Here is a 72,089-nt window from a genome sequence, read left to right as displayed (position 1 = left end):
GCATCTCCCAGGACGAAAGGATGTCTGAATGCCCTGTGGAAAGCACAGAGAAAGACTTAGTTCCCCACCTCATCGCGACTGATAGCCTCACATCCTTTGAAAACTCCAGAGGTACGCGGAGATCAGTGCCTCCAAAGGAGACGATGCCTGACTTCCCGTGAAACTTGATAGGAGTCCCAGGATTCCTGTGGCACTTGGAAAGGGACACTTGGTCTCCCGCCTCAGCTGGAGAGGCGTCCCAATTGCCCTGCCAAGCCTCGAGGAGAATCCAGAGTTGTCCCTCGCCACTAGGCAGGAGTCCTGACGTCGCTGAAGAAACACGTGGGTGGAAGGGCCATCCCCGTCGGAACTCGAGAATATACCCCAGTTTCCCGCCGCAACTCGAGAAAAACCATGAGACTTCCCCCTCGCCGCGAGATGAGGCCCGATTCCCCTGCACTGCGTGCAGAGCAATTCCGTGTTGCACATCACACATGAAAGGAGCCTTGATTTCCTTGATGGCACTCCAGAGAAACCCCAAGAATACTGTTTCAAGGATAGAGGGATCCTGAGGTCACTGTAGCAACACGAAAGAGCTCCGTGGGCCAAAAATCAACTCGAGATGAGAGGTTAGTCCCTGGCTTCGACTCCAGAGGAATACCACCTTACCACAAGCACCTCAAGAGGAGGCTTCTCTCAGCTCTAGGTATGTGAGAGGGACCCTGAGTGTGCGGCCTCAAGTGGAATGGACACCGCGATGCCCTGACGTGAAATAAGGCTGGATATCCCTGCAGTGACTTGAATGCAGGCTCGTCTTGCATCTCCCAAGATGAAAGGATGTCTGAATCCCCTGTGGAGACCACAGAGAAAGACCTAGTTCCCCACCTCATCGCGACCGGAGGCCTAACATCCTTTGAAAACTCCAGAGGTACGCGGAGATCAGTGCCTCCAAAGGAGACGATGCCTGACTCCTCGTGAAACTTGATAGGAGTCCCAGGATTCCTGTGGCACGTGGAAAGGGACCCTTAGTCTCCCGCCTCAGCTGGAGAGGCGTGCCAATTGCCTTGCCAAGCCTCGAGGAGAATCCCGAGTTGTGTCTCGCAACTAGGCAAGAGTCCTGACGTGGCTGAACAAACACGTGTGTGGAAGGGCCATCCCCGTCGTAACTCGAGAATATACCCCAGGTTCCCGCCACAACTCGAGAAAAACCATGAGACTTCCCCCTCGCCGCGAGATGAGGCCCGATTCCCCTGCACTGCGTGCAGAGCAATTCTGTGTTGCACATCACACAAGAAAGGAGCCTTGATTTCCTTCATGGCACTCCAGAGAAACCCCAAGAACACTGTTTCAAGGATAGAGGGATCCTGAGGTCACTGTAGCAACACGAAAGAGCTCTGTGGACCAATAATCAACTCGAGATGAGAGGTTAGTCCCTGGCTTCGACTCCAGAGGAATACCACCTTACCACAAGCACCTCAAGAGGAGGCTTCTCTCAGCTCTAGGTATGTGAGAGGGACCCTGAGTTTGCGGCCTCAAGTGGAATGGACACCGCGATGCCCTGACTCGAAATAAGGCCGGATATCCCTGCAGTGACTGGAATGCAGGCTCCTCTTGCATCTCCCAACACGAAAGGGTGTCTGAATCCCCTGTGGAGACCACAGAGAAAGAACTAGTTCCCAACCTCATCGCGACAGGAAGCCTCAAATCCTTTGAAAACTCCAGAGGTATGCGGAGATCAGTGCCTCCAAAGGAGACGATGCCTGACTCCTCGTGAAACTTGATAGGAGACCCAGGATTCCTGTGGCACGTGGAAAGGGACCCTTGGTCTCCCGTCTCAGCTGGAGAGGCGTCCCAATTGCCCTGCAAAGCCTCGAGGAGAATCCCGAGTTGTCCCTCGCAACTAGGCAGGAGTCCTGACATGGCTGAACACACACGTGTGTGGAAGGGCCATCCCCGTCGTAACTCGAGAATATACCCCAGGTTCCCGCCGCAACTCGAGAAAAACCATGAGACTTCCCCCTCGCCGCGAGATGAGGCCCGATTCCCCTTCACTGCGTGCAGAGCAATTCCGTGTTGCACATCACACATGAAAGGAGCCTTGATTTCCTTCATGGCACTCCAGAGAAACCCCAAGAACACTGTTTCAAGGCTAGAGGGATCCTGAGGTCACTGTAGCAACACGAAAGAGCTCCGTGGACCAAGAATCAACACGAGATGAGAGGTTAGTCCCTGGCTTCGACTCCTGAGGAATACCACCTTACCACAAGCACCTCAAGAGGAGGCTTCTCTCAGCTCTAGGTATGTGAGAGGGATCCTGAGTTTGCGGCCTCAAGTGGAATGGACACCGCGATGCCCTGACTCGAAATAAGGCCGGATATCCCTGCAGTGACTGGAATGCAGGCTCGTCTTGCATCTCCCAGGACGAAAGGATGTCTGAATCCCCTGTGGAGACCACAGAGAAAGACCTAGTTCCCCACCTCATCGCGACCGGAGGCCTCACATTCTTTGAAAACTCCAGAGGTACGCGGAGATCAGTGCCTCCAAAGGAGACGATGCCTGACTCCTCGTGAAACTTGATAGGAGTCCCAGGATTCCTGTGGCATGTGGAAAGGGACCCTTGGTCTCCCGCCTCAGCTGGAGAGGCGTCCCAATTGCCTTGCCAAGCCTCGAGGAGAATCCCGAGTTGTGTCTCGCAACTAGGCAAGACTCCTGACGTGGCTGAACAAAAAAGTGTGTGGAAGGGCCATCCCCGTCGTAACTCGAGAATATACCCCAGGTTCCCGCCACAACTCGAGAAAAACCATGAGACTTCCCCCTCGCCGCGAGATGAGGCCCGATTCCCCTGCACTGCATGCAGAGCAATTCTGTGTGGCACATCACACATGAAAGGAGCCTTGATTTCCTTGATGGCACTCCAGAGAAACCCCAAGAACACTGTTTCAAGGCTAGAGGGATCCTGAGGTCACTGTAGCAACACGAAAGAGCTCCGTGGGCCAAAAATCAACTCGAGATGAGAGGTTCGTCCCTGGCTTCGACTCCAGAGGAATACCACCTTACCACAAGCACCTCAAGAGGAGGCTTCTCTCAGCTCTAGGTATGTGAGAGGGACCCTGAGTTTGCGGCCTCAAGTGGAATGGACACCGCGATGCCCTGACTCGAAATAAGCCCGGATATCCCTGCAGTGACTGGAATGCAGGCTCGTCTTGCATCTCCCAGGACGAAAGGATGTCTGAATCCCCTGTGGAGACCACAGAGAAAGACCTAGTTCCCCACCTCATCGCGACCGGAGGCCTCACATCCTTTGAAAACTCCAGAGGTACGCGGAGATCAGTGCCTCCAAAGGAGACGATGCCTGACTCCTCGTGAAACTTGATAGGAGTCCCAGGATTCCTGTGGCACGTGGAAAGGGACCCTTGGTCTCCCGCCTCAGCTGGAGAGGCGTCCCAATTGCCTTGCCAAGCCTTGAGGAGAATCCCGAGTTTTGTCTCGCAACTAGGCAAGAGTCCTGACGTGGCTGAACAAACACGTGTGTGGAAGGGCCATCCCCGTCGTAACTCGAGAATATACCCCAGGTTCCCGCCGCAACTAGAGAAAAACCATGAGACTTCCCCCTCGCCGCGAGATGAGGCCGGTTTCCCCTGCACTGCGTGCAGAGCAATTCTGTGTTGCACATCACACATGAAAGGAGCCTTGATTTCCTTCATGGCACTCCAGAGAAACCCCAAGAACACTGTTTCAAGGCTAGAGGGATCCTGAGGTCACTGTAGCAACACGAAAGAGCTCTGTGGACCAATAATCAACTCGAGATGAGAGGTTAGTCCCTGGCTTCGACTCCAGAGGAATACCACCTTACCACAAGCACCTCAAGAGGAGGCTTCTCTCAGCTCTAGGTATGTGAGAGGGACCCTGAGTTTGCGGCCTCAAGTGGAATGGACACCGCGATGCCCTGACTCGAAATAAGGCCGGATATCCCTGCAGTGACTGGAATGCAGGCTCCTCTTGCATCTCCCAACACGAAAGGGTGTCTGAATCCCCTGTGGAGACCACAGAGAAAGACCTAGTTCCCCACCTCATCGCGACAGGAAGCCTCAAATCCTTTGAAAACTCCAGAGGTATGCGGAGATCAGTGCCTCCAAAGGAGACGATGCCTGACTCCTCGTGAAACTTGATAGGAGACCCAGGATTCCTGTGGCACGTGGAAAGGGACCCTTGGTCTCCCGTCTCAGCTGGAGAGGCGTCCCAATTGCCCTGCAAAGCCTCGAGGAGAATCCCGAGTTGTCCCTCGCAACTAGGCAGGAGTCCTGACATGGCTGAACACACACGTGTGTGGAAGGGCCATCCCCGTCGTAACTCGAGAATATACCCCAGGTTCCCGCCGCAACTCGAGAAAAACCATGAGACTTCCCCCTCGCCGCGAGATGAGGCCCGATTCCCCTGCACTGCGTGCAGAGCAATTCCGTGTTGCACATCACACATGAAAGGAGCCTTGATTTCCTTCATGGCACTCCAGAGAAACCCCAAGAACACTGTTTCAAGGCTAGAGGGATCCTGAGGTCACTGTAGCAACACGAAAGAGCTCTGTGGACCAAGAATCAACACGAGATGAGAGGTTAGTCCCTGGCTTCGACTCCTGAGGAATACCACCTTACCACAAGCACCTCAAGAGGAGGCTTCTCTCAGCTCTAGGTATGTGAGAGGGATCCTGAGTTTACGGCCTCAAGTGGAATGGACACCGCGATGCCCTGACTCGAAATAAGGCCGGATATCCCTGCAGTGACTGGAATGCAGGCTCGTCTTGCATCTCCCAAGACGAAAGGGTGTCTGAATCCCCTGTGGAGACCACAGAGAAAGAACTAGTTCCCCACCTCATCGCGACAGGAAGCCTAAAATCCTTTGAAAACTCCAGAGGTATGCGGAGATCAGTGCCTCCAAAGGAGACGATGCCTGACTCCTCGTGAAACTTGATAGGAGACCCAGGATTCCGGTGGCACGTGGAAAGGGACCCTTGGTCTCCCGCCTCAGCTGGAGAGGCGTCCCAATTGCCTTGCCAAGCCTCGAGGAGAATCCCGAGTTGTGTCTCGCAACTAGGCAAGAGTCCTGACGTGGCTGAACAAAAAAGTGTGTGGAAGGGCCATCCCCGTCGTAACTCGAGAATATACCCCAGGTTCCCGCCACAACTCGAGAAAAACCATGAGACTTCCCCCTCGCCGCGAGATGAGGCCCGATTCCCCTGCACTGCATGCAGAGCAATTCTGTGTGGCACATCACACATGAAAGGAGCCTTGATTTCCTTGATGGCACTCCAGAGAAACCCCAAGAACACTGTTTCAAGGCTAGAGGGATCCTGAGGTCACTGTAGCAACACGAAAGAGCTCCGTGGGCCAAAAATCAACTCGAGATGAGAGGTTCGTCCCTGGCTTCGACTCCAGAGGAATACCACCTTACCACAAGCACCTCAAGAGGAGGCTTCTCTCAGCTCTAGGTATGTGAGAGGGACCCTGAGTTTGCGGCCTCAGGTGGAATGGACACCGCGATGCCCTGACTCGAAATAAGCCCGGATATCCCTGCAGTGACTGGAATGCAGGCTCGTCTTGCATCTCCCAGGACGAAAGGATGTCTGAATCCCCTGTGGAGACCACAGAGAAAGACCTAGTTCCCCACCTCATCGCGACCGGAGGCCTCACATCCTTTGAAAACTCCAGAGGTACGCGGAGATCAGTGCCTCCAAAGGAGACGATGCCTGACTCCTCGTGAAACTTGATAGGAGTCCCAGGATTCCTGTGGCACGTGGAAAGGGACCCTTGGTCTCCCGCCTCAGCTGGAGAGGCGTCCCAATTGCCTTGCCAAGCCTTGAGGAGAATCCCGAGTTTTGTCTCGCAACTAGGCAAGAGTCCTGACGTGGCTGAACAAACACGTGTGTGGAAGGGCCATCCCCGTCCTAACTCGAGAATATACCCCATGTTCCCGCCGCAACTCGAGAAAAACCATGAGACTTCCCCCTCGCCGCGAGATGAGGCCGGATTCCCCTGCACTGCGTGCAGAGCAATTCTGTGTTGCACATCACACATGAAAGGAGCCTTGATTTCCTTCATGGCACTCCAGAGGAACCCCAAGAACACTGTTTCAAGGCTAGAGGGATCCTGAGGTCACTGTAGCAACACGAAAGAGCTCTGTGGACCAATAATCAACTCGAGATGAGAGGTTAGTCCCTGGCTTCGACTCCAGAGGAATACCACCTTACCACAAGCACCTCAAGAGGAGGCTTCTCTCAGCTCTAGGTATGTGAGAGGGACCCTGAGTTTGCGGCCTCAAGTGGAATGGACACCGCGATGCCCTGACTCTAAATAAGGCCGGATATCCCTGCAGTGACTGGAATGCAGGCTCGTCTTGCATCTCCCAGGACGAAAGGATGTCTGAATCCCCTGTGGAGACCACAGAGAAAGACGTAGTTCCCCACCTCATCGCGACCGGAGGCCTCACATCCTTTGAAAACTCCAGAGGTACGCGGAGATCAGTGCCTCCAAAGGAGACGATGCCTGACTCCTCGTGAAACTTGATAGGAGTCCCAGGATTCCTGTGGCACGTGGAAAGGGACCCTTGGTCTCCCGCCTCAGCTGGAGAGGCGTCCCAATTGCCTTGCCAAGCCTTGAGGAGAATCCCGAGTTTTGTCTCGCAACTAGGCAAGAGTCCTGACGTGGCTGAACAAACACGTGTGTGGAAGGGCCATCCCCGTCGTAACTCGAGAATATACCCCATGTTCCCGCCGCAACTCGAGAAAAACCATGAGACTTCCCCCTCATCGCGAGATGAGGCCGGATTCCCCTGCACTGCGTGCAGAGCAATTCTGTGTTGCACATCACACATGAAAGGAGCCTTGATTTCCTTCATGGCACTCCAGAGAAACCCCAAGAACACTGTTTCAAGGCTAGAGGGATCCTGAGGTCACTGTAGCAACACGAAAGAGCTCTGTGGACCAATAATCAACTCGAGATGAGAGGTTAGTCCCTGGCTTCGACTCCAGAGGAATACCACCTTACCACAAGCACCTCAAGAGAAGGCTTCTCTCAGCTCTAGGTATGTGAGAGGGACCCTGAGTTTGCGGCCTCAAGTGGAATGGACAACGCGATGCCCTGACTCGAAATAAGGCCGGATATCCCTGCAGTGACTGGAATGCAGGCTCCTCTTGCATCTCCCAACACGAAAGGGTGTCTGAATCCCCTGTGGAGACCACAGAGAAAGACCTAGTTCCCCACCTCATCGCGACAGGAAGCCTCAAATCCTTTGAAAACTCCAGAGGTATGCGGAGATCAGTGCCTCCAAAGGAGACGATGCCTGACTCCTCGTGAAACTTGATAGGAGACCCAGGATTCCTGTGGCACGTGGAAAGGGACCTTTGGTCTCCCGTCTCAGCTGGAGAGGCGTCCCAATTGCCCTGCAAAGCCTCGAGGAGAATCCCGAGTTGTCCCTCGCAACTAGGCAGGAGTCCTGACATGGCTGAACACACACGTGTGTGGAAGGTCCATCCCCGTCGTAACTCGAGAATATACCCCAGGTTCCCGCCGCAACTCGAGAAAAACCATGAGACTTCCCCCTCGCCGCGAGATGAGGCCCGATTCCCCTGCACTGCGTGCAGAGCAATTCCGTGTTGCACATCACACATGAAAGGAGCCTTGATTTCCTTCATGGCACTCCAGAGAAACCCCAAGAACACTGTTTCAAGGCTAGAGGGATCCTGAGGTCACTGTAGCAACACGAAAGAGCTCCGTGGACCAAGAATCAACACGAGATGAGAGGTTAGTCCCTGGCTTCGACTCCTGAGGAATACCACCTTACCACAAGCACCTCAAGAGGAGGCTTCTCTCAGTTCTAGGTATGTGAGAGGGATCCTGAGTTTGCGGCCTGAAGTGGAATGGACACCGCGTGGCCCTGACTCGAAATAAGGCCGGATATCCCTGCAGTGACTGGAATGCAGGCTCGTCTTGCATCTCCCAGGACGAAAGGATGTCTGAATCCCCTGTGGAGACCACAGAGAAAGACCTAGTTCCCCACCTCATCGCGACCGGAGGCCTCACATTCTTTGAAAACTCCAGAGGTACGCGGAGATCAGTGCCTCCAAAGGAGACGATGCCTGACTCCTCGTGAAACTTGATAGGAGACCCAGGATTCCTGTGGCACGTGGAAAGGGACCCTTGGTCTCCCGCCTCAGCTGGAGAGGCGTCCCAATTGCCTTGCCAAGCCTCGAGGAGAATCCCGAGTTGTGTCTCGCAACTAGGCAAGAGTCCTGACGTGGCTGAACAAACACGTGTGTGGAAGGGCCATCCCCGTCGTAACTCGAGAATATACCCCAGGTTCCCGCCGCAACTAGAGAAAAACCATGAGACTTCCCCCTCGCCCCGAGATGAGGCCCGATTCCCCTGCACTGCGTGCAGAGCAATTCTGTGTTGCACATCACACATGAAAGGAGCCTTGATTTCCTTCATGGCACTCCAGAGAAACCCCAAGAACACTGTTTCAAGGCTAGAGGGATCCTGAGGTCACTGTAGCAACACGAAAGAGCTCCGTGGGCCAAAAATCAACTCGAGATGAGAGGTTAGTCCCTGGCTTCGACTCCAGAGGAATACCACCTTACCACAAGCACCTCAAGAGGAGGCATCTCTCAGCTTTAGGTATGTGAGAGGGACCCTGAGTTTGCGGCCTCAAGTGGAATGGATACCGCGATGCCCTGACGCGAAATAAGGCTGGATATCCCTGCAATGACTTGAATGCAGGCTCGTCTTGCATCTCCCAAGATGAAAGGATGTCTGAATCCCCTGTGGAGACCACAGAGAAAGACCTAGTTCCCCACCTCATCGCGACCGGAGGCCTCACATCCTTTGAAAACTCCAGAGGTATGCGGAGATCAGTGCCTCCAAAGGAGACGATGCCTGACTCCTCGTGAAACTTGATAGGAGTCCCAGGATTCCTGTGGCACGTGGAAAGGGACCCTTGGTCTCCCGCCTCAGCTGGAGAGGCGTCCCAATTGCCTTGCCAATCCTCGAGGAGAATCCCGAGTTGTGTCTCGCAACTAGGCAAGAGTCCTGACGTGGCTGATCAAACACGTGTGTGGAAGGGCCATCCCCGTCGTAACTCGAGAATATACCCCAGGTTCCCGCCGCAACTCGAGAAAAACCATGAGACTTCCCCCTCGCCGCGAGATGAGGCCCGATTCCCCTGCACTGCGTGCAGAGCAATTCTGTGCTGCACATCACACATGAAAGGAGCCTTGATTTCCTTCATGGCACTCCAGAGAAACCCCAAGAACACTGTTTCAAGGCTTGAGGGATCCTGAGGTCACTGTAGCAACAGGAAAGAGCTCTGTGGACCAATAATCAACTCGAGATGAGAGGTTAGTCCCTGGCTTCGACTCCAGAGGAATACCACCTTACCACAAGCACCTCAAGAGGAGGCTTCTCTCAGCTCTAGGTATGTGAGAGGGACCCTGAGTTTGCGGCCTCAAGTGGAATGGACACCGCGATGCCCTGACTCTAAATAAGGCCGGATATCCCTGCAGTGACTGGAATGCAGGCTCCTCTTGCATCTCACAACACGAAAGGGTGTCTGAATCCCCTGTGGAGACCACAGAGAAAGACCTAGTTCCCCACCTCATCGCGACAGGAGGCCTCAAATCCTTTGAAAACTCCAGAGGTATGCGGAGATCAGTGCCTCCAAAGGAGACGATGCCTGACTCCTCGTGAAACTTGATAGGAGACCCAGGATTCCTGTGGCACGTGGAAAGGGACCCTTGGTCTCCCGTCTCAGCTGGAGAGGCGTCCCAATTGCCCTGCAAAGCCTCGAGGAGAATCCCGAGTTGTCCCTCGCAACTAGGCAGGAGTCCTGACATGGCTGAACACACACGTGTGTGGAAGGGCCATCCCCGTCGTAACTCGAGAATATACCCCAGGTTCCCGCCGCAACTCGAGAAAAACCATGAGACTTCCCCCTCGCCGCGAGATGAGGCCCGATTCCCCTGCACTGCGTGCAGAGCAATTCCGTGTTGCACATCACACATGAAAGGAGCCTTGATTTCCTCATGGCACTCCAGAGAAACCCCAAGAACACTGTTTCAAGGCTAGAGGGATCCTGAGGTCACTGTAGCAACACGAAAGAGCTCCGTGGACCAAGAATCAACACGAGATGAGAGGTTAGTCCCTGGCTTCGACTCCTGAGGAATACCACCTAACCACAAGCACCTCAAGAGGAGGCTTCTCTCAGCTCTAGGTATGTGAGAGGGATCCTGAGTTTGCGGCCTCAAGTGGAATGGACACCGTGATGCCCTGACTCGAAATAAGGCCGGATATCCCTGCAGTGACTTGAATGCAGGCTCGTCTTGCATCTCCCAAGAAGAAAGGATGTCTGAATCCCCTGTGGAGACCACAGAGAAACACCTAGTTTCCCACCTCATCGCGACTGGAGGCCTCAAATCCTTTGAAAACTCCAGAGGTACGCGGAGATCAGTGCCTCCAAAGGAGACGATGCCTGACTCCTCGTGAAACTTGATAGGAGTCCCAGGATTCTTGTGGCACGTGGAAAGGGACCCTTGGTCTCCCGCCTCAGCTGGAGAGGCGTTCCAATTGCCCTGCCAAGCCTCGAGGAGAATCCCGAGTTGTCCCTCGCAACTAGGCAGGAGTCCTGACATGGCTGAACAAACACGTGGGTGGAAGGGCCATCCCCGTCGTAACTCGAGAATATACCCCAGGTTCCCGCCGCAACTCGAGAAAAACCATGAGACTTCCCCCTCGATGCGAGATGAGGCCTGATTCCCCTGGACTGCGTGCAGAGCAATTCCGTGTTGCACATCACACATGAAAGGAGCCTTGATTTCCTTGATGGCACTCCAGAGAAACCCCAAGAACACTTTTTCAAGGATAGAGGGATCCTGAAGTCACTGTAGCAACACGAAAGAACTCTGTGGACCAAAAATCAACTCGAAAAGAGAGGTTAGTCCCTGGATTCGTCTCCAGAGGAATACCACCTTACCACAAGCACCTCAAGAGGAGGCTTCTCTCAGCTCTAGGTATGTGAGAGGGACCCTGAGTTTGCGGCCTCAAGTGGAATGGACACCGCGATGCCCTGACTCGAAATAAGGCCGGATATCCCTGCAGTGACTGGAATGCAGGCTCGTCTTGCATCTCCCAGGACGAAAGGATGTCTGAATCCCCTGTGGAGACCACAGAGAAAGACCTAGTTCCCCACCTCATCGCGACCGGAGGCCTCACATTCTTTGAAAACTCCAGAGGTACGCGGAGATCAGTGCCTCCAAAGGAGACGATGCCTGACTCCTCGTGAAACTTGATAGGAGTCCCAGGATTCCTGTGGCATGTGGAAAGGGACCCTTGGTCTCCCGCCTCAGCTGGAGAGGCGTCCCAATTGCCTTGCCAAGCCTCGAGGAGAATCCCGAGTTGTGTCTCGCAACTAGGCAAGAGTCCTGACGTGGCTGAACAAACACGTGTGTGGAAGGGCCATCCCCGTTGTAACTCGAGAATATACCCCAGGTTCCCGCCGCAACTCGAGAAAAACCATGAGACTTCCCCCTCGCCCCGAGATGAGGCCCGATTCCCCTGCACTGCGTGCAGAGCAATTCTGTGTTGCACATCACACATGAAAGGAGCCTTGATTTCCTTGATGGCACTCCAGAGAAACCCCAAGAACACTGTTTTAAGGCTAGAGGGATCCTGAGGTCACTGTAGCAACACGAAAGAGCTCCGTGGGCAAAAAATCAACTTGAGATGAGAGGTTAGTCCCTGGCTTCGACTCCAGAGGAATACCACCTTACCACAAGCACCTCAAGAGGAGGCATCTCTCAGCTTTAGGTATGTGAGAGGGACCCTGAGTTTGCGGCCTCAAGTGGAATGGATACCGCGATGCCCTGACGCGAAATAAGGCTGGATATCCCTGCAATGACTTGAATGCAGGCTCGTCTTGCATCTCCCAAGACGAAAGGATGTCTGAATCCCCTGTGGAGACCACAGAGAAAGACCTAGTTCCCCACCTCATCGCGACCGGAGGCCTCACATCCTTTGAAAACTCCAGAGGTACGCGGAGATCAGTGCCTCCAAAGGAGACGATGCCTGACTCCTCGTGAAACTTGATAGGAGTCCCAGGATTCCTGTGGCACGTGGAAAGGGACCCTTGGTCTCCCGCCTCAGCTGGAGAGGCGTCCCAATTGCCTTGCCAAGCCTTGAGGAGAATCCCGAGTTTTGTCTCGCAACTAGGCAAGAGTCCTGACGTGGCTGAACAAACACGTGTGTGGAAGGGCCATCCCCGTCGTAACTCGAGAATATACCCCAGGTTCCCGCCGCAACTCGAGAAAAACCATGAGACTTCCCCCTCGATGCGAGATGAGGCCCGATTCCCCTGTACTGCGTGCAGAGCAATTCCGTGTTGCACATCACACATGAAAGGAGCCTTGATTTCCTTGATGGCACTCCAGAGAAACCCCAAGAACACTGTTTCAAGGCTAGAGGGATCCTGAGGTCACTGTAGCAACACGAAAGAGCTCCGTGGACCAAGAATCAACACGAGATAAGAGGTTAGTCCCTTGCTTCGACTCCTGAGGAATACCACCTTACCACAAGCACCTCAAGAGGAGGCTTCTCTCAGCTCTAGGTATGTGAGAGGGACCCTGAGTTTGCGGCCTCAAGTGGAATGGACACCGCGATGCCCTGACTCGAAATAAGGCCGGATATCCCTGCAGTGACTTGAATGCAGGCTCGTCTTGCATCTCCCCAGAAGAAAGGATGTCTGAATCCCCTGTGGAAAGCACAGAGAAAGACTTAGTTCCCCACCTCATCGCGACCGATAGCCTCAAATCCTTTGAAAACTCCAGAGGTACGCGGAGATCAGTGCCTCCAAAGGAGACGATGCCTGACTCCTCGTGAAACTTGATAGGAGTCCCAGGATTCCTGTGGCACTTGGAAAGGGACACTTGGTCTCCCGCCTCAGCTGGAGAGGCGTCCCAATTGCCCTGCCAAGCCTCGAGGAGAATCCAGAGTTGTCCCTCGCCACTAGGCAGGAGTCCTGACGTCGCTGAAGAAACACGTGGGTGGAAGGGCCATCCCCGTCGTAACTCGAGAATATACCCCAGTTTCCCGCCGCAACTCGAGAAAAACCATGAGACTTCCCCCTCGCCGCGAGATGAGGCCCGATTCCCCTGCACTGCGTGCAGAGCAATTCCGTGTTGCACATCACACATGAAAGGAGCCTTGATTTCCTTGATGGCACTCCAGAGAAACCCCAAGAATACTGTTTCAAGGATAGAGGGATCCTGAGGTCACTGTAGCAACACGAAAGAGCTCCGTGGGCCAAAAATCAACTCGAGATGAGAGGTTAGTCCCTGGCTTCGACTCCAGAGGAATACCACCTTACCACAAGCACCTCACGAGGAGGCTTCTCTCAGCTCTAGGTATGTGAGAGGGACCCTGAGTGTGCGGCCTCAAGTGGAATGGATACCGCGATGCCCTGACGTGAAATAAGGCTGGATATCCCTGCAGTGACTTGAATGCAGGCTCGTCTTGCATCTCCCAAGATGAAAGGATGTCTGAATCCCCTGTGGAGACCACAGAGAAAGACCTAGTTCCCCACCTCATCGCGACCGGAGGCCTAACATCCTTTGAAAACTCCAGAGGTACGCGGAGATCAGTGCCTCCAAAGGAGACGATGCCTGACTCCTCGTGAAACTTGATAGGAGTCCCAGGATTCCTGTGGCACGTGGAAAGGGACCCTTAGTCTCCCGCCTCAGCTGGAGAGGCGTGCCAATTGCCTTGCCAAGCCTCGAGGAGAATCCCGAGTTGTGTCTCGCAACTAGGCAAGAGTCCTGACGTGGCTGAACAAACACGTGTGTGGAAGGGCCATCCCCGTCGTAACTCGAGAATATACCCCAGGTTCCCGCCGCAACTCGAGAAAAACCATGAGACTTCCCCCTCGCCGCGAGATGAGGCCCGATTCCCCTGCACTGCGTGCAGAGCAATTCTGTGTTGCACATCACACAAGAAAGGAGCCTTGATTTCCTTCATGGCACTCCAGAGAAACCCCAAGAACACTGTTTCAAGGATAGAGGGATCCTGAGGTCACTGTAGCAACACGAAAGAGCTCTGTGGACCAATAATCAACTCGAGATGAGAGGTTAGTCCCTGGCTTCGACTCCAGAGGAATACCACCTTACCACAAGCACCTCAAGAGGAGGCTTCTCTCAGCTCTAGGTATGTGAGAGGGACCCTGAGTTTGCGGCCTCAAGTGGAATGGACACCGCGATGCCCTGACTCGAAATAAGGCCGGATATCCCTGCAGTGACTGGAATGCAGGCTCCTCTTGCATCTCCCAACACGAAAGGGTGTCTGAATCCCCTGTGGAGACCACAGAGAAAGAACTAGTTCCCAACCTCATCGCGACAGGAAGCCTCAAATCCTTTGAAAACTCCAGAGGTATGCGGAGATCAGTGCCTCCAAAGGAGACGATGCCTGACTCCTCGTGAAACTTGATAGGAGACCCAGGATTCCTGTGGCACGTGGAAAGGGACCCTTGGTCTCCCGTCTCAGCTGGAGAGGCGTCCCAATTGCCCTGCAAAGCCTCGAGGAGAATCCCGAGTTGTCCCTCGCAACTAGGCAGGAGTCCTGACATGGCTGAACACACACGTGTGTGGAAGGGCCATCCCCGTCGTAACTCGAGAATATACCCCAGGTTCCCGCCGCAACTCGAGAAAAACCATGAGACTTCCCCCTCGCCGCGAGATGAGGCCCGATTCCCCTGCACTGCGTGCAGAGCAATTCCGTGTTGCACATCACACATGAAAGGAGCCTTGATTTCCTTCATGGCACTCCAGAGAAACCCCAAGAACACTGTTTCAAGGCTAGAGGGATCCTGAGGTCACTGTAGCAACACGAAAGAGCTCCGTGGACCAAGAATCAACACGAGATGAGAGGTTAGTCCCTGGCTTCGACTCCTGAGGAATACCACCTTACCACAAGCACCTCAAGAGGAGGCTTCTCTCAGCTCTAGGTATGTGAGAGGGATCCTGAGTTGGCGGCCTCAAGTGGAATGGACACCGCGATGCCCTGACTCGAAATAAGGACGGATATCCCTGCAGTGACTGGAATGCAGGCTCGTCTTGCATCTCCCAGGACGAAAGGATGTCTGAATCCCCTGTGGAGACCACAGAGAAAGACCTAGTTCCCCACCTCATCGCGACCGGAGGCCTCACATTCTTTGAAAACTCCAGAGGTACGCGGAGATCAGTGCCTCCAAAGGAGACGATGCCTGACTCCTCGTGAAACTTGATAGGAGTCCCAGGATTCCTGTGGCATGTGGAAAGGGACCCTTGGTCTCCCGCCTCAGCTGGAGAGGCGTCCCAATTGCCTTGCCAAGCCTCGAGGAGAATCCCGAGTTGTGTCTCGCAACTAGGCAAGACTCCTGACGTGGCTGAACAAAAAAGTGTGTGGAAGGGCCATCCCCGTCGTAACTCGAGAATATACCCCAGGTTCCCGCCACAACTCGAGAAAAACCATGAGACTTCCCCCTCGCCGCGAGATGAGGCCCGATTCCCCTGCACTGCATGCAGAGCAATTCTGTGTGGCACATCACACATGAAAGGAGCCTTGATTTCCTTGATGGCACTCCAGAGAAACCCCAAGAACACTGTTTCAAGGCTAGAGGGATCCTGAGGTCACTGTAGCAACACGAAAGAGCTCCGTGGGCCAAAAATCAACTCGAGATGAGAGGTTCGTCCCTGGCTTCGACTCCAGAGGAATACCACCTTACCACAAGCACCTCAAGAGGAGGCTTCTCTCAGCTCTAGGTATGAGAGAGGGACCCTGAGTTTGCGGCCTCAAGTGGAATGGACACCGCGATGCCCTGACTCGAAATAAGCCCGGATATCCCTGCAGTGACTGGAATGCAGGCTCGTCTTGCATCTCCCAGGACGAAAGGATGTCTGAATCCCCTGTGGAGACCACAGAGAAAGACCTAGTTCCCCACCTCATCGCGACCGGAGGCCTCACATCCTTTGAAAACTCCAGAGGTACGCGGAGATCAGTGCCTCCAAAGGAGACGATGCCTGACTCCTCGTGAAACTTGATAGGAGTCCCAGGATTCCTGTGGCACGTGGAAAGGGACCCTTGGTCTCCCGCCTCAGCTGGAGAGGCGTCCCAATTGCCTTGCCAAGCCTTGAGGAGAATCCTGAGTTTTGTCTCGCAACTAGGCAAGAGTCCTGACGTGGCTCAACAAACACGTGTGTGGAAGGGCCATCCCCGTCGTAACTCGAGAATATACCCCATGTTCCCGCCGCAACTCGAGAAAAACCATGAGACTTCCCCCTCGCCGCGAGATGAGGCCGGATTCCCCTGCACTGCGTGCAGAGCAATTCTGTGTTGCACATCACACATGAAAGGAGCCTTGATTTCCTTCATGGCACTCCAGAGAAACCCCAAGAACACTGTTTCAAGGCTAGAGGGATCCTGAGGTCACTGTAGCAACACGAAAGAGCTCTGTGGACCAATAATCAACTCGAGATGAGAGGTTAGTCCCTGGCTTCGACTCCAGAGGAATACCACCTTACCACAAGCACCTCAAGAGGAGGCTTCTCTCAGCTCTAGGTATGTGAGAGGGATCCTGAGTTGGCGGCCTCAAGTGGAATGGACACCGCGATGCCCTGACTCGAAATAAGGCCGGATATCCCTGCAGTGACTGGAATGCAGGCTCGTCTTGCATCTCCCAGGACGAAAGGATGTCTGAATCCCCTGTGGAGACCACAGAGAAAGACCTAGTTCCCCACCTCATCGCGACCGGAGGCCTCACATTCTTTGAAAACTCCAGAGGTACGCGGAGATCAGTGCCTCCAAAGGAGACGATGCCTGACTCCTCGTGAAACTTGATAGGAGTCCCAGGATTCCTGTGGCATGTGGAAAGGGACCCTTGGTCTCCCGCCTCAGCTGGAGAGGCGTCCCAATTGCCTTGCCAAGCCTCGAGGAGAATCCCGAGTTGTGTCTCGCAACTAGGCAAGACTCCTGACGTGGCTGAACAAAAAAGTGTGTGGAAGGGCCATCCCCGTCGTAACTCGAGAATATACCCCAGGTTCCCGCCACAACTCGAGAAAAACCATGAGACTTCCCCCTCGCCGCGAGATGAGGCCCGATTCCCCTGCACTGCATGCAGAGCAATTCTGTGTGGCACATCACACATGAAAGGAGCCTTGATTTCCTTGATGGCACTCCAGAGAAACCCCAAGAACACTGTTTCAAGGCTAGAGGGATCCTGAGGTCACTGTAGCAACACGAAAGAGCTCCGTGGGCCAAAAATCAACTCGAGATGAGAGGTTCGTCCCTGGCTTCGACTCCAGAGGAATACCACCTTACCACAAGCACCTCAAGAGGAGGCTTCTCTCAGCTCTAGGTATGTGAGAGGGACCCTGAGTTTGCGGCCTCAAGTGGAATGGACACCGCGATGCCCTGACTCGAAATAAGCCCGGATATCCCTGCAGTGACTGGAATGCAGGCTCGTCTTGCATCTCCCAGGACGAAAGGATGTCTGAATCCCCTGTGGAGACCACAGAGAAAGACCTAGTTCCCCACCTCATCGCGACCGGAGGCCTCACATCCTTTGAAAACTCCAGAGGTACGCGGAGATCAGTGCCTCCAAAGGAGACGATGCCTGACTCCTCGTGAAACTTGATAGGAGTCCCAGGATTCCTGTGGCACGTGGAAAGGGACCCTTGGTCTCCCGCCTCAGCTGGAGAGGCGTCCCAATTGCCTTGCCAAGCCTTGAGGAGAATCCTGAGTTTTGTCTCGCAACTAGGCAAGAGTCCTGACGTGGCTGAACAAACACGTGTGTGGAAGGGCCATCCCCGTCGTAACTCGAGAATATACCCCATGTTCCCGCCGCAACTCGAGAAAAACCATGAGACTTCCCCCTCGCCGCGAGATGAGGCCGGATTCCCCTGCACTGCGTGCAGAGCAATTCTGTGTTGCACATCACACATGAAAGGAGCCTTGATTTCCTTCATGGCACTCCAGAGAAACCCCAAGAACACTGTTTCAAGGCTAGAGGGATCCTGAGGTCACTGTAGCAACACGAAAGAGCTCTGTGGACCAATAATCAACTCGAGATGAGAGGTTAGTCCCTGGCTTCGACTCCAGAGGAATACCACCTTACCACAAGCACCTCAAGAGGAGGCTTCTCTCAGCTCTAGGTATGTGAGAGGGACCCTGAGTTTGCTGCCTCAAGTGGAATGGACACCGCGATGCCCTGACTCGAAATAAGGCCGGATATCCCTGCAGTGACTGGAATGCAGGCTCCTCTTGCATCTCCCAACACGAAAGGGTGTCTGAATCCCCTGTGGAGACCACAGAGAAAGACCTAGTTCCCCACCTCATCGCGACAGGAAGCCTCAAATCCTTTGAAAACTCCAGAGGTATGCGGAGATCAGTGCCTCCAAAGGAGACGATGCCTGACTCCTCGTGAAACTTGATAGGAGACCCAGGATTCCTGTGGCACGTGGAAAGGGACCCTTGGTCTCCCGTCTCAGCTGGAGAGGCGTCCCAATTGCCCTGCAAAGCCTCGAGGAGAATCCCGAGTTGTCCCTCGCAACTAGGCAGGAGTCCTGACATGGCTGAACACACACGTGTGTGGAAGGGCCATCCCCGTCGTAACTCGAGAATATACCCCAGGTTCCCGCCGCAACTCGAGAAAAACCATGAGACTTCCCCCTCGCCGCGAGATGAGGCCCGATTCCCCTGCACTGCGTGCAGAGCAATTCCGTGTTGCACATCACACATGAAAGGAGCCTTGATTTCCTTCATGGCACTCCAGAGAAACCCCAAGAACACTGTTTCAAAGCTAGAGGGATCCTGAGGTCACTGTAGCAACACGAAAGAGCTCTGTGGACCAAGAATCAACACGAGATGAGAGGTTAGTCCCTGGCTTCGACTCCTGAGGAATACCACCTTACCACAAGCACCTCAAGAGGAGGCTTCTCTCAGCTCTAGGTATGTGAGAGGGATCCTGAGTTTACGGCCTCAAGTGGAATGGACACCGCGATGCCCTGACTCGAAATAAGGCCGGATATCCCTGCAGTGACTGGAATGCAGGCTCGTCTTGCATCTCCCAAGACGAAAGGGTGTCTGAATCCCCTGTGGAGACCACAGAGAAAGACCTAGTTCCCCACCTCATCGCGACAGGAAGCCTAAAATCCTTTGAAAACTCCAGAGGTATGCGGAGATCAGTGCCTCCAAAGGAGACGATGCCTGACTCCTCGTGAAACTTGATAGGAGACCCAGGATTCCGGTGGCACGTGGAAAGGGACCCTTGGTCTCCCGCCTCAGCTGGAGAGGCGTCCCAATTGCCTTGCCAAGCCTCGAGGAGAATCCCGAGTTGTGTCTCGCAACTAGGCAAGAGTCCTGACGTGGCTGAACAAAAAAGTGTGTGGAAGGGCCATCCCCGTCGTAACTCGAGAATATATCCCAGGTTCCCGCCACAACTCGAGAAAAACCATGAGACTTCCCCCTCGCCGCGAGATGAGGCCCGATTCCCCTGCACTGCATGCAGAGCAATTCTGTGTGGCACATCACACATGAAAGGAGCCTTGATTTCCTTGATGGCACTCCAGAGAAACCCCAAGAACACTGTTTCAAGGCTAGAGGGATCCTGAGGTCACTGTAGCAACACGAAAGAGCTCCGTGGGCCAAAAATCAACTCGAGATGAGAGGTTCGTCCCTGGCTTCGACTCCAGAGGAATACCACCTTACCACAAGCACCTCAAGAGGAGGCTTCTCTCAGCTCTAGGTATGTGAGAGGGACCCTGAGTTTGCGGCCTCAGGTGGAATGGACACCGCGATGCCCTGACTCGAAATAAGCCCGGATATCCCTGCAGTGACTGGAATGCAGGCTCGTCTTGCATCTCCCAGGACGAAAGGATGTCTGAATCCCCTGTGGAGACCACAGAGAAAGACCTAGTTCCCCACCTCATCGCGACCGGAGGCCTCACATCCTTTGAAAACTCCAGAGGTACGCGGAGATCAGTGCCTCCAAAGAAGACGATGCCTGACTCCTCGTGAAACTTGATAGGAGTCCCAGGATTCCTGTGGCACGTGGAAAGGGACCCTTGGTCTCCCGCCTCAGCTGGAGAGGCGTCCCAATTGCCTTGCCAAGCCTTGAGGAGAATCCCGAGTTTTGTCTCGCAACTAGGCAAGAGTCCTGACGTGGCTGAACAAACACGTGTGTGGAAGGGCCATCCCCGTCGTAACTCGAGAATATACCCCATGTTCCCGCCGCAACTCGAGAAAAACCATGAGACTTCCCCCTCGCCGCGAGATGAGGCCGGATTCCCCTGCACTGCGTGCAGAGCAATTCTGTGTTGCACATCACACATGAAAGGAGCCTTGATTTCCTTCATGGCACTCCAGAGGAACCCCAAGAACACTGTTTCAAGGCTAGAGGGATCCTGAGGTCACTGTAGCAACACGAAAGAGCTCTGTGGACCAATAATCAACTCGAGATGAGAGGTTAGTCCCTGGCTTCGACTCCAGAGGAATACCACCTTACCACAAGCACCTCAAGAGGAGGCTTCTCTCAGCTCTAGGTATGTGAGAGGGACCCTGAGTTTGCGGCCTCAAGTGGAATGGACACCGCGATGCCCTGACTCTAAATAAGGCCGGATATCCCTGCAGTGACTGGAATGCAGGCTCGTCTTGCATCTCCCAGGACGAAAGGATGTCTGAATCCCCTGTGGAGACCACAGAGAAAGACCTAGTTCCCCACCTCATCGCGACCGGAGGCCTCACATCCTTTGAAAACTCCAGAGGTACGCGGAGATCAGTGCCTCCAAAGGAGACGATGCCTGACTCCTCGTGAAACTTGATAGGAGTCCCAGGATTCCTGTGGCACGTGGAAAGGGACCCTTGGTCTCCCGCCTCAGCTGGAGAGGCGTCCCAATTGCCTTGCCAAGCCTTGAGGAGAATCCCGAGTTTTGTCTCGCAACTAGGCAAGAGTCCTGACGTGGCTGAACAAACACGTGTGTGGAAGGGTCATCCCCGTCGTAACTCGAGAATATACCCCATGTTCCCGCCGCAACTCGAGAAAAACCATGAGACTTCCCCCTCATCGCGAGATGAGGCCGGATTCCCCTGCACTGCGTGCAGAGCAATTCTGTGTTGCGCATCACACATGAAAGGAGCCTTGATTTCCTTCATGGCACTCCAGAGAAACCCCAAGAACACTGTTTCAAGGCTAGAGGGATCCTGAGGTCACTGTAGCAACACGAAAGAGCTCTGTGGACCAATAATCAACTCGAGATGAGAGGTTAGTCCCTGGCTTCGACTCCAGAGGAATACCACCTTACCACAAGCACCTCAAGAGGAGGCTTCTCTCAGCTCTAGGTATGTGAGAGGGACCCTGAGTTTGCGGCCTCAAGTGGAATGGACAACGCGATGCCCTGACTCGAAATAAGGCCGGATATCCCTGCAGTGACTGGAATGCAGGCTCCTCTTGCATCTCCCAACACGAAAGGGTGTCTGAATCCCCTGTGGAGACCACAGAGAAAGACCTAGTTCCCCACCTCATCGCGACAGGAAGCCTCAAATCCTTTGAAAACTCCAGAGGTATGCGGAGATCAGTGCCTCCAAAGGAGACGATGCCTGACTCCTCGTGAAACTTGATAGGAGACCCAGGATTCCTGTGGCACGTGGAAAGGGACCTTTGGTCTCCCGTCTCAGCTGGAGAGGCGTCCCAATTGCCCTGCAAAGCCTCGAGGAGAATCCCGAGTTGTCCCTCGCAACTAGGCAGGAGTCCTGACATGGCTGAACACACACGTGTGTGGAAGGTCCATCCCCGTCGTAACTCGAGAATATACCCCAGGTTCCCGCCGCAACTCGAGAAAAACCATGAGACTTCCCCCTCGCCGCGAGATGAGGCCCGATTCCCCTGCACTGCGTGCAGAGCAATTCCGTGTTGCACATCACACATGAAAGGAGCCTTGATTTCCTTCATGGCACTCCAGAGAAACCCCAAGAACACTGTTTCAAGGCTAGAGGGATCCTGAGGTCACTGTAGCAACACGAAAGAGCTCCGTGGACCAAGAATCAACACGAGATGAGAGGTTAGTCCCTGGCTTCGACTCCTGAGGAATACCACCTTACCACAAGCACCTCAAGAGGAGGCTTCTCTCAGCTCTAGGTATGTGAGAGGGATCCTGAGTTTGCGGCCTCAAGTGGAATGGACACCGCGTGGCCCTGACTCGAAATAAGGCCGGATATCCCTGCAGTGACTGGAATGCAGGCTCGTCTTGCATCTCCCAGGACGAAAGGATGTCTGAATCCCCTGTGGAGACCACAGAGAAAGACCTAGTTCCCCACCTCATCGCGACCGGAGGCCTCACATTCTTTGAAAACTCCAGAGGTACGCGGAGATCAGTGCCTCCAAAGGAGACGATGCCTGACTCCTCGTGAAACTTGATAGGAGACCCAGGATTCCTGTGGCACGTGGAAAGGGACCCTTGGTCTCCCGCCTCAGCTGGAGAGGCGTCCCAATTGCCTTGCCAAGCCTCGAGGAGAATCCCGAGTTGTGTCTCGCAACTAGGCAAGAGTCCTGACGTGGCTGAACAAACACGTGTGTGGAAGGGCCATCCCCGTCGTAAATCGAGAATATACCCCAGGTTCCCGCCGCAACTAGAGAAAAACCATGAGACTTCCCCCTCGCCCCGAGATGAGGCCCGATTCCCCTGCACTGCGTGCAGAGCAATTCTGTGTTGCACATCACACATGAAAGGAGCCTTGATTTCCTTCATGGCACTCCAGAGAAACCCCAAGAACACTGTTTCAAGGCTAGAGGGATCCTGAGGTCACTGTAGCAACACGAAAGAGCTCCGTGGGCCAAAAATCAACTCGAGATGAGAGGTTAGTCCCTGGCTTCGACTCCAGAGGAATACCACCTTACCACAAGCACCTCAAGAGGAGGCATCTCTCAGCTTTAGGTATGTGAGAGGGACCCTGAGTTTGCGGCCTCAAGTGGAATGGATACTGCGATGCCCTGACGCGAAATAAGGCTGGATATCCCTGCAATGACTTGAATGCAGGCTCGTCTTGCATCTCCCAAGATGAAAGGATGTCTGAATCCCCTGTGGAGACCACAGAGAAAGACCTAGTTCCCCACCTCATCGCGACCGGAGGCCTCACATCCTTTGAAAACTCCAGAGGTACGCGGAGATCAGTGCCTCCAAAGGAGACGATGCCTGACTCCTCGTGAAACTTGATAGGAGTCCCAGGATTCCTGTGGCACGTGGAAAGGGACCCTTGGTCTCCCGCCTCAGCTGGAGAGGCGTCCCAATTGCCTTGCCAATCCTCGAGGAGAATCCCGAGTTGTGTCTCGCAACTAGGCAAGAGTCCTGACGTGGCTGATCAAACACGTGTGTGGAAGGGCCATCCCCGTCGTAACTCGAGAATATACCCCAGGTTCCCGCCGCAACTCGAGAAAAACCATGAGACTTCCCCCTCGCCGCGAGATGAGGCCCGATTCCCCTGCACTGCGTGCAGAGCAATTCTGTGCTGCACATCACACATGAAAGGAGCCTTGATTTCCTTCATGGCACTCCAGAGAAACCCCAAGAACACTGTTTCAAGGCTAGAGGGATCCTGAGGTCACTGTAGCAACAGGAAAGAGCTCTGTGGACCAATAATCAACTCGAGATGAGAGGTTAGTCCCTGGCTTCGACTCCAGAGGAATACCACCTTACCACAAGCACCTCAAGAGGAGGCTTCTCTCAGCTCTAGGTATGTGAGAGGGACCCTGAGTTTGCGGCCTCAAGTGGAATGGACACCGCGATGCCCTGACTCTAAATAAGGCCGGATATCCCTGCAGTGACTGGAATGCAGGCTCCTCTTGCATCTCACAACACGAAAGGGTGTCTGAATCCCCTGTGGAGACCACAGAGAAAGACCTAGTTCCCCACCTCATCGCGACAGGAGGCCTCAAATCCTTTGAAAACTCCAGAGGTATGCGGAGATCAGTGCCTCCAAAGGAGACGATGCCTGACTCCTCGTGAAACTTGATAGGAGACCCAGGATTCCTGTGGCACGTGGAAAGGGACCCTTGGTCTCCCGTCTCAGCTGGAGAGGCGTCCCAATTGCCCTGCACAGCCTCGAGGAGAATCCCGAGTTGTCCCTCGCAACTAGGCAGGAGTCCTGACATGGCTGAACACACACGTGTGTGGAAGGGCCATCCCCGTCGTAACTCGAGAATATACCCCAGGTTCCCGCGGCAACTCGAGAAAAACCATGAGACTTCCCCCTCGCCGCGAGATGAGGCCCGATTCCCCTGCACTGCGTGCAGAGCAATTCCGTGTTGCACATCACACATGAAAGGAGCCTTGATTTCCTCATGGCACTCCAGAGAAACCCCAAGAACACTGTTTCAAGGCTAGAGGGATCCTGAGGTCACTGTAGCAACACGAAAGAGCTCCGTGGACCAAGAATCAACACGAGATGAGAGGTTAGTCCCTGGCTTCGACTCCTGAGGAATACCACCTAACCACAAGCACCTCAAGAGGAGGCTTCTCTCAGCTCTAGGTATGTGAGAGGGATCCTGAGTTTGCGGCCTCAAGTGGAATGGACACCGTGATGCCCTGACTCGAAATAAGGCCGGATATCCCTGCAGTGACTTGAATGCAGGCTCGTCTTGCATCTCCCAAGAAGAAAGGATGTCTGAATCCCCTGTGGAGACCACAGAGAAACACCTAGTTTCCCACCTCATCGCGACTGGAGGCCTCAAATCCTTTGAAAACTCCAGAGGTACGCGGAGATCAGTGCCTCCAAAGGAGACGATGCCTGACTCCTCGTGAAACTTGATAGGAGTCCCAGGATTCTTGTGGCACGTGGAAAGGGACCCTTGGTCTCCCGCCTCAGCTGGAGAGGCGTTCCAATTGCCCTGCCAAGCCTCGAGGAGAATCCCGAGTTGTCCCTCGCAACTAGGCAGGAGTCCTGACATGGCTGAACAAACACGTGGGTGGAAGGGCCATCCCCGTCGTAACTCGAGAATATACCCCAGGTTCCCGCCGCAACTCGAGAAAAACCATGAGACTTCCCCCTCGATGCGAGATGAGGCCCGATTTCCCTGGACTGCGTGCAGAGCAATTCCGTGTTGCACATCACACATGAAAGGAGCCTTGATTTCCTTGATGGCACTCCAGAGAAACCCCAAGAACACTTTTTCAAGGATAGAGGGATCCTGAAGTCACTGTAGCAACACGAAAGAACTCTGTGGACCAAAAATCAACTCGAAAAGAGAGGTTAGTCCCTGGATTCGTCTCCAGAGGAATACCACCTTACCACAAGCACCTCAAGAGGAGGCTTCTCTCAGCTCTAGGTATGTGAGAGGGACCCTGAGTTTGCGGCCTCAAGTGGAATGGACACCGCGATGCCCTGACTCGAAATAAGGCCGGATATCCCTGCAGTGACTGGAATGCAGGCTCGTCTTGCATCTCCCAGGACGAAAGGATGTCTGAATCCCCTGTGGAGACCACAGAGAAAGACCTAGTTCCCCACCTCATCGCGACCGGAGGCCTCACATCCTTTGAAAACTCCAGAGGTACGCGGAGATCAGTGCCTCCAAAGGAGACGATGCCTGACTCCTCGTGAAACTTGATAGGAGTCCCAGGATTCCTGTGGCATGTGGAAAGGGACCCTTGGTCTCCCGCCTCAGCTGGAGAGGCGTCCCAATTGCCTTGCCAAGCCTCGAGGAGAATCCCGAGTTGTGTCTCGCAACTAGGCAAGAGTCCTGACGTGGCTGAACAAACACGTGTGTGGAAGGGCCATCCCCGTCGTAACTCGAGAATATACCCCAGGTTCCCGCCGCAACTCGAGAAAAACCATGAGACTTCCCCCTCGCCCCGAGATGAGGCCCGATTCCCCTGCACTGCGTGCAGAGCAATTCTGTGTTGCACATCACACATGAAAGGAGCCTTGATTTCCTTGATGGCACTCCAGAGAAACCCCAAGAACACTGTTTTAAGGCTAGAGGGATCCTGAGGTCACTGTAGCAACACGAAAGAGCTCCGTGGGCCAAAAATCAACTTGAGATGAGAGGTTAGTCCCTGGCTTCGACTCCAGAGGAATACCACCTTACCACAAGCACCTCAAGAGGAGGCATCTCTCAGCTTTAGGTATGTGAGAGGGACCCTGAGTTTGCGGCCTCAAGTGGAATGGATACCGCGATGCCCTGACGCGAAATAAGGCTGGATATCCCTGCAATGACTTGAATGCAGGCTCGTCTTGCATCTCCCAAGATGAAAGGATGTCTGAATCCCCTGTGGAGACCACAGAGAAAGACCTAGTTCCCCACCTCATCGCGACCGGAGGCCTCACATCCTTTGAAAACTCCAGAGGTACGCGGAGATCAGTGCCTCCAAAGGAGACGATGCCTGACTCCTCGTGAAACTTGATAGGAGTCCCAGGATTCCTGTGGCACGTGGAAAGGGACCCTTGTTCTCCCGCCTCAGCTGGAGAGGCGTTCCAATTGCCCTGCCAAGCCTCGAGGAGAATCCCGAGTTGTCCCTTGCAACTAGGCAGGAGTCCTGACGTGGTTGAACAAACACGTGGGTGGAAGGGCCATCCCCGTCGTAACTCGAGAATATACCCCAGGTTCCCGCCGCAACTCGAGAAAAACCATGAGACTTCCCCCTCGATGCAAGATGAGGCCCGATTCCCCTGTACTGCGTGCAGAGCAATTCCGTCTTGCACATCACACATGAAAGGAGCCTTGATTTCCTTGATGGCACTCCAGAGAAACCCCCAGAACACTGTTTCAACGATAGAGGGATCCTGAGGTCACTGTAGCAACACGAAAGAACTCTGTGAACCAAAAATCAACTCGAAAAGAGAGGTTAGTCCCTGGATTCGTCTCCAGAGGAATACCACCTTACCACAAGCACCTCAAGAGGAGGCTTCTCTCAGCTCTAGGTATGTGAGAGGGACCCTGAGTTTGGGGCCTCAAGTGGAATGGACACCGCGATGCCCTGACTCGAAATAAGGCCGGATATCCCTGCAGTGACTTCAATGCAGGCTCGTTTTGCATGTCCCAGGACAAAAGGATGTCTGAATCCCCTGTGGAAAGCACAGAGAAAGACTTAGTTCCCCACCTCATCGCGACCGATAGCCTCACATCCTTTGAAATCTCCAGAGGTACGCGGAGATCAGTGCCTCCAAAGGAGACAATGCCTGACTCTTCGTGAAACTTGATAGGAGTCCCAGGATTCCTGTGGCACTTGGAAAGGGACACTTGGTCTCCCGCCTCAGCTGGAGAGGCGTCCCAATTGCCCTGCCAAGCCTCGAGGAGAATCCAGAGTTGTCCCTCGCAACTAGGCAGGAGTCCTGACGTGGCTGAAGAAACACGTGGGTGGAAGGGCCATCCCCGTCGTAACTCGAGAATATACCCCAGGTTCTCGCCGCAACTCGAGAAAAACCATGAGACTTCCCCCTCGCCGTGAGATGAGGCCCGATTCCCCTGCACTGCATGCAGAGCAATTCCATCTTGCACATCACACATGAAAGGAGCCTTGATTTCCTTGATGGCACTCCAGAGAAACCCCAAGAACACTGTTTCAAGGCTAGAGGGATCCTGAGGTCACTGTAGCAACACGAAAGAGCTCCGTGGGCCAAAAATCAACTCGAGATGAGAGGTTAGTCCCTGGCTTCGACTCCAGAGGAATACCACCTTACCACAAGCACCTCAAGAGGAGGCTTCTCTCAGCTCTAGGTATGTGAGAGGGACCCTGAGTTTGCGGCCTCAAGTGGAATGGACACCGCGATGCCCTGACTCGAAATAAGGCCGGATATCCCTGCAGTGACTGGAATGCAGGCTCGTCTTGCATCTCCCAAGACGAAAGGGTGTCTGAATCCCCTGTGGAGACCACAGAGAAAGACCTAGTTCCCCACCTCATCGCGACCGGAGGCCTCACATCCTTTGAAAACTCCAGAGGAACGCGGAGATCAGTGCCTCCAAAGGAGACGATGCCTGACTCCTCGTGAAACTTGATAGGAGACCCAAGATTCCTGTGGCACGTGGAAAGGGACCCTTGGTCTCCCGTCTCAGCTGGAGAGGCGTCCCAATTGCCCTGCAAAGCCTCGAGGAGAATCCCGAGTTGTCCCTCGCAACTAGGCAGGAGTCCTGACATGGCTGAACACACACGTGTGTGGAAGGGCCATCCCCGTCGTAACTCGAGAATATACCCCAGGTTCCCGCCGCAACTCGAGAAAAACCATGAGACTTCCCCCTCGCCGCGAGATGAGGGCCGATTCCCCTGCACTGCGTGCAGAGCAATTCTGTGTTGCACATCACACATGAAAGGAGCCTTGATTTCCTTGATGGCACTCCAGAGAAACCCCAAGAACACTGTTTCAAGGCTAGAGGGATCCTGAGGTCACTGTAGCAACACGAAAGAGCTCCGTGGGCCAAAAATCAACTCGAGATGAGAGGTTACTCCCTGGCTTCGACTCCAGAGGAATACCACCTTACCACAAGCACCTCAAGAGGAGGCTTCTCTCAGCTCTAGGTATGTGAGAGGGACCTTGAGTTTGCGGCCTCAAGTGGAATGGACACCGCGAGGCCCTGACTCGAAATAAGGCCGGATATCCCTGCAGTGACTTGAATGCAGGCTCGTCTTGCATCTCCCAAGAAGAAAGGATGTCTGAATCCCCTGTGGAGACCACAGAGAAACACCTAGTTCCCCACCTCATCGCGACCGGAGGCCTCACATCCTTTGAAAACTCCAGAGGTACGCGGAGATCAGTGCCTCCAAAGGAGACGATGCCTGACTCCTCGGGAAACTTGATAGGAGTCCCAGGATTCTTGTGGCACATGGAAAGGGACCCTTGGTCTCCCGCCTCAGCTGGAGAGGCGTTCCAATTGCCGTGCCAAGCCTCGAGGAGAATCCCGAGTTGTCCCTCGCAACTAGGCAGGAGTCCTGACGTGGCTGAACAAACACGTGGGTGGAAGGGCCATCCCCGTCGTAACTCGAGAATATACCCCAGGATCCCGCCGCAACTCGAGAAAAACCATGAGACTTCCCCCTCGATGCGAGATGAGGCCCGATTCCCCTGTACTGCGTGCAGAGCAATTCCGTCTTGCACATCACACATGAAAGGAGCCTTGATTTCCTTGATGGCACTCCAGAGAAACCCCAAGAACACTGTTTCAAGGCTAGAGGGATCCTGAGGTCACTGTAGCAACACGAAAGAACTCTGTGGACCAAAAATCAACTCGAAAAGAGAGGTTAGTCCCTGGATTCGTCTCCAGAGGAATACCACCTTACCACAAGCACCTCAAGAGGAGGCTTCTCTCAGCTCTAGGTATGTGAGAGGGACCCTGAGTTTGCGGCCTCAAGTGGAATGGACACCGCGATGCCCTGACTCGAAATAAGGCCGGATATCCCTGCAGTGACTTCAATGCAGGCTCGTCTTGCATCTCCCAGGACGAAAGGATGTCTGAATCCCCTGTGGAAAGCACAGAGAAAGACTTAGTTCCCCACCTCATCGCGACCGATAGCCTCACATCCTTTGAAAACTCCAGAGGTAAGCGGAGATCAGTGCCTCCAAAGGAGACGATGCCTGACTCCTCGTGAAACTTGATAGGAGTCCCAGGATTCCTGTGGCACTTGGAAAGGGACACTTGGTCTCCCGCCTCAGCTGGAGAGGCGTCCCAATTGCCCTGCCAAGCCTCGAGGAGAATCCAGAGTTGTCCCTCGCAACTAGGCAGGAGCCCTGACGTCGCTGAAGAAACAGGTGGGTGGAAGGGCCATCCCCGTCGTAACTCGAGAATATACCCCAGGTTCCCGCCGCAACTCGAGAAAAACCATGAGACTTCCCCCTCGCCGCGAGATGAGGCCCGATTCCCCTGCACTGCGTGCAGAGCAATTCCGTGTTGCACATCACACATGAAAGGAGCCTTGATTTCCTTCATGGCACTCCAGAGAAACCCCAAGAACACTGTTTCAAGGCTAGAGGGATCCTGAGGTCACTGTAGCAACACGAAAGAGCTCCGTGGGCCAAAAATCAACTCGAGATGAGAGGTTAGTCCCTGGCTTCGACTCCAGAGGAATACCACCTTACCACAAGCACCTCAAGAGGAGGCTTCTCTCAGCTCTAGGTATGTGAGAGGGACCCTGAGTTTGCGGCCTCAAGTGGAATGGACACCGCGATGCCCTGACTCGAAATAAGGCCGGATATCCCTGCAGTGACTGGAATGCAGGCTCGTCTTGCATCTCCCAAGACGAAAGGGTGTCTGAATCCCCTGTGGAGACCACAGAGAAAGACCTAGTTCCCCACCTCATCGCGACCGGAGGCCTCACATCCTTTGAAAACTCCAGAGGAACACGGAGATCAGTGCCTCCAAAGGAGACGATGCCTGACTCCTCGTGAAACTTGATAGGAGTCCCAGGATTCTTGTGGCACATGGAAAGGGACCCTTGGTCTCCCGCCTCAGCTGGAGAGGCGTTCCAATTGCCGTGCCAAGCCTCGAGGAGAATCCCGAGTTGTCCCTCGCAACTAGGCAGGAGTCCTGACGTGGCTGAACAAACACGTGGGTGGAAGGGCCATCCCCGTCGTAACTCGAGAATATACCCCAGGATCCCGCCGCAACTCGAGAAAAACCATGAGACTTCCCCCTCGATGCGAGATGAGGCCCGATTCCCCTGTACTGCGTGCAGAGCAATTCCGTCTTGCACATCACACATGAAAGGAGCCTTGATTTCCTTGATGGCACTCCAGAGAAACCCCAAGAACACTGTTTCAAGGCTAGAGGGATCCTGAGGTCACTGTAGCAACACGAAAGAACTCTGTGGACCAAAAATCAACTCGAAAAGAGAGGTTAGTCCCTGGATTCGTCTCCAGAGGAATACCACCTTACCACAAGCACCTCAAGAGGAGGCTTCTCTCAGCTCTAGGTATGTGAGAGGGACCCTGAGTTTGGGGCCTCAAGTGGAATGGACACCGCGATGCCCTGACTCGAAATAAGGCCGGATATCCCTGCAGTGACTTCAATGCAGGCTCGTCTTGCATCTCCCAGGACGAAAGGATGTCTGAATCCCCTGTGGAAAGCACAGAGAAAGACTTAGTTCCCCACCTCATCGCGACCGATAGCCTCACATCCTTTGAAAACTCCAGAGGTAAGCGGAGATCAGTGCCTCCAAAGGAGACGATGCCTGACTCCTCGTGAAACTTGATAGGAGTCCCAGGATTCCTGTGGCACTTGGAAAGGGACACTTGGTCTCCCGCCTCAGCTGGAGAGGCGTCCCAATTGCCCTGCCAAGCCTCGAGGAGAATCCAGAGTTGTCCCTCGCAACTAGGCAGGAGCCCTGACGTCGCTGAAGAAACAGGTGGGTGGAAGGGCCATCCCCGTCGTAACTCGAGAATATACCCCAGGTTCCCGCCGCAACTCGAGAAAAACCATGAGACTTCCCCCTCGCCGCGAGATGAGGCCCGATTCCCCTGCACTGCGTGCAGAGCAATTCCGTGTTGCACATCACACATGAAAGGAGCCTTGATTTCCTTCATGGCACTCCAGAGAAACCCCAAGAACACTGTTTCAAGGCTAGAGGGATCCTGAGGTCACTGTAGCAACACGAAAGAGCTCCGTGGGCCAAAAATCAACTCGAGATGAGAGGTTACTCCCTGGCTTCGACTCCAGAGGAATACCACCTTACCACAAGCACCTCAAGAGGAGGCTTCTCTCAGCTCTAGGTATGTGAGAGGGACCCTGAGTTTGCGGCCTCAAGTGGAATGGACACCGCGATGCCCTGACGCGAAATAAGGCTGGATATCCCTGCAGTGACTTGAATGCAGGCTCGTCTTGCATCTCCCAAGATGAAAGGATGTCTGAATCCCCTGTGGAGACCACAGAGAAAGACCTAGTTCCCCACCTCATCGCGACCAGAGGCCTCACATCCTTTGAAAACTCCAGAGGTACGCGGAGATCAGTGCCTCCAAAGGAGACGATGCCTGACTCCTCGTGAAACTTGATAGGAGTCCCAGGATTCCTGTGGCACGTGGAAAGGGACCCTTGGTCTCCCGCCTCAGCTGGAGAGGTGTCCCAATTGCCTTGCCAAGCCTCGAGGAGAATCCCGAGTTGTGTCTCGCAACTAGGCAAGAGTCCTGACGTGGCTGAACAAACACGTGTGTGGAAGGGCCATCCCCGTCGTAACTCGAGAATATACCCCAGGTTCCCGCCGCAACTCGAGAAAAACCATGAGACTTCCCCCTCGCCGCGAGATGAGGCCCGATTCCACAGCACTGCGTGTAGAGCAATTCCGTCTTGCACATCACACATGAAAGGAGCCTTGATTTCCTTGATGGCACTCCAGAGAAACCCCAAGAACTCTGTTTCAAGGCTAGAGGGATCCTGAGGTCACTTTAGCAACACGAAAGAACTCTGTGGACCAAAAATCAACTCGAAAAGAGAGGTTAGTCCCTGGATTCGTCTCCAGAGGGATACCACCTTACCACAAGCACCTCAAGAGGAGGCTTCTCTCAGCTCTAGGTATGTGAGAGGGACCCTGAGTTTGCGGCCTCAAGTGGAATGGACACCGCGATGCCCTGACTCGAAATAAGGCCGGATATCCCTGCAGTGACTTCAATGCAGGCTCGTCTTGCATCTCCCAGGACGAAAGGATGTCTGAATCCCCTGTGGAAAGCACAGAGAAAGACTTAGTTCCCCACCTCATCGCGACCGATAGCCTCACATCCTTTGAAAACTCCAGAGGTACGCGGAGATCAGTGCCTCCAAAGGAGACGATGCCTGACTCCTCGGGAAACTTGATAGGAGTCCCAGGATTCCTGTGGCACTTGGAAAGGGACACTTGGTCTCCCGCCTCAGCTGGAGAGGCGTCCCAATTGCCCTGCCAAGCCTCGAGGAGAATCCAGAGTTGTCCCTCGCAACTAGGCAGGAGCCCTGACGTCGCTGAAGAGACACGTGGGTGGAAGGGCCATCCCAGTCGTAACTCGAGAATATACCCCAGGTTCCCGCCGCAACTCGAGAAAAACCATGAGACTTCCCCCTCGCCGCGAGATGAGGCCCGATTCCCCTGCACTGCGTGCAGAGCAATTCCGTGTTGCACATCACACATGAAAGGAGCCTTGATTTCCTTGATGGCACTCCAGAGAAACCCCAAGAACACTGTTTCAAGGCTAGAGGGATCCTGAGGTCACTGTAGCAACACGAAAGAGCTCCGTGGGCCAAAAATCAACTCGAGATGAGAGGTTAGTCCCTGGCTTCGACTCCAGAGGAATACCACCTTACCACAAGCACCTCAAGAGGAGGCTTCTCTCAGCTCTAGGTATGTGAGAGGGACCCTGAGTTTGCGGCCTCAAGTGGAATGGACACCGCGATGCCCTGACGCGAAATAAGACCGGATATCCCTGCAGTGACTTGAATGCAGGCTCGTCTTGCATCTCCCAAGATGAAAGGATGTCTGAATCCCCTGTGGAGACCACAGAGAAACACCTAGTTCCCCACCTCATCGCGACCGGAGGCCTCACATACTTTGAAAACTCCAGAGGTACGCGGAGATTAGTGCCTCCAAAGGAGACGATGCCTGACTCCTCGTGAAACTTGATAGGAGTCCCAGGATTCCTGTGGCACGTGGAAAGGGACCCTTGTTCTCCCGCCTCAGCTGGAGAGGCGTCCCAATTGCCTTGCCAAGCCTCGAGGAGAATCCCGAGTTGTGTCTCGCAACTAGGCAAGAGTCCTGACGTGGCTGAACACACAGGTGTGTGGAAGGGCCATCCCCGCCGTAACTGGAGAATATACCCCAGGTTCCCGCCGCAACTCGAGAAAAACCATGAGACTTCCCCCTCGCCGCGAGATGAGGCCCGATGCCCCTGCACTGCGTGCAGAGCAATTCCGTGTTGCACATCACACATGAAAGGAGCCTTGATTTCCTTGATGGCACTCCAGAGAAACCCCAAGAACACTGTTTCAAGGCTAGAGGGATCCTGAGGTCACTGTAGCAACACGAAAGAGCTCCGTGGGCCAAAAATCAACTCGAGATGAGAGGTTAGTCCCTGGCTTCGACTCCAGAGGAATACCACCTTACCACAAGCACCTCAAGAGGAGGCTTCTCTCAGCTCTAGGTATGTGAGAGGGACCCTGAGTTTGCGGCCTCAAGTGGAATGGACACCGCGATGCCCTGACTCGAAATAAGGCCGGATATCCCTGCAGTGACTTGAATGCAGGCTCGTCTTGCATCTCCCAAGAAGAAAGGATGTCTGAATCCCCTGTGGAGACCACAGAGAAACACCCAGTTCCCCACCTCATCGCGACCGGAGGCCTCACATCCTTTGAAAACTCCAGAGGTACGCGGAGATCAGTGCCTCCAAAGGAGACGATGCCTGACTCCTCGTGAAACTTGATAGGAGTCCCAGGATTCTTGTGGCACGTGGAAAGGGACCCTTGGTCTCCCGCCTCAGCTGGAGAGGCGTTTCAATTGCCCTGCCAAGCCTCGAGGAGAATCCCGAGTTGTCCCTCGCAACTAGGCAGGAGTCCTGACGTGGCTGAACAAACACGTGGGTGGAAGGGCCATCCCCGTCGTAACTCGAGAATATACCCCAGGTTCCCGCCGCAACTCGAGAAAAACCATGAGACTTCCCCCTCGATGCGAGATGAGGCCCGATTCCCCTGGACTGCGTGCAGAGCAATTCCGTCTTGCACATCACACATGAAAGGAGCCTTGATTTCCTTGATGGCACTCCAGAGAAACCCCCAGAACACTGTTTCAACGATAGAGGGATCCTGAGGTCACTGTAGCAACACGAAAGAACTCTGTGAACCAAAAATCAACTCGAAAAGAGAGGTTAGTCCCTGGATTCGTCTCCAGAGGAATACCACCTTACCACAAGCACCTCAAGAGGAGGCTTCTCTCAGCTCTAGGTATGTGAGAGGGACCCTGAGTTTGGGGCCTCAAGTGGAATGGACACCGCGATGCCCTGACTCGAAATAAGGCCGGATATCCCTGCAGTGACTTCAATGCAGGCTCGTCTTGCATGTCCCAGGACAAAAGGATGTCTGAATCCCCTGTGGAAAGCACAGAGAAAGACTTAGTTCCCCACCTCATCGCGACCGATAGCCTCACATCCTTTGAAATCTCCAGAGGTACGCGGAGATCAGTGCCTCCAAAGGAGACGATGCCTGACTCTTCGTGAAACTTGATAGGAGTCCCAGGATTCCTGTGGCACTTGGAAAGGGACACTTGGTCTCCCGCCTCAGCTGGAGAGGCGTCCCAATTGCCCTGCCAAGCCTCGAGGAGAATCCAGAGTTGTCCCTCGCAACTAGGCAGGAGTCCTGACGTGGCTGAAGAAACACGTGGGTGGAAGGGCCATCAACGTCGTAACTCGAGAATATACCCCAGGTTCTCGCCGCAACTCGAGAAAAACCATGAGACTTCCCCCTCGATGCGAGATGAGGCCCGATTCCCCTGCACTGCATGCAGAGCAATTCCATCTTGCACATCACACATGAAAGGAGCCTTGATTTCCTTGATGGCACTCCAGAGAAACCCCAAGAACACTGTTTCAAGGCTAGAGGGATCCTGAGGTCACTGTAGCAACACGAAAGAGCTCCGTGGGCCAAAAATCAACTCGAGATGAGAGGTTAGTCCCTGGCTTCGACTCCAGAGGAATACCACCTTACCACAAGCACCTCAAGCGGAGGCTTCTCTCAGCTCTAGGTATGTGAGAGGGACCCTGAGTTTGCGGCCTCAAGTGGAATGGACACCGCGATGCCCTGACTCGAAATAAGGCCGGATATCCCTGCAGTGACTGGAATGCAGGCTCGTCTTGCATCTCCCAAGACGAAAGGGTGTCTGAATCCCCTGTGGAGACCACAGAGAAAGACCTAGTTCCCCACCTCATCGCGACCGGAGGCCTCACATCCTTTGAAAACTCCAGAGGAACGCGGAAATCAGTGCCTCCAAAGGAGACGATGCCTGACTCCTCGTGAAACTTGATAGGAGTCCCAGGATTCTTGTGGCACGTGGAAAGGGACCCTTGGTCTCCCGGCTCAGCTGGAGAGGTGTTCCAATTGCCCTGCCAAGCCTCGAGGAGAATCCCGAGTTGTCCCTCGCAACTAGGCAGGAGTCCTGACGTGGCTGAACAAACACGTGGGTGGAAGGGCCATCCCCGTCGTAACTCGAGAATATACCCCAGGTTCCCGCCGCAACTCGAGAAAAACCATGAGACTTCCCCCTCGATGCGAGATGAGGCCCGATTCCCCTGTACTGCGTGCAGAGCAATTCCGTCTTGCACATCACACATGAAAGGAGCCTTGATTTCCTTGATGGCACTCCAGAGAAACCCCAAGAACTCTGTTTCAAGGCTAGAGGGATCCTGAGGTCACTGTAGCAACACGAAAGAACTCTGTGGACCAAAAATCAACTCGAAAAGAGAGGTTAGTCCCTGGATTCGTCTCCAGAGGAATACCACCTTACCACAAGCACCTCAAGAGGAGGCTTCTCTCAGCTCTAGGTGTGTGAGAGGGACCCTGAGTTTGCGGCCTCAAGTGGAATGGACACCGCGATGCCCTGACTCGAAATAAGGCCGGATATCCCTGCAGTGACTTCAATGCAGGCTCGTCCTGCATCTTCAGGACGAAAGGATGTCTGAATCCCCTGTGGAAAGCACAGAGAAAGACTTAGTTCCCCACCTCATCGCGACCGATAGCCTCACATCCTTTGAAAACTCCAGAGGTACGCGGAGATCAGTGCCTCCAAAGGAGACGATGCCTGACTCCTCGGGAAACTTGATAGGAGTCCCAGGATTCCTGTGGCACTTGGAAAGGGACACTTGGTCTCCCGCCTCAGCTGGAGAGGCGTCCCAATTGCCCTGCCAAGCCTCGAGGAGAATCCAGAGTTGTCCCTCGCAACTAGGCAGGAGCCCTGACGTCGCTGAAGAAACACGTGGGTGGAAGGGCCATCCCCGTCGTAACTCGAGAATATACCCCAGGTTCCCGCCGCAACTCGAGAAAAACCATGAGACTTCCCCCTCGCCGCGAGATGAGGCCCGATTCCCCTGCACTGCGTGCAGAGCAATTCTGTGTTGCACATCACACATGAAAGGAGCCTTGATTTCCTTCATGGCACTCCAGAGAAACCCCAAGAACACTGTTTCAAGGCTAGAGGGATCCTGAGGTCACTGTAGCAACACGAAAGAGCTCCGTGGACCAAAAATCAACTCGAGATGAGAGGTTAGTCCCTGGCTTCGACTCCAGAGGAATACCACCTTACCACAAGCACCTCAAGAGGAGGCTTCTCTCAGCTCTAGGTATGTGAGAGGGACCCTGAGTTTGCGGCCTCAAGTGGAATGGACACCGCGATGCCCTGACTCGAAATAAGGCCGGATATCCCTGCAGTGACTGGAATGCAGGCTCGTCTTGCATCTCCCAAGACGAAAGGGTGTCTGAATCCCCTGTGGAGACCACAGAGAAAGACCTAGTTCCCCACCTCATCACGACAGGAGGCCTCAAATCCTTTGAAAACTCCAGAGGTATGCGGAGATCAGTGTCTCCAAAGGAGACGATGCCTGACTCCTCGTGAAACTTGATAGGAGACCCAGGATTCCTGTGGCACGTGGAAAGGGACCCTTGGTCTCCCGTCTCAGCTGGAGAGGCGTCCAATTGCCCTGCAAAGCCTCGAGGAGAATCCCGAGTTGTCCCTCGCAACTAGGCAGGAGTCCTGACATGGCTGAACACACACGTGTGTGGAAGGGCCATCCCCGTCGTAACTCGAGAATATACCCCAGGTTCCCGCCGCAACTCGAGAAAAACCATGAGACTTCCCCCTCTCCGCGAGATGAGGGCCGATTCCCCTGCACTGCGTGCAGAGCAATTCCGTGTTGCACATCACACATGAAAGGAGCCTTGATTTCCTTGATGGCACTCCAGAAAACCCCAAGAACACTGTTTCAAGGCTAGAGGGATCCTGAGGTCACTGTAGCAACACGAAAGATCTCCGTGGGCCAAAAATCAACTCGAGATGAGAGGTTACTCCCTGGCTTCGACTCCAGAGGAATACCACCTTACCACAAGCACCTCAAGAGGAGGCTTCTCTCAGCTCTAGGTATGTGAGAGGGACCCTGAGTTTGCGGCCTCAAGTGGAATGGACACCGCGATGCCCTGACTCGAAATAAGGCCGGATATCCCTGCAGTGACTTGAATGCAGGCTCCTCTTGCATCTCCCAAGAAGAAAGGATGTCTGAATCCCCTGTGGAGACCACAGAGAAACACCTAGTTCCCCACCTCATCGCGACCGGAGGCCTCACATCCTTTGAAAACTCCAGAGGTACGCGGAGATCAGTGCCTCCAAAGGAGACGATGCCTGACTCCTCGGGAAACTTGATAGGAGTCCCAGGATTCTTGTGGCACATGGAAAGGGACCCTTGGTCTCCCGCCTCAGCTGGAGAGGCGTTCCAATTGCCGTGCCAAGCCTCGAGGAGAATCCCGAGTTGTCCCTCGCAACTAGGCAGGAGTCCTGACGTGGCTGAACAAACACGTGGGTGGAAGGGCCATCCCCGTCGTAACTCGAGAATATACCCCAGGTTCCCGCCGCAACTCGAGAAAAACCATGAGACTTCCCCCTCGATGCGAGATGAGGCCCGATTCCCCTGTACTGCGTGCAGAGCAATTCCGTCTTGCACATCACACATGAAAGGAGCCTTGATTTCCTTGATGGCACTCCAGAGAAACCCCAAGAACACTGTTTCAAGGCTAGAGGGATCCTGAGGTCACTGTAGCAACACGAAAGAACTCTGTGGACCAAAAATCAACTCGAAAAGAGAGGTTAGTCCCTGGATTCGTCTCCAGAGGAATACCACCTTACCACAAGCACCTCAAGAGGAGGCTTCTCTCAGCTCTAGGTATGTGAGAGGGACCCTGAGTTTGCGGCCTCAAGTGGAATGGACACCGCGATGCCCTGACTCGAAATAAGGCCGGATATCCCTGCAGTGACTTCAATGCAGGCTCGTCTTGCATCTCCCAGGACGAAAGGATGTCTGAATCCCCTGTGGAAAGCACAGAGAAAGACTTAGTTCCCCACCTCATCGCGACCGATAGCCTCACATCCTTTGAAAACTCCAGAGGTAAGCGGAGATCAGTTCCTCCAAAGGAGACGATGCCTGACTCCTCGTGAAACTTGATAGGAGTCCCAGGATTCCTGTGGCACTTGGAAAGGGACACTTGGTCTCCCGCCTCAGCTGGAGAGGCGTCCCAATTGCCCTGCCAAGCCTCGAGGAGAATCCAGAGTTGTCCCTCGCAACTAGGCAGGAGTCCTGACGTCGCTGAAGAAACAGGTGGGTGGAAGGGCCATCCCCGTCGTAACTCGAGAATATACCCCAGGTTCCCGCCGCAACTCGAGAAAAACCATGAGACTTCCCCCTCGCCGCGAGATGAGGCCCGATTCCCCTGCACTGCGTGCAGAGCAATTCCGTGTTGCACATCACACATGAAAGGAGCCTTGATTTCCTTGATGGCACTCCAGAGAAACCCCAAGAACACTGTTTCAAGGCTAGAGGGATCCTGAGGTCACTGTAGCAACACGAAAGAGCTCCGTGGGCCAAAAATCAACTCGAGATGAGAGGTTAGTCCCTGGCTTCGACTCCAGAGGAATACCACCTTACCACAAGCACCTCAAGAGGAGGCTTCTCTCAGCTCTAGGTATGTGAGAGGGACCCTGAGTTTGCGGCCTCAAGTGGAATGGACACCGCGATGCCCTGACGCGAAATAAGGCTGGATATCCCTGCAGTGACTTGAATGCAGGCTCGTCTTGCATCTCCCAAGATGAAAGGATGTCTGAATCCCCTGTGGAGACCACAGAGAAAGACCTAGTTCCCCACCTCATCGCGACCAGAGGCCTCACATCCTTTGAAAACTCCAGAGGTACGCGGAGATCAGTGCCTCCAAAGGAGACGATGCCTGACTCCTCGTGAAACTTGATAGGAGTCCCAGGATTCCTGTGGCACGTGGAAAGGGACCCTTGGTCTCCCGCCTCAGCTGGAGAGGTGTCCCAATTGCCTTGCCAAGCCTCGAGGAGAATCCCGAGTTGTGTCTCGCAACTAGGCAAGAGTCCTGACATGGCTGAACACACACGTGTGTGGAAGGGCCATCCCCGTCGTAACTCGAGAATATACCCCAGGTTCCCGCCGCAACTCGAGAAAAACCATGAGACTTCCCCCTCGCCGCGAGATGAGGCCCGATTCCCCTGCACTGCATGCAGAGCAATTCTGTGTTGCACATCACACATGAAAGGAGCCTTGATTTCCTTCATGGCACTCCAGAGAAACCCCAAGAACACTGTTTCAAGGCTAGAGGGATCCTGAGGTCACTGTAGCAACACGAAAGAGCTCCGTGGACCAAAAATCAACTCGAGATGAGAGGTTAGTCCCTGGCTTCGACTCCAGAGGAATACCACCTTACGACAAGCACCTCAAGAGGAGGCTTCTCTCAGCTCTAGGTATGTGAGAGGGACCCTGAGTTTGCGGCCTCAAGTGGAATGGACACCGCGATGCCCTGACTCGAAATAAGGCCGGATATCCCTGCAGTGACTGGAATGCAGGCTCGTCTTGCATCTCCCAAGACGACAGGGTGTCTGAATCCCCTGTGGAGACCACAGAGAAAGACCTAGTTCCCCACCTCATCGCGACAGGAGGCCTCAAATCCTTTGAAAACTCCAGAGGTACGCGGAGATCAGTGCCTCCAAAGGAGACGATGCCTGACTCCTCGTGAAACTTGATAGGAGACCCAGGATTCCTGTGGCACGTGGAAAGGGACCCTTGGTCTCCCGTCTCAGCTGGAGAGGTGTCCCTATTGCCCTGCAAAGCCTCGAGGAGAATCCCGAGTCGTCCCTCGCAACTAGGCAGGAGTCCTGACATGGCTGAACACACACGTGTGTGGAAAGGCCATCCCCTTCGTAACTCGAGAATATACCCCAGGTTCCCGCCGCAACTCGAGAAAAACCATGAGACTTCCCCCTCGCCGCGAGATGAGGCCCGATTCCCCAGCACTGCGTGTAGAGCAATTCCGTCTTGCACATCACACATGAAAGGAGCCTTGATTTCCTTGATGGCACTCCAGAGAAACCCCAAGAACTCTGTTTCAAGGATAGAGGGATCCTGAGGTCACTTTAGCAACACGAAAGAACTCTGTGGACCAAAAATCAACTCGAAAAGAGAGGTTAGTCCCTGGATTCGTCTCCAGAGGGATACCACCTTACCACAAGCACCTCAAGAGGAGGCTTCTCTCAGCTCTAGGTATGTGAGAGGGACCCTGAGTTTGCGGCCTCAAGTGGAATGGACACCGCGATGCCCTGACTCGAAATAAGGCCGGATATCCCTGCAGTGACTTCAATGCAGGCTTGTCTTGCATCTCCCAGGACGAAAGGATGTCTGAATCCCCTGTGGAAAGCACAGAGAAAGACTTAGTTCCCCACCTCATCGCGACCGATAGCCTCACATCCTTTGAAAACTCCAGAGGTATGCGGAGATCAGTGCCTCCAAAGGAGACGATGCCTGACTCCTCGGGAAACTTGATAGGAGTCCCAGGATTCCTGTGGCACGTGGAAAGGGACCCTTGTTCTCCCGCCTCAGCTGGAGAGGCGTCCCAATTGCCTTGCCAAGCCTCGAGGAGAATCCCAAGTTGTGTCTCGCAACTAGGCAAGAGTCCTGACGTGGCTGAACACACACGTGTGTGGAAGGGCCATCCCCGCCGTAACTGGAGAATATACCCCAGGTTCCCGCCGCAACTCGAGAAAAACCATGAGACTTCCCCCTCGCCGCGAGATGAGGCCCGATGCCCCTGCACTGCGTGCAGAGCAATTCTGTGTTGCACATCACACATGAAAGGAGCCTTGATTTCCTTCATGGCACTCCAGAGAAACCCCAAGAACACTGTTTCAAGGCTAGAGGGATGCTGAGGTCACTGTAGCAACACGAAAGAGCTCCGTGGACCAAAAATCAACTCGAGATGAGAGGTTAGTCCCTGGCTTCGACTCCAGAGGAATACCACCTTACCACAAGCACCTCAAGAGGAGGCTTCTCTCAGCTCTAGGTATGTGAGAGGGACCCTGAGTTTGCGGCCTCAAGTGGAATGGACACCGCGATGCCCTGACTCGAAATAAGGCCGGATATCCCTGCAGTGACTGGAATGCAGGCTCGTCTTGCATCTCCCAAGACGAAAGGGTGTCTGAATCCCCTGTGGAGACCACAGAGAAAGACCTAGTTCCCCACCTCATCACGACAGGAGGCCTCAAATCCTTTGAAAACTCCAGAGGTATGCGGAGATCAGTGTCTCCAAAGGAGACGATGCCTGACTCCTCGTGAAACTTGATAGGAGACCCAGGATTCCTGTGGCACGTGGAAAGGGACCCTTGGTCTCCCGTCTCAGCTGGAGAGGCGTCCCAATTGCCCTGCAAAGCCTCGAGGAGAATCCCGAGTTGTCCCTCGCAACTAGGCAGGAGTCCTGACATGGCTGAACACACACGTGTGTGGAAGGGCCATCCCCGTCGTAACTCGAGAATATACCCCAGGTTCCCGCCGCAACTCGAGAAAAACCATGAGACTTCCCCCTCGCCGCGAGATGAGGGCCGATTCCCCTGCACTGCGTGCAGAGCAATTCCGTGTTGCACATCACACATGAAAGGAGCCTTGATTTCCTTGATGGCACTCCAGAGAAACCCCAAGAACACTGTTTCAAGGCTAGAGGGATCCTGAGGTCACTGTAGCAACACGAAAGAGCTCCGTGGGCCAAAAATCAACTCGAGATGAGAGGTTACTCCCTGGCTTCGACTGCAGAGGAATACCACCTTACCACAAGCACCTCAAGAGGAGGCTTCTCTCAGCTCTAGGTATGTGAGAGGGACCCTGAGTTTGCGGCCTCAAGTGGAATGGACACCGCGATGCCCTGACTCGAAATAAGGCCGGATATCCCTGCAGTGACTTGAATGCAGGCTCGTCTTGCATCTCCCAAGAAGAAAGGATGTCTGAATCCCCTGTGGAGACCACAGAGAAACACCTAGTTCCCCACCTCATCGCGACCGGAGGCCTCACATCCTTTGAAAACTCCAGAGGTACGCGGAGATCAGTGCCTCCAAAGGAGACGATGCCTGACTCCTCGTGAAACTTGATAGGAGTCCCAGGATTCTTGTGGCACGTGGAAAGGGACCCTTGGTCTCCCGCCTCAGCTGGAGAGGCGTTCCAATTGCCGTGCCAAGCCTCGAGGAGAATCCCGAGTTGTCCCTCGCAACTAGGCAGGAGTCCTGACGTGGCTGAACAAACACGTGGGTGGAAGGGCCATCCCCGTCGTAACTCGAGAATATACCCCAGGTTCCCGCCGCAACTCGAGAAAAACCATGAGACTTCCCCCTCGATGCGAGATGAGGCCCGATTCCCCTGTACTGCGTGCAGAGCAATTCCGTCTTGCACATCACACATGAAAGGAGCCTTGATTTCCTTGATGGCACTCCAGAGAAACCCCAAGAACACTGTTTCAAGGCTAGAGGGATCCTGAGGTCACTGTAGCAACACGAAAGAGCTCCGTGGACCAAAAATCAACTCGAGATGAGAGGTTAGTCCCTGGCTTCGACTCCAGAGGAATACCACCTTACCACAAGCACCTCAAGAGGAGGCTTCTCTCAGCTCTAGGTATGTGAGAGGGACCCTGAGTTTGCGGCCTCAAGTGGAATGGACACCGCGATGCCCTGACTCGAAATAAGGCCGGATATCCCTGCAGTGACTGGAATGCAGGCTCGTCTTGCATCTCCCAAGACGACAGGGTGTCTGAATCCCCTGTGGAGACCACAGAGAAAGACCTAGTTCCCCACCTCATCGCGACAGGAGGCCTCAAATCCTTTGAAAACTCCAGAGGTATGCGAAGATCAGTGCCTCCAAAGGAGACGATGCCTGACTCCTCGTGAAACTTGATAGGAGACCCAGGATTCCTGTGGCACGTGGAAAGGGACCCTTGGTCTCCCGTCTCAGCTGAAGAGGTGTCCCAATTGCCCTGCAAAGCCTCGAGGAGAATCCCGAGTTGTCCCTCGCATCTAGGCAGGAGTCCTGACATGGCTGAACACACACGTGTGTGGAAAGGCCATCCCCGTCGTAACTCGAGAATATACCCCAGGTTCCCGCCGCAACTCGAGAAAAACCATGAGACTTCCCCCTCGCCGCGAGATGAGGCCCGATTCCCCAGCACTGCGTGTAGAGCAATTCCGTCTTGCACATCACACATGAAAGGAGCCTTGATTTCCTTCATGGCACTCCAGAGAAACCCCAAGAACACTGTTTCAAGGCTAGAGGGATCCTGAGGTCACTGTAGCAACACGAAAGAGCTCCGTGGACCAAGAATCAACACGAGATGAGAGGTTAGTCCCTGGCTTCGACTCCTGAGGAATACCACCTTACCACAAGCACCTCAAGAGGAGGCTTCTCTCAGCTCTAGGTATGTGAGAGGGATCCTGAGTTTGCGGCCTCAAGTGGAATGGACACCGCGATGCCCTGACTCGAAATAAGGCTGGATATCCCTGCAGTGACTTGAATGCAGGCTCGTCTTGCATCTCCCAAGAAGAAAGGATGTCTGAATCCCCTGTGGAGACCACAGAGAAACACCTAGTTCCCCACCTCATCGCGACCGGAGGCCTCACATCCTTTGAAAATTCCAGAGGTACGCGGAGATCAGTGCCTCCAAAGGAGACGATGCCTGACTCCTCGTGAAACTTGATAGGAGACCCAGGATTCCTGTGGCACTTGGAAAGGGACACTTGGTCTCCCGCCTCAGTTGGAGAGGCGTCCCAATTGCCCTGCCAAGCCTCGAGGAGAATCCAGAGTTGTCCCTCGCAACTAGGCAGGAGTCCTGACGTGGCTGAAGAAACACGTGGGTGGAAGGGCCATCCCCGTCGTAACTCGAGAATATACCCCAGGTTCTCGCCGCAACTCGAGAAAAACCATGAGACTTCCCCCTCGCCGCGAGATGAGGCCCGATTCCCCTGCACTGCATGCAGAGCAATTCCGTCTTGCACATCACACATGAAAGAAGCCTTGATTTCCTTGATGGCACTCCAGAGAAACCCCAAGAACACTGTTTCAAGGCTAGAGGGATCCTGAGGTCACTGTAGCAACACGAAAGAGCTCCGTGGGCCAAAAATCAACTCAAGATGAGAGGTTAGTCCCTGGCTTCGACTCCAGAGGAATACCACCTTACCACAAGCACCTCAAGAGGAGGCTTCTCTCAGCTCTAGGTATGTGAGAGGGACCCTGAGTTTGCGGCCTCAAGTGGAATGGACACCGCGATGCCCTGACTCGAAATAAGGCCGGACATCCCTGCAGTGACTGGAATGCAGGCTCGTCTTGCATCTCCCAAGACGAAAGGGTGTCTGAATCCCCTGTGGAGACCACAGAGAAAGACTTAGTTCCCCACCTCATCGCGACCGATAGCCTCACATCCTTTGAAAATTCCAGAGGTATGCGGAGATCAGTGCCTCCAAAGGAGACGATGCCTGACTCCTCGTGAAACTTGATAGGAGACCCAGGATTCCTGTGGCACTTGGAAAGGGACACTTGGTCTCCCGTCTCAGCTGGAGGGGCGTCCCAATTGCCCTGCAAAGCCTCGAGGAGAATCCCGAGTTGTCCCTCGCATCTAGGCAGGAGTCCTGACATGGCTGAACACACACGTGTGTGGAAGGGCCATCCCCGTCGTAACTCGAGAATATACCCCAGGTTCCCGCCGCAACTCGAGAAAAACCATGAGACTTCCCCCTCGCCGCGAGATGAGGCCCGATTCCCCTGCACTGCGTGTAGAGCAATTCCGTCTTGCACATCACACATGAAAGGAGCCTTGATTTCCTTCATGGCACTCCAGAGAAACCCCAAGAACACTGTTTCAAGGCTAGAGGGATCCTGAGGTCACTGTAGCAAAACGAAAGAACTCTGTGGACCAAAAATCAACTCGAAAAGAGAGGTTAGTCCCTGGATTCGTCTCCAGAGGAATACCACCTTACCACAAGCACCTCAAGAGGAGGCTTCTCTCAGCTCTAGGTATGTGAGAGGGACCCTGTGTTTGCGGCCTCAAGTGGAATGGACACCGCGATGCCCTGACTCGAAATAAGGCCGGATATCCCTGCAGTGACTTCAATGCAGGCTCGTCTTGCATCTCCCAGGACGAAAGGATGTCTGAATCCCCTGTGGAAAGCACAGAGAAAGACTTCGTTCCCCACCTCATCGCGACCGATAGCCTCACATCCTTTGAAAACTCCAGAGGTACGCGGAGATCAGTGCCTCCAAAGGAGACGATGCCTGACTCCTCGTGAAACTTGATAGGAGTCCCAGGATTCCTGTGGCACTTGGAAAGGGACACTTGGTCTCCCGTCTCAGCTGGAGAGGCGTCCCAATTGCCCTGCCAAGCCTCGAGGAGAATCCAGAGTTATCCCTCGCAACTAGGCAGGAGTCCTGACGTCGCTGAAGAAACAGGTGGGTGGAAGGGCCATCCCCGTCGTAACTCGAGAATATACCCCAGGTTCCCGCCGCAACTCGAGAAAAACCATGAGACTTCCCCCTCGCCGCGAGATGAGGCCCGATTCCCCTGCACTGCGTGCAGAGCAATTCCGTGTTGCACATCACACATGAAAGGAGCCTTGATTTCCTTCATGGCACTCCAGAGAAACCCCAAGAACACTGTTTCAAGGCTAGAGGGATCCTGAGGTCACTGTATCAACACGAAAGAGCTCCGTGGGCCAAAAATCAACTCGAGATGAGAGGTTAGTCCCTGGCTTCGACTCCAGAGGAATACCACCTTACCACAAGCACCTCAAGAGGAGGCTTCTCTCAGCTCTAGGTATGTGAGAGGGACCCTGAGTTTGCGGCCTCAAGTGGAATGGACACCGCGATGCCCTGACGCGAAATAAGGCTGGATATCCCTGCAGTGACTTGAATGCAGGCTCGTCTTGCATCTCCCAAGATGAAAGGATGTCTGAATCCCCTGTGGAGACCACAGAGAAAGACCTAGTTCCCCACCTCATCGCGACCAGAGGCCTCACATCCTTTGAAAACTCCAGAGGTACGCGGAGATCAGTGCCTCCAAAGGAGACGATGCCTGACTCCTCGTGAAACTTGATAGGAGTCCCAGGATTCCTGTGGCACGTGGAAAGGGACCCTTGGTCTCCCGCCTCAGCTGGAGAGGTGTCCCAATTGCCTTGCCAAGCCTCGAGGAGAATCCCGAGTTGTGTCTCGCAACTAGGCAAGAGTCCTGACGTGGCTGAACAAACACGTGTGTGGAAGGGCCATCCCCGTCGTAACTCGAGAATATACCCCAGGTTCCCGCCGCAACTCGAGAAAAACCATGAGACTTCCCCCTCGCCGCGAGATGAGGCCCGATTCCCCTGCACTGCATGCAGAGCAATTCTGTGTTGCACATCACACATGAAAGGAGCCTTGATTTCCTTCATGGCACTCCAGAGAAACCCCAAGAACACTGTTTCAAGGCTAGAGGGATCCTGAGGTCACTGTAGCAACACGAAAGAGCTCCGTGGACCAAAAATCAACTCGAGATGAGAGGTTAGTCCCTGGCTTCGACTCCAGAGGAATACCACCTTACCACAAGCACCTCAAGAGGAGGCTTCTCTCAGCTCTAGGTATGTGAGAGGGACCCTGAGTTTGCGGCCTCAAGTGGAATGGACACCGCGATGCCCTGACTCGAAATAAGGCCGGATATCCCTGCAGTGACTGGAATGCAGGCTCGTCTTGCATCTCACAACACGAAAGGATGTCTGAATCCCCTGTGGAGACCACAGAGAAAGACCTAGTTCCCCACCTCATCGCGACAGGAGGCCTCAAATCCTTTGAAAACTCCAGAGGTATGCGGAGATCAGTGCCTCCAAAGGAGACGATGCCTGACTCCTCGTGAAACTTGATAGGAGACCCAGGATTCCTGTGGCACGTGGAAAGGGACCCTTGGTCTCCCGTCTCAGGTGGAGAGGCGTCCCAATTGCCCTGCAAAGCCTCGAGGAGAATCCCGAGTTGTCCCTCGCAACTAGGCAGGAGTCCTGACATGGCTGAACACACACGTGTGTGGAAAGGCCATACCCGTCGTAACTCGAGAATATACCCCAGGTTCCCGCCGCAACTCGAGAAAAACCATGAGACTTCCCCCTCGCCGCGAGATGAGGCCCGATTCCCCAGCACTGCGTGTAGAGCAATTCCGTCTTGCACATCACACATGAAAGGAGCCTTGATTTCCTTCATGGCACTCCAGAGAAACCCCAAGAACACTGTTTCAAGGCTAGAGGGATCCTGAGGTCACTGTAGCAACACGAAAGAGCTCCGTGGACCAAGAATCAACACGAGATGAGAGGTTAGTCCCTGGCTTCGACTCCTGAGGAATACCACCTTACCACAAGCACCTCAAGAGGAGGCTTCTCTCAGCTCTAGGTATGTGAGAGGGATCCTGAATTTGCGGCCTCAAGTGGAATGGACACCGCGATGCCCTGACTCGAAATAAGGCTGGATATCCCTGCAGTGACTTGAATGCAGGCTCATCTTGCATCTCCCAAGAAGAAAGGATGTCTGAATCCCCTGTGGAGACCACAGAGAAACACCTAGTTCCCCACCTCATCGCGACTGGAGGCCTCACATCCTTTGAAAACTCCAGAGGTACGCGGAGATCAGTGCCTCCAAAGGAGACGATGCCTGACTCCTCGTGAAACTTGATAGGAGTCCCAGGATTCTTGTGGCACGTGGAAAGGGACCCTTGGTCTCCCGCCTCAGCTGGAGAGGCGTTCCAATTGCCCTGCCAAGCCTCGAGGAGAATCCCGAGTTGTCCCTCGCAACTAGGCAGGAGTCCTGACGTGGCTGAACAAACACGTGGGTGGAAGGGCCATCCCCGTCGTAACTCGAGAATATACCCCAGGTTCCCGCCGCAACTCGAGAAAAACCATGAGACTTCCCCCTCGATGCGAGATGAGGCCCGATTCCCCTGTACTGCGTGCAGAGCAATTCCGTGTTGCACATCACACATGAAAGGAGCCTTGATTTCCTTGATGGCACTCCAGAGAAACCCCAAGAACACTGTTTCAAGGATAGAGGGATCCTGAGGTCACTGTAGCAACACGAAAGAACTCTGTGGACCAAAAATCAACTCGAAAAGAGAGGTTAGTCCCTGGATTCGTCTCCAGAGGAATACCACCTTACCACAAGCACCTCAAGAGGAGGCTTCTCTCAGCTCTAGGTATGTGAGAGGGACCCTGAGTTTGCGGCCTCAAGTGGAATGGACACCGCGATGCCCTGACTTGAAATAAGGCCGGATATCCCTGCAGTGACTTCAATGCAGGCTCGTCTTGCATGTCCCAGGACGAAAGGATGTCTGAATCCCCTGTGGAAAGCACAGAGAAAGACTTCGTTCCCCACCTCATCGCGACCGATAGCCTCACATCCTTTGAAAATTCCAGAGGTACGCGGAGATCAGTGCCTCCAAAGGAGACGATGCCTGACTCCTCGTGAAACTTGATAGGAGTCCCAGGATTCCTGTGGCACTTGGAAAGGGACACTTGGTCTCCCGTCTCAGCTGGAGAGGCGTCCCAATTGCCCTGCCAAGCCTCGAGGAGAATCCAGAGTTATCCCTCGCAACTAGGCAGGAGTCCTGACGTCGCTGAAGAAACACGTGGGTGGAAGGGCCATCCCCGTCGTAACTCGAGAATATACCCCAGGTTCCCGCCGCAACTCGAGAAAAACCATGAGACTTCCCCCTCGCCGCGAGATGAGGACCGATTCCCCTGCACTGCGTGCAGAGCAATTCCGTGTTGCACATCACACATGAAAGGAGCCTTGATTTCCTTGATGGCACTCCAGAGAAACCCCAAGAACACTGTTTCAAGGCTAGAGGGATCCTGAGGTCACTGTATCAACACGAAAGAGCTCCGTGGGCCAAAAATCAACTCGAGATGAGACGTTAGTCCCTGGCTTCGACTCCAGAGGAATACCACCTTACCACAAGCACCTCAAGAGGAGGCTTCTCTCAGCTCTAGGTATGTGAGAGGGACCCTGAGTTTGCGGCCTCAAGTGGAATGGACAGCGCGATGCCCTGACGCGAAATAAGGCTGGATATCCCTGCAGTGACTTGAATGCAGGATCGTCTTGCATCTCCCAAGACGAAAGGATGTCTGAATCCCCTGTGGAGACCACAGAGAAAGACCTAGTTCCCCACCTCATCGCGATTGGAGGCCTCACATCCTTTGAAAACTCCAGAGGTACGCGGAGATCAGTGCCTCCAAAGGAGACGATGCCTGACTCCTCGTGAAACTTGATAGGAGTACCAGGATTCCTGTGGCACGTGGAAAGGGACCCTTGGTCTACCGCCTCAGCTGGAGAGGTGTCCCAATTGCCTTGCCAAGCCTCGAGGAGAATCCCGAGTTGTGTTTCGCAACTAGGCAAGAGTCCTGACGTGGCTGAACAAACACGTGTGTGGAAGGGCCATCCCCGTCGTAACTCGAGAATATACCCCAGGTTCCCGCCGCAACTCGAGAAAAACCATGAGACTTCCCCCTCGCCGCGAGATGAGGCCCGATTCCCCTGCACTGCGTGCAGAGCAATTCTGTGTTGCACATCACACATGAAAGGAGCCTTGATTTCCTTCATGGCACTCCTGAAAAACCCCAAGAACACTGTTTCAAGGCTAGAGGGATCCTGAGGTCACTGTAGCAACACGAAAGAGCTCCGTGGACCAAAAATCAACTCGAGATGAGAGGTTAGTCCCTGGCTTCGACTCCAGAGGAATACCACCTTACCACAAGCACCTCAAGAGGAGGCTTCTCTCAGCTCTAGGTATGTGAGAGGGACCCTGAGTTTGCGGCCTCAAGTGGAATGGACACCGCGATGCCCTGACTCGAAATAAGGCCGGATATCCCTGCAGTGACTGGAATGCAGAATCGTCTTGCATCTCCCAAGACGAAAGGGTGTCTGAATCCCCTGTGGAGACCACAGAGAAAGACCTAGTTTCCCACCTCATCGCGACAGGAGGCCTCAAATCCTTTGAAAACTCCAGAGGTATGCGGAGATCAGTGCCTCCAAAGGAGACGATGCCTGACTCCTCGTGAAACTTGATAGGAGACCCAGGATTCCTGTGGCACGTGGAAAGGGACCCTTGGTCTCCCGTCTCAGCTGGAGAGGCGTCCCAATTGCCCTGCAAAGCCTCGAGGAGAATCCCGAGTTGTCCCTCGCAACTAGGCAGGAGTCCTGACGTCGCTGAAGAAACACGTGGGTGGAAGGGCCATCCCCACCGTAACTCGAGAATATACCCCAGGTTCCCGCCGCAACTCGAGAAAAACCATGAGACTTCCCCCTCGCCGCGAGATGAGGCCCGATTCCCCTGCACTGCGTGCAGAGCAATTCCGTGTTGCACATCACACATGAAAGGGGCCTTGATTTCCTTGATGGCACTCCAGAGAAACCCCAAGAACACTGTTTCAAGGCTAGAGGGTCCTGAGGTCACTGTAGCAACACGAAAGAGGTCCGTGGGCCAAAAATCAACTCGAGATGAGAGGTTACTCCCTGGCTTCGACTCCAGAGGAATACCACCTTACCACAAGCACCTCAAGAGGAGGCTTCTCTCAGCTCTAGGTATGTGAGAGGGACCCTGAGTTTGCGGCCTCAAGTGGAATGGACACCGCGATGCCCTGACTCGAAATAAGGCCGGATATCCCTGCAGTGACTTGAATGCAGGCTCGTCTTGCATCTCCCAAGAAGAAAGGATGTCTGAATCCCCTGTGGAGACCACAGAGAAAGACCTAGTTCCCCACCTCATCGCGACCGGAGGCCTCACATCCTTTGAAAACTCCAGAGGTACGCGGAGATCAGTGCCTCCAAAGGAGACGATGCCTGACTCATCGTGAAACTTGATAGGAGTCCCAGGATTCTTGTGGCACGTGGAAAGGGACCCTTGGTCTCCCGCCTCAGCTGGAGAGGCGTTCCAATTGCCGTGCAAGCCTCGAGGAGAATCCCGAGTTGTCCCTCGCAACTAGGCAGGAGTCCTGACGTGGCTGAACAAACACGTGGGTGGAAGGGCCATCCCCGTCGTAACTCGAGAATATACCCCAGGTTCCCGCCGCAACTCGAGAAAAACCATGAGACTTCCCCCTCGATGCGAGATGAGGCCCGATTCCCCTGTACTGCGTGCAGAGCAATTCCGTCTTGCACATCACACATGAAAGGATCCTTGATTTCCTTGATGGCACTCCAGAGAAACCCCAAGAACACTGTTTCAAGGCTAGAGGGATCCTGAGGTCACTGTAGCAACACAAAAGAACTCTGTGGACCAAAAATCAACTCGAAAAGAGAGGTTAGTCCCTGGATTCGTCTCCAGAGGAATACCACCTTACCACAAGCACCTCAAGAGGAGGCTTCTCTCAGCTCTAGGTATGTGAGAGGGACCCTGAGTTTGCGGCCTCAAGTGGAATGGACACCGCGATGCCCTGACTCGAAATAAGGCCGGATATCCCTGCAGTGACTTCAATGCAGGCTCGTTTGCATCTCCCAGGACGAAAGGATGTCTGAATCCCCTGTGGAAAGCACAGAGAAAGACTTAGTTCCCCACCTCATCGCGACCGATAGCCTCACATCCTTTGAAAACTCCAGAGGTAAGCGGAGATCAGTGCCTCCAAAGGAGACGATGCCTGACTCCTCGTGAAACTTGATAGGAGTCCCAGGATTCCTGTGGCACTTGGAAAGGGACACTTGGTCTCCCGCCTCAGCTGGAGAGGCGTCCCAATTGCCCTGCCAAGCCTCGAGGAGAATCCAGAGTTGTCCCTCGCAACTAGGCAGGAGTCCTGACGTCGCTGAAGAAACACGTGGGTGGAAGGGCCATCCCCGTCGTAACTCGAGAATATACCCCAGGTTCCCGCCGCAACTCGAGAAAAACCATGAGACTTCCCCCTCACTGCGAGATGAGGCCCGATTCCCCTGCACTGCGTGCAGAGCAATTCCGTGTTGCACATCACACATGAAAGGAGCCTTGATTTCCTTGATGGCACTCCAGAGAAACCCCAAGAACACTGTTTCAAGGCTAGAGGGATCCTGAGGTCACTGTAGCAACACGAAAGAGCTCCGTGGGCCAAAAATCAACTCGAGATGAGAGGTTAGTCCCTGGCTTCGACTCCAGAGGAATACCACCTTACCACAAGCACCTCAAGAGGAGGCTTCTCTCAGCTCTAGGTATGTGAGAGGGACCCTGAGTTTGCGGCCTCAAGTGGAATGGACACCGCGATGCCCTGACGCGAAATAAGGCTGGATATCCCTGCAGTGACTTGAATGCAGGCTCGTCTTGCATCTCCCAAGATGAAAGGATGTCTGAATCCCCTGTGGAGACCACAGAGAAAGACCTAGTTCCCCACCTCATCGCGACCAGAGGCCTCACATCCTTTGAAAACTCCAGAGGTACGCGGAGATCAGTTCCTCCAAAGGAGACGATGCCTGACTCCTCGTGAAACTTGATAGGAGTCCCAGGATTCCTGTGGCACGTGGAAAGGGACCCTTGGTCTCCCGTCTCAGCTGGAGAGGTGTCCCAATTGCCTTGCCAAGCCTCGAGGAGAATCCCGAGTTGTGTCTCGCAACTAGGCAAGAGTCCTGACGTGGCTGAACAAACACGTGTGTGGAAGGGCCATCCCCGTCGTAACTCGAGAATATACCCCAGGTTCCCGCCGCAACTCGAGAAAAACCATGAGACTTCCCCCTCGCCGCGAGATGAGGCCCGATTCCCCTGCACTGCATGCAGAGCAATTCTGTGTTGCACATCACACATGAAAGGAGCCTTGATTTCCTTCATGGCACTCCAGAGAAACCCCAAGAACACTGTTTCAAGGCTAGAGGGATCCTGAGGTCACTGTAGCAACACGAAAGAGCTCCGTGGACCAAAAATCAACTCGAGATGAGAGGTTAGTCCCTGGCTTCGACTCCAGAGGAATGCCACCTTACCACAAGCACCTCAAGAGGAGGCTTCTCTCAGCTCTAGGTATGTGAGAGGGACCCTGAGTTTGCGGCCTCAAGTGGAATGGACACCGCGATGCCCTGACTCGAAATAAGGCCGGATATCCCTGCAGTGACTGGAATGCAGGCTCGTCTTGCATCTCCCAAGACGACAGGGTGTCTGAATCCCCTGTGGAGACCACAGAGAAAGACCTAGTTCCCCACCTCATCGCGACAGGAGGCCTCAAATCCTTTGAAAACTCCAGAGGTATGCGGAGATCAGTGCCTCCAAAGGAGACGATGCCTGACTCCTCGTGAAACTTGATAGGAGACCCAGGATTCCTGTGGCACGTGGAAAGGGACCCTTGGTCTCCCGTCTCAGCTGGAGAGGCGTCCCAATTGCCCTGCAAAACCTCGAGGAGAATCCCGAGTTGTCCCTCGCAACTAGGCAGGAGTCCTGACATGGCTGAACACACACGTGTGTGGAAAGGCCATCCCCCTCGTAACTCGAGAATATACCCCAGGTTCCCGCCGCAACTCGAGAAAAACCATGAGACTTCCCCCTCGCCGCGAGATGAGGCCCGATTCCCCTGCACTGCGTGCAGAGCAATTCCGTGTTGCACATCACACATGAAAGGAGCCTTGATTTCCTTGATGGCACTCCAGAGAAACCCCAAGAACACTGTTTCAAGGCTAGAGGGATCCTGAGGTCACTGTAGCAACACGAAAGAGCTCCGTGGACCAAAAATCAACTCGAGATGAGAGGTTAGTCCCTGGCTTCGACTCCAGAGGAATACCACCTTACCACAAGCACCTCAAGAGGAGGCTTCTCTCAGCTCTAGGTATGTGAGAGGGACCCTGAGTTTGCGGCCTCAAGTGGAATGGACACCGCGATGCCCTGACTCGAAATAAGGCCGGATATCCCTGCAGTGACTGGAATGCAGGCTCATCTTGCATCTCCCAAGACGAAAGGGTGTCTGAATCCCCTGTGGAGACCACAGAGAAAGACCTAGTTCCCCACCTCATCGCGACAGGAGGCCTCAAATCCTTTGAAAACTCCAGAGGTATGCGGAGATCACTGCCTCCAAAGGAGACGATGCCTGACTCCTCGTGAAACTTGATAGGAGTCCCAGGATTCCTGTGGCACGTGGAAAGGGACCCTTGGTCTCCCGCCTCAGCTGGAGAGGCGTCCCAATTGCCTTGCCAAGCCTCGAGGAGAATCCCGAGTTGTGTCTCGCAACTAGGCAAGAGTCCTGACGTGGCTGAACAAACACGTGTGTGGAAGGGCCATCCCCGTGGTAACTCGAGAATATACCCCAGGTTCCCGCCGTAACTCGAGAAAAACCATGAGACTTCCCCCTCGCCGCGAGATGAGGCCCGATTCCCCTGCACTGCGTGCAGAGCAATTCTGTGTTGCACATCACACATGAAAGGAGCCTTGATTTCCTTCATGGCACTCCAGAGAAACCCCAAGAACACTGTTTCAAGGCTAGAGGGATCCTGAGGTCACTGTAGCAACACGAAAGAGCTCCGTGGGCCAAAAATCAACTCGAGATGAGAGGTTAGTCCCTGGCTTCGACTCCAGAGGAATACCACCTTACCACAAGCACCTCAAGAGGAGGCTTCTCTCAGCTCTAGGTATGTGAGAGGGACCCTGAGTTTGCGGCCTCAAGTGGAATGGACACCGCGATGCCCTGACTCGAAATAAGGCCGGATATCCCTGCAGTGACTGGAATGCAGGCTCATCTTGCATCTCCCAAGACGAAAGGGTGTCTGAATCCCCTGTGGAGACCACAGAGAAAGACCTAGTTCCCCACCTCATCGCGACAGGAGGCCTCAAATCCTTTGAAAACTCCAGAGGTACGCGGAGATCAGTGCCTCCAAAGGAGACGATGCCTGACTCCTCGTGAAACTTGATAGGAGTCCCAGGATTCCTGTGGCACTTGGAAAGGGACACTTGGTCTCCCGCCTCAGCTGGAGAGGCGTCCCAATTGCCCTGCCAAGCCTCGAGGAGAATCCCGAGTTGTCCCTCGCAACTAGGCAGGAGTCCTGACGTGGCTGAACAAACACGTGGGTGGAAGGGCCATCCCCGTCGTAACTCGAGAATATACCCCAGGTTCCCGCCGCAACTCGAGAAAAACCATGAGACTTCCCCCTCGATGCGAGATGAGGCACGATTCCCCTGTACTGCGTGCAGAGCAATTCCGTCTTGCACATCACACATGAAAGGAGCCTTGATTTCCTTGATGGCACTCCAGAGAAACCCCAAGAACACTGTTTCAAAGATACAGGGATCCTGAGGTCACTGTAGCAACACGAAAGAACTCTGTGGACCAAAAATCAACTCGAAAAGAGAGGTTAGTCCCTGGATTCGTCTCCAGAGGAATACCACCTTACCACAAGCACCTCAAGAGGAGGCTTCTCTCAGCTCTAGGTATGTGAGAGGGACCCTGAGTTTGCGGCCTCAAGTGGAATGGACACCGCGATGCCCTGACTCGAAATAAGGCCGGATATCCCTGCAGTGACTTCAATGAAGGCTCGTCTTGCATCTCCCAGGACGAAAGGATGTCTGAATCCCCTGTGGAAAGCACAGAGAAAGATTTAGTTCCCCACCTCATCGCGACCGATAGCCTCACATCCTTTGAAAACTCCAGAGGTACGCGGAGATCAGTGCCTCCAAAGGAGACGATGCCTGACTCCTCGTGAAACTTGATAGGAGTCCCAGGATTCCTGTGGCACTTGGAAAGGGACACTTGGTCTCCCGCCTCAGCTGGAGAGGCGGCCCAATTGCCCTGCCAAGCCTCGAGGAGAATCCAGAGTTGTCCCTCGCAACTAGGCAGGAGTCCTGACGTCGCTGAAGAAACACGTGGGTGGAAGGGCCATCCCCGTCGTAACTCGAGAATATACCCCAGGTTCCCGTGGCAACTCGAGAAAAACCATGAGACTTCCCCCTCACTGCGAGATGAGGCCCGATTCCCCTGCACTGCGTGCAGAGCAATTCCGTGTTGCACATCACACATGAAAGGAGCCTTGATTTCCTTCATGGCACTCCAGAGAAACCCCAAGAACACTGTTTCAAGGCTAGAGGGATCCTGAGGTCACTGTAGCAACACGAAAGAGCTCCGTGGGCCAAAAATCAACTCGAGATGAGAGGTTAGTCCCTGGCTTCGACTCCAGAGGAATACCACCTTACCACAAGCACCTCAAGAGGAGGCTTCTCTCAGCTCTAGGTATGTGAGAGGGACCCTGAGTTTGCGGCCTCAAGTGGAATGGACACCGCGATGCCCTGACGCGAAATAAGGCTGGATATCCCTGCAGTGACTTGAATGCAGGCTCGTCTTGCATCTCCCAAGATGAAAGGATGTCTGAATCCCCTGTGGAGACCACAGAGAAAGACCTAGTTCCCCACCTCATCGCGACCGGAGGCCTCACATCCTTTGAAAACTCCAGAGGTACGCGGAGATCAGTGCCTCCAAAGGAGACGATGCCTGACTCCTCGTGAAACTTGATAGGAGTCCCAGGATTCCTGTGGCACGTGGAAAGGGACCCTTGGTCTCCCGCCTCAGCTGGAGAGGTGTCCCAATTGCCTTGCCAAGCCTCGTGGAGAATCCCGAGTTGTGTCTCGCAACTAGGCAAGAGTCCTGACGTGGCTGAACAAACACGTGTGTGGAAGGGCCATCCCCGTCGTAACTCGAGAATATACCCCAGGTTCCCGCCGCAACTCGAGAAAAACCATGAGACTTCCCCCTCGCCGCGAGATGAGGCCCGATTCCCCTGCACTGCATGCAGAGCAATTCTGTGTTGCACATCACACATGAAAGGAGCCTTGATTTCCTTCATGGCACTCCAGAGAAACCACAAGAACACTGTTTCAAGGCTAGAGGGATCCTGAGGTCACTGTAGCAACACGAAAGAGCTCCGTGGACCAAAAATCAACTCGAGATGAGAGGTTAGTCCCTGGCTTCGACTCCAGAGGAATACCACCTTACCACAAGCACCTCAAGAGGAGGCTTCTCTCAGCTCTAGGTATGTGAGAGGGACCCTGAGTTTGCGGCCTCAAGTGGAATGGACACCGCGATGCCCTGACGCGAAATAAGGCCGGATATCCCTGCAGTGACTGGAATGCAGGCTCGTCTTGCATCTCCCAAGACGACAGGGTGTCTGAATCCCCTGTGGAGACCACAGAGAAAGACCTAGTTCCCCACCTCATCGCGACAGGAGGCCTCAAATCCTTTGAAAACTCCAGAGGTATGCGGAGATCAGTGCCTCCAAAGGAGACGATGCCTGACTCCTCGTGAAACTTGATAGGAGACCCAGGATTCCTGTGGCACGTGGAAAGGGACCCTTGGTCTCCCGTCTCAGCTGGAGAGGCGTCCCAATTGCCCTGCCAAGCCTCGAGGAGAATCCAGAGTTGTCCATCGCAACTAGGCAGGAGTCCTGACATCGCTGAACACACACGTGTGTGGAAAGGCCATCCCCGTCGTAACTCGAGAATATACCCCAGGTTCCCGCCGCAACTCGAGGAAAACCATGAGACTTCCCCCTCGCCGCTAGATGAGGCCCGATTCCCCTGCACTGCGTGCAGAGCAATTCTGTGTTGCACATCACACATGAAAGGAGTCTTGATTTTCTTGATGGCACTCCAGAGAAACCCCAAGAACACTTTTTCAAGGCTAGAGGGATCCTGAGGTCACTGTAGCAACACGAAAGAGCTCCGTGGACCAAGAATCAACACGAGATGAGAGGTTAGTCCCTGGCTTCGACTCCAGAGGAATACCACCTTACCACAAGCACATCAAGAGTAGGCTTCTCTCAGCTCTAGGTATGTGAGAGGGATCCTGAGTTTGCGGCCTCAAGTGAAATGGACACCGCGATGCCCTGACTCGAAATAAGGCGGGATATCCCTGCAGTGACTTGAATGCAGGCTCGTCTTGCATCTCCCAAGAAGAAAGGATGTCTGAATCCCCTGTGGAGACCACAGAGAAACACCTAGTTCCCCACCTCATCGCGACCGGAGGCCTCACATCCTTTGAAAACTCCAGAGGTACGCGGAGATCAGTGCCTCCATAGGAGACGATGCCTGACTCCTCGTGAAACTTGATAGGAGTCCCAAGATTCTTGTGGCACGTGAAAAGGGACCCTTGGTCTGCCGCCTCAGCTGGAGAGGCGTTCCAATTGCCCTGCCAAGCCTCGAGGAGAATCCCGAGTTGTCCCTCGCAACTAGGCAGGAGTCCTGACGTGGCTGAACAAACACGTGGGTGGAAGGGCCATCCCCGTCGTAACTCGAGAATATACCCCAGGTTCCCGCCGCAACTCGAGAAAAACCATGAGACTTCCCCCTCGATGCGAGATGAGGCCCGATTCCCCTGTACTGCGTGCAGAGCAATTCCGTCTTGCACATCACACATGAAAGGAGCCTTGATTTCCTTGATGGCACTCCAGAGAAACCCCAAGAACACTGTTTCAAGGATAGAGGGATCCTGAGGTCACTGTAGCAACACGAAATAACTCTGTGGACCAAAAATCAACTCGAAAAGAGAGGTTAGTCCCTGGATTCGTCTCCAGAGGAATACCACCTTACCACAAGCACCTCAAGAGGAGGCTTCTCTCAGCTCTAGGTATGTGAGAGGGACCCTGAGTTTGCAGCCTCAAGTGGAATGGACACCGCGATGCCCTGACTCGAAATAAGGCTGGATATCCCTGCAGTGACTTCAATGCAGGCTCGTCTTGCATCTCCCAGGACGAAAGGATGTCTGAATCCCCTGTGGAAAGCACAGAGAAAGACTTAGTTCCCCACCTCATCGCGACCGATAGCCTCACATCCTTTGAAAACTCCAGAGGTACGTGGAGATCAGTGCCTCCAAAGGAGACAATGCCTGACTCCTCGTGAAACTTGATAGGAGTCCCAGGATTCCTGTGGCACTTGGAAAGGGACACTTGGTCTCCCGCCTCAGCTGGAGAGGCGTCCCAATTGCCCTGCAAAGCCTCGAGGAGAATCCAGAGTTGTCCCTCGCAACTAGGCAGGAGTCCTGAAGTCGCTGAACAAACACGTGTGTGGAAGGGCCATCCCCGTCGTAACTCGAGAATATACCCCAGGTTCCTGCCGCAACTCGAGAAAAACCATGAGACTTCCCCCTCGCCGCGAGATGAGGCCCGATTCCCCTGCACTGCGTGCAGAGCAATTCCGTGTTGCACATCACACATGAAAGGAGCCTTGATTTCCTTGATGGCACTCCAGAGAAACCCCAAGAACACTGTTTCAAGGCTAGAGGGATCCTGAGGTCACTGTAGCAACACGAAAGAGCTCCGTGGGCCAAAAATCAACTCGAGATGAGAGGTTAGTCCCTGGCTTCGACTCCAGAGGAATACCACCTTACCACAAGCACCTCAAGAGGAGGCTTCTCTCAGCTCTAGGTATGTTAGAGGGACCCTGAGTTTGCGGCCTCAAGTGGAATGGACACCGCGATGCCCTGACGCGAAATAAGGCTGGATATCCCTGCAGTGACTTGAATGCAGGCTCGTCTTGCATCTCCCAAGATGAAAGGATGTCTGAATCCCCTGTGGAGACCACAGAGAAACACCTAGTTCCCCACCTCATCGCGACCGGCGACCTCACATCCTTTAAAAACTCCAGAGGTACGCGGAGATCAGTGCCTCCAAAGGAGACGATGCCTGACTCCTCGTGAAACTTGATAGGAGTCCCAGGATTCCTGTGGCACGTGGAAAGGGACCCTTGGTCTCCCGCCTCAGCTGGAGAGGCGTCCCAATTGCCTTGCCAAGCCTCGAGGAGAATCCCGAGTTGTGTCTCGCAACTAGGCAAGAGTCCTGACGTGGCTGAACAAACAAGTGTGTGGAAGGGCCATCCCCGTGGTAACTCGAGAATATACCCCAGGTTCCCACTGCAACTCGAGAAAAACCATGAGACTTCCCCCTCGCCGCGAGATGAGGCCCGATTCCCCTGCACTGCGTGCAGAGCAATTCTGTGTTGCACATCACACATGAAAGGAGCCTTGATTTCCTTCATGGCACTCCAGAGAAACCCCAAGAACACTGTTTCAAGGCTAGAGGGATCCTGAGGTCACTGTAGCAACACGAAAGAGCTCCGTGGGCCAAAAATCAACTCGAGATGAGAGGTTAGTCCCTGGCTTCGACTCCAGAGGAATACCACCTTACCACAAGCACCTCAAGAGGAGGCTTCTCTCAGCTCTAGGTATGTGAGAGGGACCCTGAGTTTGCGGCCTCAAGTGGAATGGACACCGCGATGCCCTGACTCGAAATAAGGCCGGATATCCCTGCAGTGACTTCAATGCAGGCTCGTCTTGCATCTCCCAAGACGAAAGGGTGTCTGAATCCCCTATGGAGACCACAGAGAAAGACCTAGTTCCCCACCTCATCGCAACAGGAGGCCTCAAATCCTTTGAAAACTCCAGAGGTACGCGGAGATCAGTGCCTCCAAAGGAGACGATGCCTGACTCCTCGTGAAACTTGATAGGAGTCCCAGGATTCCTGTGGCACTTGGAATGGGACACTTGGTCTCCCGCCTCAGCTGGAGAGGCGTCCCAATTGCCCTGCCAAGCCTCGAGGAGAATCCAGAGTTGTCCCTCGCAACTAGGCAGGAGTCCTGACGTCGCTGTAGAAACACGTGGGTGGAAGGGCCATCCCCGTCGTAACTCGAGAATATACCCCAGGTTCCCGCCGCAACTCGAGAAAAACCATGAGACTTCCCCCTCGCCGCGAGATGAGGCCCGATTCCCCTGCACTGCGTGCAGAGCAATTCCGTGTTGCACATCACACATGAAAGGAGCCTTGATTTCCTTGATGGCACTCCAGAGAAACCCCAACAACACTGTTTCAAGGCTAGAGGGATCCTGAGGTCACTGTAGCAACACGAAAGAGCTCCGTGGACCAAGAATCAACACGAGATGAGAGGTTAGTCCCTGGCTTCGACTCCTGAGGAATACCACCTTACCACAAGCACCTCAAGAGGAGGCTTCTCTCAGCTCTAGGTATGTGAGAGGGATCCTGAGTTTGCGGCCTCAAGTGGAATGGACACCGCGATGCCCTGACTCGAAATAAGGCCGGATATCCCTGCAGTGACTTGAATGCAGGCTCGTCTTGCATCTCCCAAGAAGAAAGGATGTCTGAATCCCCTGTGGAGACCACAGAGAAACACCTAGTTCCCCACCTCATCGCGACCGGAGGCCTCACATCCTTTGAAAACTCCAGAGGTACGCGGAGATCAGTGCCTCCAAAGGAGACGATGCCTGACTCCTCGTGAAACTTGATAGGAGTCCCAGGATTCTTGTGGCACGTGGAAAGGGACCCTTGGTCTCCTGCCTCAGCTGGAGAGGCGTTCCAATTGCCCTGCCAAGCCTCGAGGAGAATCCAGAGTTGTCCCTCGCAACTAGGCAGGAGTCCTGACGTGGCTGAACAAACAGGTGGGTGGAAGGGCCATCCCCGTCGTAACTCGAGAATATACCCCAGGTTCCCGCCGCAACTCGAGAAAAACCATGAGACTTCCCACTCGATGCGAGATGAGGCCCGATTCCCCTGTACTGCGTGCAGAGCAATTCCGTCTTGCACATCACACATGAAAGGAGCCTTGATTTCCTTGATGGCACTCCAGAGAAACCCCAAGAACACTGTTTCAAGGATAGAGGGATCCTGAGGTCACTGTAGCAACATGAAAGAACTCTGTGGACCAAAATCAACTCGAAAAGAGAGGTTAGTCCCTGGATTCGTCTCCAGAGGAATACCACCTTACCACAAGCACCTCAAGAGGAGGCTTCTCTCAGCTCTAGGTATGTGAGAGGGACCCTGAATTTGCGGCCTCAAGTGGAATGGACACCGCGATGCCCTGACTCGAAATAAGGCCGGATATCCCTGCAGTGACTTCAATGCAGGCTCGTCTTGCATCTCCCAGGACGAAAGGATGTCTGAATCCCCTGTGGAAAGCACAGAGAAAGACTTAGTTCCCCACCTCATCGCGACCGATAGCCTCACATCCTTTGAAAACTCCAGAGGTACGCGGAGATCAGTGCCTCCAAAGGAGACGATGCCTGACTCCTCGTGAAACTTGATAGGAGCCCCAGGATTCCTGTGGCACTTGGAAAGGGACACTTGGTCTCCCGCCTCAGCTGGAGAGGCGTCCCAATTGCCCTGCAAAGCCTCGAGGAGAATCCCGAGTTGTCCCTCGCAACTAGGCAGGAGTCCTGACGTCGCTGAAGAAACACTTGGGTGGAAGGGCCATCCCCGTCGTAACTCGAGAATATACCCCAGGTTCCCGCCGCAACTCGAGAAAAACCATGAGACTTCCCCCTCGCCGCGAGATGAGGCCCGATTCCCCTGCACTGCGTGCAGAGCAATTCCGTGTTGCACATCACACATGAAAGGAGCCTTGATTTCCTTGATGGCACTCCAGAGAAACCCCAAGAACACTGTTTCAAGGCTAGAGGGATCCTGAGGTCACTGTAGCAACACGAAAGAGCTCCGTGGACCAAAAATCAACTCGAGATGAGAGGTTAGTCCCTGGCTTCGACTCCAGAGGAATACCACCTTACCACAAGCACCTCAAGAGGAGGCTTCTCTCAGCTCTAGGTATGTGAGAGGGACCCTGAGTTTGCGGCCTCAAGTGGAATGGACACCGTGATACCCTGACGCGAAATAAGGCTGGATATCCCTGCAGTGACTTGAATGCAGGCTCGTCTTGCATCTCCCAAGATGAAAGGATGTCTGAATCCCCTGTGGAGACCACAGAGAAAGACCTAGTTCCCCACCTCATCGCGACCGGAGGCTTCACATCCTTTGAAAACTCCAGAGGTACGCGGAGATCAGTGCCTCCAAAGGAGACGATGCCTGACTCCTCGTGAAACTTGATAGGAGTCCCAGGATTCCTGTGGCACGTGGAAAGGGACCCTTGGTCTCCCGCCTCAGCTGGAGCGGCGTCCCAATTGCCTTGCCAAGCCTCGAGGAGAATCCCGAGTTGTGTCTCGCAACTAGGCAAGAGTCCTGACGTGAATGAACAAACACGTGTGTGGAAGGGCCATCCCCGTCGTAACTCGAGAATATACCCCAGGTTCCCGCTGCAACTCGAGAAAAACCATGAGACTTCCCCCTCGCCGCGAGATGAGGCCCGATTCCCCTGCACTGCGTGCAGAGCAATTCTGTGTTGCACATCACACATGAAAGGAGCCTTGGTTTCCTTCATGGCACTCCAGAGAAACCCCAAGAACACTGTTTCAAGGCTAGAGGGATCCTGAGGTCACTGTAGCAACACGAAAGAGCTCCGTGGACCAAAAATCAACTCGAGATGAGAGGTTAGTCCCTGGCTTCGACTCCAGAGGAATACCACCTTACCACAAGCACCTCAAGAGGAGGCTTCTCTCAGCTCTAGGTATGTGAGAGGGACCCTGAGTTTGCGGCCTCAAGTGGAATGGACACCGCGATGCCCTGACTCAAAATAAGGCCGGATATCCCTGCAGTGACTGGAATGCAGGCTCGTCTTGCATCTCCCAAGACGAAAGGGTGTCTGATTCCCCTGTGGAGACCACAGAGAAAGACCTAGTTCCCCACCTCATCGCGACAGGAGGCCTCAAATCCTTTGAAAACTCCAGAGGTACGCGGAGATCAGTGCCTCCAAAGGAGACGATGCCTGACTCCTCGTGAAACTTGATAGGAGTCCCAGGATTCCTGTGGCACTTGGAAAGGGACACTTGGTCTCCCGCCTCAGCTGGAGAGGCGTCCCAATTGCCCTGCCAAGCCTCGAGGAGAATCCAGAGTTGTCCCTCGCAACTAGGCAGGAGTCCTGACATCGCTGAAGAAACACGTGGGTGGAAGGGCCATCCCCGTCGTAACTCGAGAATATACCCCAGGTTCCCGCCGCAACTCGAGAAAAACCATGAGACTTCCCCCTCGCCGCGAGATGAGGTCCGATTCCCCTGCACTGCGTGCAGAGCAATTCCGTGTTGCACATCACACATGAAAGGAGCCTTGATTTCCTTGATGGCACTCCAGAGAAACCCCAAGAACACTGTTTCAAGGCTAGAGGGATCCTGAGGTCACTGTAGCAACACGAAAGAGCTCCGTGGGCCAAAAATCAACTCGAGATGAGAGGTTAGTCCCTGGCTTCGACTCCAGAGGAATACCACCTTACCACAAGCACCTCAAGAGGAGGCTTCTCTCAGCTCTAGGTATGTGAGAGGGATCCTGAGTTTGCGGCCTCAAGTGGAATGGACACCGCGATGCCCTGACTCGAAATAAGGCCGGATATCCCTGCAGTGACTTGAATGCAGGCTCGTCTTGCATCTCCCAAGACGAAAGGATGTCTGAATCCCCTGTGGAGACCACAGAGAAACACCCAGTTTCCCACCTCATCGCGACCGGAGGCCTCACATCCTTTGAAAACTCCAGAGGTACGCGGAGATCAGTGCCTCCAAAGGAGACGATGCCTGACTCCTCCTGAAACTTGATAGGAGTCCCAGAATTCTTGTGGCACGTGGAAAGGGACCCTTGGTCTCCCGCCTCAGCTGGAGAGGCGTTCCAATTGCCCTGCCAAGCCTCGAGGAGAATCCCGAGTTGTCCCTCGCAACTAGGCAGGAGTCCTGACGTGGCTGAACAAACACGTGGGTGGAAGGGCCATCCCCGTCGTAACTCGAGAATATACCCCAGGTTCCCGCCGCAACTCGAGAAAAACCATGAGACTTCCCCCTCGATGCCAGATGAGGCCCGATTCCCCTGTACTGCGTGCAGAGCAATTCCGTCTTGCACATCACACATGAAAGGAGCCTTGATTTCCTTGATGGCACTCCAGAGAAACCCCAGAACACTGTTTCAAGGATAGAGGGATCCTGAGGTCACTGTAGCAACACGAAAGAACTCTGTGGACCAGAAATCAACTCGAAAAGAGAGGTTAGTCCCTGGATTCGTCTCCAGAGGAATACCACCTTACCACAAGCACCTCAAGAGGAGGCTTCTCTCAGCTCTAGGTATGTGAGAGGGACCCTGAGTTTGCGGCCTCAAGTGGAATGGACACCGCGATGCCCTGACTCGAAATAAGGCCGGATATCCCTGCAGTGACTTCAATGCAGGCTCGTCTTGCATCTCCCAGGACAAAAGGATGTCTGAATCCCCTGTGGAAAGCACAGAGAAAGACTTAGTTCCCCACCTCATCGCGACCGATAGCCTCACATCCTTTGAAAACTCCAGAGATACGCGGAGATCAGTGCCTCCAAAGGAGACGATGCCTGACTCCTCGTGAAACTTGATAGGAGTCCCAGGATTCCTGTGGCTCTTGGAAAGGGACCCTTGGTCTCCCGCCTCAGCTGGAGAGGCGTCCCAATTGCCCTGCCAAGCCTCGAGGAGAATCCAGAGTTGTCCCTCGCAACTAGGCAGGAGTCCTGACGTCGCTGAAGAAACACGTGGGTGGAAGGGCCATCCCCGTCGTAACTCGAGAATATACCCCAGGTTCCCGCCGCAACTCGAGAAAAACCATGAGACTTCCCCCTCGCCGCGAGATGAGGCCCGATTCCCCTGCACTGCGTGCAGAGCAATTCCGTGTTGCACATCACACATGAAAGGAGCCTTGATTTCCTTGATGGCACTCCAGAGAAACCCCAAGAACACTGTTTCAAGGCTAGAGGGATTCTGAGGTCACTGTAGCAACACGAAAGAGCCCCGTGGGCCAAAAATCAACTCGAGATGAGAGGTTAGTCCCTGGCTTCGACTCCAGAGGAATACCACCTTACCACAAGCACCTCAAGAGGAGGCTTCTCTCAGCTCTAGGTATGTGAGAGGGACCCTGAGTTAGCGGCCTCAAGTGGAATGGACACCGCGATGCCCTGACGCGAAATAAGGCTGGATATCCCTGCAGTGACTTGAATGCAGGCTCGTCTTGCATCTCCCAAGATGAAAGGATGTCTGAATCCCCTGTGGAGACCACAGAGAAAGACCTAGTTCCCCACCTCATCGCGACCGGAGGCCTCACATCCTTTGAAAACTCCATAGGTACGCGGAGGTCAGTGCCTCCAAAGGAGACGATGCCTGACTCCTCGTGAAACTTGATAGGAGTCCCAGGATTCCTGTGGCACGTGGAACGGGACCCTTGGTCTCCCGCCTCAGCTGGAGAGGCGTCCCAATTGCCTTGCCAAGCCTAGAGGAGAATCCCGAGTTGTGGCTCGCAACTAGGCAAGAGTCCTGACGTGGCTGAACAAACACGTGTGTGGAAGGGCCATCCCCGTCGTAACTCGAGAATATACCCCAGGTTCCCGCTGCAACTCGAGAAAAACCATGAGACTTCCCCCTCGCCGCGAGATGAGGCCCGATTCCCCTGCACTGCGTGCAGAGCAATTCTGTGTTGCACATCACACATGAAAGGAGCCTTGATTTCCTTCATGGCACTCCAGAGAAACCCCAAGAACACTGTTTCAAGGCTAGAGGGATCCTGAGGTCACTGTAGCAACAGGAAAGAGCTCCGTGAACCAAAAATCAACTCGAGATGAGAGGTTAGTCCCTGGCTTCGACTCCAGAGGAATACCACCTTACCACAAGCACCTCAAGAGGAGGCTTCTCTCAGCTCTAGGTATGTGAGAGGGATCCTGAGTTTGCGGCCTCAAGTGGAATGGACACCGCGAGGCCCTGACTCGAAATAAGGCCGGATATCCCTGCAGTGACTGGAATGCAGGCTCGTCTTGCATCTCCCAAGACGAAAGGGTGTCTGAATCCCCTGTGGAGACGACAGAGAAAGACCTAGTTCCCCACCTCATCGCGACAGGAGGCCTCAAATCCTTTGAAAACTCCAGAGGTATGCGGAGATCAGTGCCTCCAAAGGAGACGATGCCTGACTCCTCGTGAAACTTGATAGGAGACCCAGGATTCCTGTGGCACGTGGAAAGGGACCCTTGGTCTCCCGCCTCAGCTGGAGAGGCGTCCCAATTGCCCTGCAAAGCCTCGAGGAGAATCCCGAGTTGTCCCTCGCAACTAGGCAGGAGTCCTGACATGGCTGAACACACACGTGTGTGGAAGGGCCATCCCCTCGTAACTCGAGAATATACCCCAGGTTCCCGCCGCAACTCGAGAAAAACCATGAGACTTCCCCCTCGCCGCGAGATGAGGCCCGATTCCCCTGCACTGCGTGCAGTGCAATTCCCTGTTGCACATCACACATGAAAGGAGCCTTGATTTCCTTGATGGCACTCCAGAGAAACCCCAAGAACACTGTTTCAAGGCTAGAGGGATCCTGAGGTCACTGTAGCAACAAGAAAGAGCTCCGTGGACCAAAAATCAACACGAGATGAGAGGTTAGTCCCTGGCTTCGACTCGTGAGGAATACCACCTTACCACAAGCACCTCAAGAGGAGGCTTCTCTCAGCTCTAGGTATGTGAGAGGGATCCTGAGTTTGCGGCATCAAGTGGAATGGACACCGCGATGCCCTGACTCGAAATAAGGCCGGATATCCCTGCAGTGACTTGAATGCAGGCTCGTCTTGCATCTCCCAAGAAGAAAGGATGTCTGAATCCCCTGTGGAGACCACAGAGAAACACCCAGTTCCCCACCTCATCGCGACCGGAGGCCTCACATCCTTTGAAAACTCCAGAGGTACGCGGAGATCAGTGCCTCCAAAGGAGACGATGCCTGACTCCTCGTGAAACTTGATAGGAGTCCCAGGATTCTTGTGGCACGTGGAAAGGGACCCTTGGTCTCCCGCCTCAGCTGGAGAGGCGTTCCAATTGCCCTGCCAAGCCTCGAGGAGAATCCCGAGTTGTCCCTCGCAACTAGGCAGGAGTCCTGACGTGGCTGAACAAACACGTGGGTGGAAGGGCCATCCCCGTCGTAACTCGAGAATATACCCCAGGTTCCCGCCGCAACTCGAGAAAAACCATGAGACTTCCCCCTCGATGTGAGATGAGGCCCGATTCCCCTGTACTGCGTGCAGAGCAATTCCGTCTTGCACATCACACATGAAAGGAGCCTTGATTTCCTTGATGGCACTCCAGAGAAACCCCAGAACACTGTTTCAAGAATAGAGGGATCCTGAGGTCACTGTAGCAACACGAAAGAACTCTGTGGACCAGAAATCAACCCGAAAAGAGAGGTTAGTCCCTGGATTCGTCTCCAGAGGAATACCACCTTACCACAAGCACCTCAAGAGGAGGCTTCTCTCAGCTCTAGGTATGTGAGAGGGACCCTGAGTTTGCGGCCTCAAGTGGAATGGACACCGCGATGCCCTGACTCAAAATAAGGACGGATATCCCTGCAGTGACTTCAATGCAGGCTCGTCTTGCATCTCCCAGGACAAAAGGATGTCTGAATCCCCTGTGGAAAGCACAGAGAAAGACTTAGTTCCCCACCTCATCGCGACCGATAGCCTCACATCCTTTGAAAACTCCAGAGGTACGCGGAGATCAGTGCCTCCAAAGGAGACGATGCCTGACTCCTCGTGAAACTTGATAGGAGTCCCAGGATTCCTGTGGCACTTGGAAAGGGACACTTGGTCTCCCGCCTCAGCTGGAGAGGCGTCCGAATTGCCCTGCCAAGCCTCGAGGAGAATCCCGAGTTGTCCCTCGCAACTAGGCAGGAGTCCTGACGTCGCTGAGGAAACACGTGGGTGGAAGGGCCATCCCCGTCGTAACTCGAGAATATACCCCAGGTTCCCGCCGCAACTCGAGAAAAACCATGAGACTTCCCCCTCGGCGCGAGATGAGGCCCGATTCCCCTGCACTGCGTGCAGAGCAATTCCGTGTTGCACATCACACAAGAAAGGAGCCTTGATTTCCTTGATGGCACTCCAGAGAAACCCCAACAACACTGTTTCAAGGCTAGAGGGATCCTGAGGTCAATGTAGCAACACGAAAGAGCTCCGTGGACCAAGAATCAACACGAGATGAGAGGTTAGTCCTTGGCTTCGACTCCTGAGGAATACCACCTTACCACAAGCACCTCAAGAGGAGGCTTCTCTCAGCTCTAGGTATGTGAGAGGGATCCTGAGTTTGCGGCCTCAAGTGGAATGGACACCGCGATGCCCTGACTCGAAATAAGGCCGGATATCCCTGCAGTGACTTGAATGCAGGCTCGTCTTGCATCTCCCAAGAAGAAAGGATGTCTGAATCCCCTGTGGAGACCACAGAGAAACACCTAGTTCCCCACCTCATCGCGACCGGAGGCCTCACATCCTTTGAAAACTCCAGAGGTACGCGGAGATCAGTGCCTCCAAAGGAGACGATGCCTGACTCCTCGTGAAACTTGATAGGAGTCCCAGGATTCTTGTGGCACGTGGAAAGGGACCCTTGGTCTCCCGCCTCAGCTGGAGAGGCGTTCCAATTGCCCTGCCAAGCTTCGAGGAGAATCCCGAGTTGTCCCTCGCAACTAGGCAGGAGTCCTGACGTGGCTGAACAAACACGTGGGTGGAAGGGCCATCCCCGTCGTAACTCGAGAATATACCCCAGGTTCCCGCCGCAACTCGGGAAAAACCATGAGACTTCCCCCTCGATGCGAGATGAGGCCCGATTCCCCTGTACTGCGTGCAGAGCAATTCCGTCTTGCACATCACACATGAAAGGAGCCTTGATTTCCTTGATGGCACTCCAGAGAAACCCCAAGAACACTGTTTCAAGGCTAGAGGGATCCTGAGGTCACTGTAGCAACACGAAAGAACTCTGTGGACCAAAAATCAACTCGAAAAGAGAGGTTAGTCCCTGGATTCGTCTCCAGAGGAATACCACCTTACCACAAGCACCTCAAGAGGAGGCTTCTCTCAGCTCTAGGTATGTGAGAGGGACCCTGAGTTTGCGGCCTCAAGTGGAATGGACACCGCGATGCCCTGACTCGAAATAAGGCCGGATATCCCTGCAGTGACTTCAATGCAGGCTCGTCTTGCATCTCCCAGGACGAAAGGATGTCTGAATCCCCTGTGGAGACCACAGAGAAAGACCTAGTTCCCCACCTCATCGCGACCGGAGGCCTCACATCCTTTGAAAACTCCAGAGGTACGCGGAGATCAGTGCCTCCAAAGGAGACGATGCCTGACTCCTCGTGAAACTTGATAGGAGTCCCAGGATTCCTGTGGCACGTGGAAAGGGACCCTTGGTCTCCCGCCTCAGCTGGAGAGGCGTCCCAATTGCCTTGCCAAGCCTCGAGGAGAATCCCGAGTTGTGTCTCTCAACTAGGCAAGAGTCCTGACGTGGCTGAACAAACACGTGTGTGGAAGGGCCATCCCCGTCGTAACTCGAGAATATACCCCAGGTTCCCACCGCAACTCGAGAAAAACCATGAGACTTCCCCCTCGCCGAGAGATGAGGCCCGATTCCCCTGCACTGCGTGCAGAGCAATTCTGTGTTGCACATCACACATGAAAGGAGCCTTGATTTCCTTCATGGCACTCCAGAGAAACCCCAAGAACACTGTTTCAAGGCTAGAGGGATCCTGAGGTCACTGTAGCAACACGAAAGAGCTCCGTGGACCAAAAATCAACTCGAGATGAGAGGTTAGTCCCTGGCTTCGACTCCAGAGGAATACCACCTTACCACAAGCACCTCAAGAGGAGGCTTCTCTCAGCTCTAGGTATGTGAGAGGGACCCTGAGTTTGCGGCCTCAAGTGGAATGGACACCGCGATGCCCTGACTCGAAATAAGGCCGGATAGTCCTGCAGTGACTGGAATGCAGGCTCGTCTTGCATCTCCCAAGACGAAAGGGTGTCTGAATCCCCTGTGGAGACCACAGAGAAAGATCTAGTTCCCCACCTCATCGCGACAGGAGGCCTCAAATCCTTTGAAAACTCCAGAGGTATGCGGAGATCAGTGCCTCCAAAGGAGACGATGCCTGACTCCTCGTGAAACTTGATAGGAGACCCAGGATTCCTGTGGCACGTGGAAAGGGACCCTTGGTCTCCCGTCTCAGCTGGAGATGCGTCCCAATTGCCCTGCAAAGCCTCGAGGAGAATCCCGAGTTGTCCCTCGCAACTAGGCAGGAGTCCTGACGTCGCTGAAGGAACACGTGGGTGGAAGGGCCATCCCCGTCGTAACTCGAGAATATACCCCAGGTTCCCGCCGCAACTCGAGAAAAACCATGAGACTTCCCCCTCGCCGTGAGATGCGGCCCGATTCCCCTGCACTGCGTGCAGAGCAATTCCGTGT

Source organism: Cervus elaphus, chromosome 20 (assembly GCF_910594005.1).
Source record: "Cervus elaphus chromosome 20, mCerEla1.1, whole genome shotgun sequence".
NCBI classification, from domain to species: domain Eukaryota; kingdom Metazoa; phylum Chordata; class Mammalia; order Artiodactyla; family Cervidae; genus Cervus; species Cervus elaphus.
The sequence above is the reverse complement of the archived record's forward strand: the minus strand, read 5'-3'. Positions refer to the sequence as shown.